Here is a 72089-nt window from a genome sequence, read left to right as displayed (position 1 = left end):
GTTATGGTTTCTGTGTCTGACAGTCTGACACATTGTACATCCATGGCTTCCACTCTTTGGTTGGATTTTCCCTGGCACCTTTGACTTGTGTAGTGTGTTAGTGTATGGTGGGATTGTTAGTTCTCTATGGTGTGCATGCTTTAGTGATGAGTGTCCATGCAGGGCTCTGAGGGGTGTCCATGCATTGGTACAGCATGTAGGGCTTGGTACTGGGATGAGTGAGATGTGAATGTGGGGTGTGTGGGAAGTAGTGGAGTGATGTTAGTGAGTGTGAGGGCATGTGTTGGAATGCAGGTAGGGGTGATAGTAGTAGAGGGTTGAATTACCAGAGTCCAGTCCTCCTCCGACTCCGGCCAGGCCCTTAGGATGCAGTATTGCCAAGACTTGCTCTTCCTATGCTGTGAGCTGTGGGTGAGGAACTGGGGGTCCATCGCCAATCCTCTGTACAGAGAGCTGGTGTCCTTCTGCAATGGAATGTAACTTCCACCATAGGTCATTCCACTTCTTCCTGATGTCATCCCTAGTTCTTGGGTGCTGTCCCACGGTGTTGACCCTGTCTAGGATTCTCCACCATAGCACCATCTTACTAGCTATAGATATCTGCTGCACCTGTGCTCCAAAGAGCTGTGGCTCTACCCTGACAATTTTGTCCACCATGACCCTTAGCTCCTCCTCTGTGAAACAGGGGTGTCTATGTGGTGCCATGGGCATTCTGTGCGGTGTGTTGGTGAGGGTGTGTTGGGTAATATGTTGGGGTGTGTGATGTGAAGTGCGTGAGTGGTGTATAGGTGTGAATAGTGTGTAGCTCGAGTTTTGTCAGTTGTCTTGGTGTCAATCTCCTGCCAGTAATTGTAGTTTGTAAAGGGTTGTGGGTAATGTGGGTGGGTGTTTGATAGTGGTATGGGTGCGTGGGTGTGGTGTGTGTATGGGTATCAGGTGTGTGTTGTTTGAATTGTCCAATGTGGTGTTGTTTAGTATGTGTGTGTCCATTTTGAGTGCAGAGGTATGTACTGTCAATGGTTTACTTCTGTTGAATGTCCGTCGTGGTGATTCGTGGGTCATAATGTGGTGGGCTCAGTTCTGTTGGCGTAACAGTGTGGGTTTTGATAACGGTGTGGCAGATTTGTATATGTGGTTGAATACTGACAGATTGGTATGTGTGTCATAATATGGTGAATGGATATCCGCCATGGCGGTGGTAAGTTGGCGGCCGTCAGTGTGGCCGTAAGTGGGATTTACCACCTATGTCATAATGCGGGCCTAAATCTTGCAGGATCTCAGGCACGTTTCACAAGCCCTGTACAAAATGTGCTTTTGTAAATCCCTGTTCTTCAGGACCTTCATGGAACCCAATTAGGTGGCACTCTTCAAGACCTCACAGCGACTTGGGAGAAATGGTGGATTTACCACCAATGTCATAATGCGGGCCTAAATCTTGCAGGATCTCAGGCAAGTTTCACAAGCCCCGTACAAAATGTGCTTTTGTAAATCCCTGTTTTTCAGGACCTTCATGGAACCCAATTTGGTGGCACTCTTCAAGACCTCACAGCGACTTGGGAGAAATGAGTGGTTAGACAGAGTATGTCATCTTGAGACAGTGCTCACATTGCAGCAGGATGAAGGTTACAAGTAAGGCCATCTATAGCAGTAGAGGGCTGTGGTTTGGAGTGAATCCTTACACCTGCACGGAAAGCATCTTCAGGACCATTTGACAATTGTAAGAAATTGGGGTACTGGTCGAGGGCGGTGAAACCCTACTCAAGCAGCAGCCACAATGTTTGTCAGGGTGAGGCACATGCCAACCACAAATTAACCTATGTGCAACCCTCTAGTAGCTTGGCACAGAGCAGTTAGGTTTAGCATAGAGACAATGGCGGTCATTACAACATTGGCGGTAAAAGCCGCATACCGCCGTGCAGAAGACCGCCAACACAACGCCGGGGCTGTGGAAAACCGCCACAGCTATTATGACCCACAGAACGGAATCCGCCTAAATTCAGACACCCATACAAGCCCGCCACACCAAAGGTAAGTGATAAACTGGCGAAAAAAATCCCCCACCATCACGCCAACAGAAATACGCCCACACTATCACGACACACGAATCCACGTGGCGGTCTTTCAACCGCGGCATTTCATTGGCGGTACACACCGCAGCGCTCAAAATACACACACATATGCAAAACACTACCACATTGGACAATTCGAAATACACACACCTAATACACAGACACACAACTCCCACATACCCAATACAATATAAAACACACACCCACATCACCCACAAACCCCTACGACCAAAAATCACAAACGAAGGCCAGAGAGAGACACCACCATCATTAATACCATCATCCACAGGCACACAACACCATCACCCACATAACGTCCACGCACCTCACACTACACACCACTACATATCAGCACACTTATCACCACACACACCACCCCACACATCACCTACACCACCCCATGGCATGGCAAAGACACCCCAGGTTCTCGGAGGAGGAGCTCAGGGTCATGGTGGAGAAAATCGTCTGGGTAGAGCCACAGCTATTCGGATTACAGGGGCAGCACACCTCAATTGCAAGGAAGATGGAGCTATGGCGAAGAATACTGGACAGGGTCAACGTAGTGGGACAGAACCCAAGAAATCGGGAGGACATCAGGAAGAGGTGGAACCGACCTACGGGGGAAAGTGCGTTCTGTGGTCTCAAGACACCACCTTGCGGTTCAGCGGACTGGCAGCGGACCCCCACCTCGTCCCCCACAACTAACAACATGGGAGGAGCAGGTCTTGGCGATTCTGCTTCCTGAAGGCCTCGCAGGAGTAGGTGGAGGAATGGACTCTGGTAAGTCAAATCTTAACTATTACATCCCCACCCTACCTGCATGCCAGCACATACCCCCACCCTCACCCTCACCCCATCACTCTAACTCCTCACAAATGTCCCAATATCACAAACCACACATCCTAACCCAAAGCCCTGCATGCAACAACAAAGCATGGACACCCATCACTAAAGAATGGCAACTACACATACCCATACACCCCCCTAAACCATCATCACACAAGGTCCCACACAGGAATGCAAGCACTGGGGTACACGGTCACCCACCCATTGCACACCATGGCACACACAGATGTAGTAAACATCCTTTTATACCCCTGCAGGACCCCTATCCAACGTCACCAGACAGGAGGGTCCACACATGTCCACACCACCAACAGAAGAGGCCCCCAGTGATGACAGCACCTCTGTCCAACTGGATCTAGATGACCAGCCCGCCCCATCAGGGACATTGGGACAGTCGGTTCTCCTCACCCAGTCACAGGCCACCACAGAGCATCCCCCCTCTGGAAACACCAGCACATCACCCACTCAGTGGGCCCATACCTCCGTCCCCAGGACACGTCAATCAGCAGTGTGTCCAACACTACAGCGAACCCAGGCTAAACCACCACCCCAACAACAACAGTGACCTGGGGGCAGTGGTAGTGGGCACACAGTCCAGGGGACGGAGGCCCATGAACACAGGGGAACTGGGAGGGCTGCTGTGCGACAGGGGGCGGACAGGCCCAGGGAACCCACTCTCCACAAGGCCCTCTCCAACATCATGGGAGCATACCACCACTCCCAGGAGACGATGGCAACGGTACTAGCCAAGTTTCAGGAGACCCAGCGCCTGCAGGAAGAACAGTATTTGGGCTTCAGGGAGGAACTCAGATCCATCAATTCCACCCTGGGCACCATCATAGGAGTGCTGAAGGAAGTACTCAACACCAGGAGCGACACTGTGGCACTACAAGGGGCCCCTGACACTAGCCTGGACGATGAAATGCCCACCACCTCTGCCGGCGCTAGTGGACAGGAGGCACCGCCACAGGACCACCACACCAGCACCCCACCCCCTGCAGAGGGAGAACCACCCCGTGAGACTAATAGACTTGACGCTGCCATGGACATTCCTCCACCATCACCCCTCACTATTTTGCTACCCCTCCAATTTTGAGCACTAAAATAGACATCCTTAAAGAACAAAACAATCTGGAGTCAGTCTGTGATTTTGGAATACTGTATTAGCAATTACTGTGGCAAAAAGCTCTTTCATTTGTAATGTCAACATACCTATGTCACACAGCTCTAGTCCATGAGGAATCAAAGCAGATGTCACACAGTGGGACCCACATCTGTGAAATCGTAAAGGAAAGTGACAACTCAATGACCATACACTGGGTGAAAATGACAGACAGTAGAGAGGTAGTAGTGTTTAAGTACATGTAGTAGGCCGGTTAGTATTCTTTCCTGTGTTTCAATGGAAATATTGCTGGATCACTGAGTACCTGTTGTCCATGTCTTCTTCTTCTGCTTCCTCGTCTTCACTGTCCACCGGCTCCACAGCTGCAACAACACCGCCATCTGGACCATCCTCCAGCAGAAAAGGCACCTGTCGTCGCAAAGCCAAGTTGTGAAGCATACAGCAGGCCACGATGATCTGGCACACCTTCTTTGGTGAGTAGAATAGGGATCCAACTGTCATATGGAGACACCTGAACCTGGCCTTCAGGAGGCCGAAGGTCCGCTCGATCACCCTCCCAGTTCGCCGATGGGCCTCATTGTAGCGTTCCTCTGCCCTTGTCCCGGGATTCCTCACTGGGGTCAGTAGCCATGACAGGTTGGGGTAACCAGAGTCACCTGCAAATTTCGAGGGGCAACTGTTAGACACACACTAACCTGGAGGGATATCCCCAGACAACCATTCCCACAGACTTGCTTCCAGGTGCTAACCTAATAGCCACACACAGTGCCTCTGGAGTTGACCCATCACATAAGGGATGCTGCTATTCCGCAGGATGTAGGCATTATGCACTGAGCCAGGGAACTTGGCATTCACATGGGAGATGTACTGATCGGCCAAACATACCATCTGTACATTTATCAAATGATAACTCTTCCGGTTTCTGTACACCTGTTCACTCCTGTGGGGGGGGACCAAAGCCACATGTGTCCCATCAATGGCACCTATGATGTTGGGGCTATGTCCCAGGGCATAGAAATCACCTTTCACTGTAGGCAAATCCTCCACTTGAGGGAAAACGATGTAGCTCCGCATGTGTTTCAGCAGGGCAGACAACACTCTGGACAACATATTGGAAAACCTAGGTTGGGACATCCCTGATGCTATGTTTGAAATGACCCACTTGCAAGGAAATGGAGCACTGACAGCACCTGCACTTGAGGGGGGATTCCTGTGGGATGGCGGATAGCTGACATCAGGTCTGTCTCCAACTGGGTACACAGTTCCTGGATTGTGGCACGGTCAAGCCTGTATGTGATGATCGCATGTTTTTCCTCCATTGTCGACAGGTCCACCAACGGTCGGTACACCGGAGGATGCCGCAATCTACTCACATGTCCCAGCGGACGGTGCCTATGTAGGACAACAATGAGCACAGAGTCAAACTACTCAGAGGTACGTACCCCCAGCTTACGCAGAACACCAATCATAATCTAAAAAGTGGCCTGTATGTGTGTTGAGTCAAGGCATGTGTGACGCAGTTGAAAATGAATCCATGTGGGCCCCTGAAATGGCGGCTGCCTGACCTGCAAAGTTGGACAATGGTATGTGAGGTAACTGCGCTGGCGTTGTACACCGTCGAGGCAGGCGGTTGAAGACCGCAGCGCAATGCTGCATTGGTTAACATTGGACCCAATGGGTCCCAGGAGCCAATGACGATGTACGCCGGCGGTGACGGTACGCACCGCCACGGACGTGACTGCCATTTTCTATCACTTCAATCACTCGATACCTGATCTTCGACAGGAGAGGACCTACACTGCAAGTGCTGCTATGACCTCGGTCTGGAAGAGACAATGGCTCGAGTGTCTGGGGAAAGGGCCCCTGCCTTCACATCGAAGGAGTTGGAGAAACTCGTGGATGGGGTCCTCCCCCAGTACACTCTACTCTACGGTCCTCCAGACAAACAAGTAAGTAGACTTGGAGCATGCTTTATGGGCTATGCCTGTGTGGAGAGGGCTGGATGTAAGAAGGAAGGGGGGCGAGTGCGGCGTGCATGAAACAACGGTGAGTGCATGTGCCACATGCCAAGGGTAGGGATGGGGGCCAATGACTGTGACGGTGCAGTTGGTAATAAGTTTCTCTTCCCCCTGTACAAATCATGTAGGTCAGCGCCCACCAGAAAAAATATATTTGGCGTGCTATTGCCAAGGACGTCCGGACCTTGGGGGTTTACCACAGAAGGAGCACCCACTGCCGGAAAAGATGGGAGGACATTTGCAGCTGGAGCAAGAAGACGGCGGAGGCTCAGCTGGGGATGGCCTCCCAACGTGGGAGGGGTGCCCGTCGCACCATGACCCCCCTGATGTTCAGAATCCTGGCGGTGGCGTACCCGAAGTTGGAAGGGCACTTGAGGGCATCACAGCAGCCACAAGGGGGTGAGTACACTCTCATTCTGCTGATTTTGCGCGCACTGGAGGGGTCTGGGTGGGAGAGGTGGGCTGTGGGTTTCCCTAGGCCAGAGCAAGTTCCGTAGGCAAGGTCCCTCCGTAAGGCAGGCCATGTGGCACCCCACCGCACCTCTGTAGAGTGCCAACTATACCTATTCATGCCTCTGTGTCATCCATGTGTGCAGATGTCGTCTATAACCTAGTAGGCCATTTCCCATTAATTGAACAGTGGAGCCCAAGAGCGCGTGTAGTGCAGGGGGCTTGTGTGTCTGTCGTGTCCGCCAACGGTAGCGGTAATGCAAGCACTCAACATGTCTTTCTTCTGTCGTCTCCCCCCCTTTTTGTGGCCTCCCTGTTCTTGTGTGCATTAGCTTAATCAGGCGGAGGAGCAGTGGCACCGGAGCACGAGTGGGCTGCATCCCACATGGCCATAGAGGGCCACATTACGGAATCGGACTTCACCAGTGGGACGGAGGGCGAGGGGAGCTCCACGGCGGGGACAGGAGCTGAGACCAGTGACACGGACTCGTCCTCTGATGGGAGCTCCCTTGTGGTGGCGGCAACATCTGTGCCCCCCCATCTACAGCCGCCACCCCCCTTCCAGCACCGCCCTCCCAGCAGCCCCTCAGCCTTTGTCCCATGCCCGCTCACCCGGGAGGGTGGGCATCAACTTCGCCCCAGGCACTTCAGGCCCTGCCTCAGTCACCCCTGCTGCCTTCAGTGAGGAGGCCATTGACCTCCTCAGGTCCCTCACTGTTGGGCAGTCTACCATTTTGAATGCCATCCAGGGTGTAGAAAGGCAGTTGCAACAAACCAATGCATTCCTGGAGGGCATTCATTCTGGTCAGGCGGCCCTTCAGCAAGCTTTTCAGACTCTGGCCTCAGCACTGATGGCAGCCATTGTCCCTGTCACTAGCCTCCCCCTCCAGCTTCCTCCACCCAGACCCAATCCCCTGTACCCCAGCCTACCCCAAGCACACCTCTAGACCAGCATGCACACACGTCAACACACAAGGGAAGCTCAGGCAAATAAGCACCACACATCCCACAGGCACTCACCCAAGCATCACACACATGCAAACACACCAACATCCACTGCCTTCACTGTGTCCCCCTCCTCATCGTCTCCCTCCTCCCTCCCAGTCTCGTCTACACTCACACCTGCATGCACTACCCCTACAGCCACTACTACCATCACCAGCACACCCATCACCACACCCCGCTCACGTGCAGTCACCACCCCCACTACCATTCACACGTCCACTGTGTTATCTCCCAGTGTGTCTGTGACGCCCCCTCCCAAGATACACAAACGCAGGCACACACCCGCCCAACAGCCATCCACCTCACGGCAACCTCCTTCAGCCAAAGTCAGCAAACGAACACCACCTACAACCACTACCACTTCCTCCACTCCCAAACCCGCTCCAGTTACCCGTCCCAGTGTCTCCGAGAAACTTTTCCTGTCCAACCTTGACCTCTTTCCCACACCTCCCCCACCCCGTCCGTCTCCTAGGTCCTGAACTACCACCTCAGCAACAACATCTCCGGGACCAGTGGTGCCTGTAGTCACCAGAATCTGGAGTGCACCGGTCACCAGGGCAGCCAGTGTGGCACGGAGCCACCGCACAGACAGTCCCCCACCTATGAAGAATCAGAAGTTGGCCAGTGTCCGGCAGGAGAGGGGGAAGACTCCAGCCGCCAAAGCCGCTCCCAGGGGTACAGGTGGGAGTGTGGAGTCAGCTGCAACACCTTCCAAGGTGGGGAAGGGGCACAAGAAACTCAGCAAGTCTGGGAAGAGCAGCGCGGCGGAGAAGACAGCCATCATCCCCTCTGCCCATGAGGCCACCGCCACCAGCCCTGCTGCCCAGGAGGCCACCGCCAGCACCAGCCCAGCTGCCCAGGAGGCCACTGCCAGCACCAGCCCAGCTGCCCAGGAGGCCACCGCCACCAGCCCTGCTGCCCAGGAGGCCACCGCCACCAGCCCTGCTGCCCAGGAGGCCACCGCGAGCACCAGCCCTGCTGCCCAGGAGGCCACTGCCAGCACCAGCACTGCTGCCCAGGAGGCCACCGCCGGCACCAGCACAGCTGCCCAGGAGGCCACAGCCAGCACCAGCCCAGCTACCCAGGAGGCCACCGCCAGCACCAGCCCTGCTGCCCAGGAGGCCACTGCCAGCACCAGTGCTGGTGCCAAGAAGGCCACCGCCACCAGCCCTGCTGCCCAGGAGGCCACCGTCAGCACCAGCCCTTCTGCCCAGGAGGCCACCGCCAGCACCAGCCCAGCTGCCCAGGAGGCCACCGCCACCAGCCCTGCTGCCCAGGAGGCCCGCCAGCACCAGCCCTGCTACTCAGGAGGCCACAGCTGTCATCCCTGCTGGGACAGAGAGGACCGCCAGCACAAGCCCCGCTGGGCTAGAGAGGACCGCCAGCACAAGCCCCACTGGGCTATGAAGGACCGTCAGCCCAAGCCCCACTGGGCTAGAGAGGACCGCCAGCACAAGCCCAGCTGGGCTAGAGAGGACCACCAGCACAAGCCCCACTGGGCCATGAAGGACTGCCAGCACAAGCCCCGCTGGGCTAGAGAGGACCGCCAGCACAAGCACCACTGGGCCATGAAGGACCGCCAGCAGCTGAGTCACTGCAAAGGAGCCCGCCGCTTCAAGCACAGCTGAACAGGGCACCGTCATCTCAAGCACCGGAGAACAGGGCACCGCCGTCTCAAGCACCACTGAACAGGCCACCACCGTCTCAAGCACCGCTGAACAGGGCACTGCCGTCCCAAGCACAGCTGGACAGGGCACCGCTGTCTCAAGCAACACTGGCCCATGAGCGCCAAGGGCACTGACGCTACTGAGTCCGTCGCGGGCAGCATGAAGCACTCTGGGCACCATGCACCCTCCAGAACCAGTGGAGAGATCCAGCCACTAACTCTGTCCTTAGCAGGATGAAGCACTCTGGGCACCATGCCCCCTCCAGAACCAGTGGAGATATCCATCCACTACCTTTGTCCTTAGCAGGATGAAGCTCTCTGGGCACAATGCCCCCTCCAGAACCAGAGGAGACTGTTATGCACTTGAGAGACTGTGGCTTTGCAATCCCCAAGACTGAACAGTTGGCAACCCACCTACTGTTGAGACTTGAGAGACTGTGGCTTTGCACTCCCCAGGATGGAACAGCGGGCAACCCACCCACTGTAGAGACTTGAGAGACTGTGGCTTTGCACTCCCCAGGATTGAACAGTGGGCAACCCACCCACTGTAGAGACTTGAGAGACTTTGGCTTTGCACTCCCCAGGATGGAACAGTGGGCAACCCACCCACTGTAGAGACTTGAGAGACTGTGGCTTTGCACTCCCCAGGATTGAACAGTGGGCATGTGGCCCCCTCGTGGATATGGCGTTGTGCACTCAACCGGCTGAGGTGCCCCCCTTTTCCTCCCCCTTAGGTGCCTGTTTTCTTGCTCTCTGATGCCCCTGCAGTGTTCTCTCCGTCATGGTAGGGGATCTTGTGTGGGCCTCGCCCATACCGTGTGGGCCCAGTGTTCCACGGACCTAATTGGAGCACTGCCTGGACTACTATGCTTGGTATATATTTTGTGAATGGTGGACATATATATATATTTTTGCCTACTTGATTTTAATAGATTACAATGGTTACACTCATTTTCTTTTGTCTTTGCATTCTTCCAGGGGAATTGTGGGGGGGTGTAACTGTGATGTATCAATATGGATTAGTGTGTGTGTTGTGGTGGGTGAGGGTGGGGGTGGGGTGTTGCGTGTGTGTGTCCCTGTTTTTTTCCCTCCCCTGTGTCGTAGGTGCAGTACTCACTGTGGTCTTACCCGCCGGCGTTCGTGCTCCTGGTAGAGGAGCAGGAAGACTATCGCAGGGAGAATTTGGAGTTCTGGCTCCATGGTGTCCTAGTTCCTCATGGGGTGTGTAGAGGTGAGCGTTTTCCCTTCGGAATCCTGTTTCCGCCGTGTTTTTATCCGCTGTGAATCCGCCCCGGAAAAGGTGGCGGATTGGCCTGTTGTGATACTGTGGGCAGTACTTTGTCCTCCGTCTGTCTGTTGGCGGTGACCGCCACGCTGTTTGTTTGTACCGCCGTGGCGGTCGGAGTGTTAAACTGGCTGTCTATGTTGGCAGTTTCCGCCACAGTAGTAATTGCAAACATTTTACAGCCGGCCTGTTGGCGGACTTACCGCCGCTTTAACACTGACAGCCAGGACTGTAATGACCAATTGCTCAATGAGGCAAAATATATATGCAGCACTATTACTATTAAAGGGAAAACACAACACAAGGAAAAAAAGCACACCAATTTAGAAAAATAGAGTACTTTTAATAAATAAAACAAGAGCAAAATGTTAAAAATCCAATCAGTATAACTAGAGATATGCAAGTTTAAAGACTTAAGTGAAAATAAAGCCAAAGAGCCAACTGTGGACATCTGGTTGCGCCAGACTGGAACAAAGTCACAAGTTCAGACAGGCCACGATGGCCGGCTACAGGGACCCAGTTAGGCCTGCTGAACAAGAGTACCTTAACTCCTGGTTGCGGAGTGAGGTAAGGTCCTTCATCAAGGATGCGTCACACAGCTGAGACAATGCTTCAGTACTGAGGAGCTGGGAGCTGTGATGCATGGTTCTACATCATCGTTGAGGATCCCGTGGAGGAGGACTTGCAATACAAAATCTGGTGTAGAGGATGCACTACACAGTTGAGGCGGGAGTCAGTCCCAAAGAACTGCGAGTCTGCAATGTAAAAACCTACATCATCATCGAGGCTGTCATCAACAAGAAATTTCCGATGCAAGGGCCTGCATCGAGGAAGCTTTGCACAATGGTAGTTCTGATGCGGGCTGTGAGATCAATGCGGAGTCCTTGCTCTGAGAGAGTCCTCGCAGTAGAGACAATGCTTGTGATCTGCTCGGTGTTGTTCCACACAGCAGGGGAAATGCATTGCTTCTGTAGGATCCTCAGATGGGCTGATAAAGCACCTTCAGGCCCAATTCCAAGGATCCAGGACTGGGGCAGCACCACTTGGCAAGATAGGACTCAAGAGGGCAGCCAATTAGCACTTGAAGTCATTCTGGGGTCCTGGGTTTAACAGATGCAGGTTCAGCCCTTCTCATCCAGGCAGAGGTCAGCAGGCAGCAGGTCAGCAAAGCAGTACAATAGTCCTTCGGAGCAGCAGTCCAGGAGTGTGGCAGTCCTTCCAGCAGCATAGCAGTCCCTCTTCCTGCCAGTCTTCCAGAGGTCCAGAAGTGTGCTGAAGAGTTGGTGTTCGAGGTCAAATAATTATACTTGGTCCTCCCTTTGAAGTGGGAGAAGCATCTAGAGGTTTCCCTTTGAAGACCCAGCATCCTGGCTTCCCTGCCCTGGATCCAGGTTAACTGCAAAGGGTATGCTGAGCTTTGTGTGGAAGCAGGACCAGAGCCTGTTCAAGTGTAAGTAGGGGTGTGCCCAGCTCCACCTTCCCATTCTGCCAATGATGGTCCATTCAAGCACACCTGAGGTCTCTATTGTGTGCGGCTCATCAGGAGGAATCTACAAAGTCAGACTCCCAACTACACTCGGTCATGTGACCAGAGACAGCTTGCAGGCACCAAATGGATAAGATAAGAAAATGAGAACTTTCTAAAAGTGGCATTTTCGGAATTGTAATTTAAAATCCGACTTCACCACAAGTTAGGATTTTTCATTACAATTCCCAAAACACCAAACATGAACTGATTGTCTGTTTAAATGTAATAAGACAATTCCAATGTTATTCCATAGGCAGGGTAGGGCTTGCAATAAATAAAAATGAGCTTTTCACTACCAGGATATGTAAAACTTAAAAGTATATGTCCAACTTTTTAAATACATTGCACCCTACCCTCTGGGCTGTCCAGGCACACTTAGGGATGACTTAGGGGCATATTTATACTCTGTCTGCGCCGATTGTGCGTCCAAATTTTTGACGCACAATCAGCGCAAACGTTGCCCCGTATTCAAACTTTGACGCCCGAGCCCGCGGATGACAAAATTTCGCTGTGTGCATCATTTTTTGGATGCGGCAGCTCGCCTTGCGTTAATCATATGCAAGGTAGGCGTTCCCGTCAAAAAAATGGCTTAAAGGGCCGTGCGTCGTATGTATGCTTTTGGGCAAAAATGACGCACGGCCGGGAGGCGGAGCCAGAAAATGACGCACAGCCCGATTTGCGTCAAAAATTAACGCCTGGGTCAGGGCAGGCATTAAAATGAGGCAAACACACCTGTATTTAATCAGAACACACAGAACAAACAGCAGAGCAGCAACAGGGAGCCATGGAGTTGATTCTAATCCAGCATGCACGCAGACGCAGAGCCCAGCAGCAACAACAGCAGCTACAACAACACCAGCAGGGACCCCAAAGGCAGCGCAGAAGGCAGGAGAGGATATTCCGCCCAAGAACAACCCTTCAGGGCCTCAGGGAACACGACATCATACAGAGGTACCGGTTGAACTGAATTAGCTAACATGACAACAGAAAACCTTGTTATATGGCCTCACATTCCCATTAGTGTAGAGTGTATTAGTGGTGCTCAATACATTCTGAACATGCCTGTTGTCAAACATGTATTCTGGAACAAGAGAACTTGTCCCAACAACTTATAACTCAAATTAGGAATGGAGCACACCTAAACAAGTGAAAGGGATTACAATTTCTAGCTTAATACATGGAATCCATAATACTGTTGAAAAATTTGATAGATGGACATATTGTAATTTAGGAGAAAAGTAGACCTACACTGTGAAGCAATGGTGTATGATGTGTCCAAGACTGTATTGTTACAATATTTTTAATACCAAACATATCAATAGAATGTGCATGTATACAACAAATAATTTGTGAAAAACCACAGAAAAATATATAATGAAGCCAAGTCAAAGGTAAACAAAAAAAGGACCACACATTTGTCCCAAGACCTGTGACTTAATCACAGCCTGGTGTTTAGTTTTTTGGCAATGTTCAAGACTCATGTTGCAATAAGTTCATCATTAACCGAATAATGTCCAATTCATTGGTTCGTTGCACTGAAAGTTCTTGTCATCCAATATGGAAGATCCACATGTAATTTACTGATCCATTACAGATCGATGTAGAAAATAAATCTGTGGATCAACAATCCAATTCAGCCATAATCCAATTCAGCCGACACGTGTTTCGTCCCAAGCGGGACTTTATCAAGGCTGATAAAACAAATCATATCATTTCTTAATAACATTTTATTTCCATAAATACTTTAACCAATCTACCATCTTGCACCAAAAAGTGAATTTTAAAATCCAATGTGATACCACACACCAACTACGTGTGAACACATCTAGGCACCTAAAAAGTGTAATAAGAAAAGAACCTCTATATCAAAACACCAGTCAACATGCCAATAAAATTCTATGTATTCAAAGTAGTATGAGACTTACACAATATATCTAGAACAGTAGCTTTTGTATTAATAGAAATACCAGAAAGAAAACAATAATTATCAAGTAGAAAGAGGGAAGAGAGAAGTGCATGCTATGTTCATGCAAGTAGATGTTAGTTATTGCCCCAAGTAGATTAGCAACACGATATCCTGTCACCATGTGTTCAAATAAAGGAAATATCTATTCTGACCATGAATATACGGCTCTAATAGAGAGCTAAGTGGTGTAAAATGTAAAATTTGATATTTATATCAAGTACCTTGCTTTCCTGTATTCTTAGTAAATGAAATGTCCTGTTGCAGATTGGATGAATCAATTTAAGTGCAGCAGCACTGTGGAGCTACAAGAAGACAAGGTCAGTAAACCATGTCAAATGAAGATAGCAAAAAAAAGTATCCCGAAGTCAATAAGCCCAAGAGTGTCACTAACCTGTAATTATTTACGCAATAAGATCCGAATGTGTAGTTCACAGGTATAGGTGATTTGTACACTGCGTAACCTGTAATGAGTTATGCAAACAAAAAACTTAACGGATGTTCATCACGCAATATCTAATACCAAGTAATAGAAAAGAGCCCAAAAACCCTACTGCCAAAGTAATTTCCGGTATCCAAGCAATTTAAGATTGTTAGGTACATGTGTATGTAGATTGCTGTACAGTACATACACGCAATAGGTCCTCATCCCCAGAACCCTTAATGCCGTCTCATACCTTGTTAGTAGTCCGTTCGTGCTGTGTCAAGAGTCCTTCCGTGTACGCAACGCGAACCGGAATGCCTCCTGACGGCGTCTTTCTATAGTAGTTAGAAACTAAGATAGGACTACCCACGGCCGCCATCTTAAAGTGTGCAACAAGTGTTACGTTAGCACACACAGCCCATTATGAGGAAACGCAAGTATCTAGTATCGACCTAAGGTTACGGCCATATTTGATTATTGAACGACTGCAGGGATTTTGGAGCACTTATCACATTATGGGGGTGATTCTAACCCTGGCGGTCGGTGTTAAAGCGGCGGCCAACCCGCCAACAGGCTGGCGGTAAAAAATATGGGATTCTGAGCCTGGCGGGAACCGCCAACACAGACAGCCACTTTAACACTCCGACCGCCACGGCGGTACAAACAAACAGCGCGGAGGTCACCGCCAACAGCCAGGCGGCAGCCAATGTACCGCCCACACTATTCCAACTCACCAATCCGCCACCTTTTCCGGGGCGGGAGCACCGCCGATAAAAACACGGCGGAAACAGACTACGGACGGGAAAACGCTCACCACTACGCACTCCAGGAGGAAGGAGGACAGCATGGAACCCGAATTAAACATCCTACCTGCTCTCGTCTACCTTCTCATCTACCACGAGTACGAAGTCCGGCGCAGACGACAACTGTGAGTACTGCACCTACGACACACGGGAGGGGGAGGACGAAAGGTTACGGGCACACACATATGCGACCCCTCCCCCCCAACTATGTACACACCAATGCAGAGCAACAAGTCACAGTGACACCACCCAAACACCCCTGAAAAATGCTAGGACATAATCAAATTTGGAATAAATATTTATGTACCAAAAAGCTCCAGAAAATTATCGTACAACCATGAAAGATATTCACAAGAAAACTAATGACATACACATCAGTGTATAACTGAAGTAACAAGTCCTGCACATCCTACAAATTCATCATGTCCGTGGGCCAAAGTCTTGAGAAATAAGGGCAAAGCCCACACAGGAGACCTGAGTCCTTTGGAGAGAACACTGCAGGGGCATCAGATGTAAAAACTACAGGCACCTCAGGGGGAAGGGAAGGGGGGGGCACCACAGCCACATGAGTCCACGACGCCAGATCCACGAGGAGCCACCATGCACACTGTACCATCCTGGGGAGTGCAAAGCCACAGTCTCTCAATGTCTCTACAGTGGGTGGGCTGCTCAGGATACTCAGTAGTTACAGGAATAGCTTCCACTGACTCATGATGAGTCCTGGTCCGAACTGTGACAAATTACATCCCAAAAAATCTACAGGATCATCATTGGACCACACACATGAACAAGACACCTATGTGCAATTGATCACTGGAAATATGTGGACACGTGCTGTCTTGTATGCTGGTCCACCACAGCCACTTGATAGTTGGGGCTCACTTCTATGGCCTCAACTGTGGTGTCATCATACATATGAGATTGACCCTTGTCTGTCTGTGCAAACAACATGGTACCCACTTCCTCAATGCATGTGTGTGACTCACTGTGGGATTCATCAACTAGTGCCTAGGAAGCTCTTACCAATACTCTAAGACATAGGATGTAGAAATTGTGGACCTTTCACATGAACATGTGTCTGCCATCCATCTGGTGCATGCTATGTCACATGTGGTGTCTACGTGACACTAAAACTTGGAAGTATACTTTGCGGGCTTTGTTACATGTATGACTAACACATGCCCTTGCTCAGTCCAATTTTTACTTGCATCTTAGGGTTGGACACATGGACGTCACATTCATAAAACCAAATGTACAATAATGCTTCATGTGATGTACACACACACCTGGTCAACCAACAAATTAGTTGTCAAAGCACACACTTTGAGCCAAAGGCAAATAGGTATTGTACATATGTGCGTCACATTGCTATCCTCTCCTTATGGCAAACATGCACAATTTGTGCCACACATATATGTAGGCCACACTTATGACCATCTATGACGTCAGCCAACTGTAAACATACTGTGAAGGGTGTAGTGGATGATGTTCCGCTGCAGTATGATGTCACACATGTGAACATACACCATCAACACCATACTGTCTTCAATTAGCCAATCTCTGATGTATTCCAAATGTAAAATAACCAAAAAACAAGTAAAAATGCCCCAAACCAGTTAATGCACTGTAATTTTGACGTCCCTAGCGGTGTACGTCATTTTGTGTTTACCAAAACTGTTTTTTTGATGCACAGGAGTGAAATGTAGCCCGCATCCAGATATTTGTACAGTCCTTGTATCATTATGTGGATGCGGGTTAATATTCACGTCTGTGCGTCCAAAAAAATGACGCAAATACAGTTTTGTGCAACAAAAAATGACACATAACGCGGAAAAGGTGGGACTTTTCATACAGGAATTGATGTAATAGGATATCCTGTTTACAGATCATGTACAGTGGGTGTACTTTCACTTTCACTTTGCAGTCTATGATCCTTCTAGACTGTGTGGCTGTGTAGAGAGTGTTGTCCAGAGATTTTGTGCTGTTTTTGTCCTGTGTGCTATCTGTAAAGTCCCTTTTGTGAAATAAATTTTGTTTGTGTATATTGTAATACTGTTTTTTGTCTACATTTGTCCTTTTATCTTGTGTATTTCTTGTTTGTGGGAGACTGTTGTGGGTAGAGTTAGTTTGGGGATAGTTGGGCTCTTTTAGTGTTTAGGTTTACTTTTCTTCTGTCTTTTTACCCCTACTTTCACCCATTTCCCCTTTCTATTTCTTTTACCCCTATTCCTCCTCTTCAATTATAAGTATGTCTGGTAGGCCACGTCTTGGCAGGATGGGGGAAGAGGAGTTGGGGGGCTTCATCTGGCTGGTGACACATTTTTTGCCGCTCATGATCCAGGCAGGGGGCAGGGTCATACAGGGCTACCCGACAGAGGCGCTCAGAATCCAGTGGGGAAAGGTGCTGCATCACCTGCAGCATGTGTATGCCAGCCAGATGAGTGACCACCAGCTGAAGCACCAGTGGGCTGACCTCATCACCAGGGAGCAGGATTTCTTGGACCACCTGGGAATCATGATTGGTGGCACTGTTGGTGAGTATGACTATTGTTATTGTGCACAAATGAAAGCTCTGCTGTGACATCAGTGGATTAGTGCAATGTCTGCCAGCTAACTTGATGACTGTGTGTAATTTTGGGGACATATAAGGGGATCATTGATGCACTATGGCAAGGATCACAATTGGTAGCTGTCAGATAGCACGTGCTCAGCAAACGTACAGGATACTTTTCCATGAAGTAAATTGGTGCGGCCTTTGTGTCAGACAACCAAATAAAATAGGAGCCAATCATGTCTATATAGGGTACTATTGACAGAGAAGTAAAGATGTACCAACATATTGCCTAACTTTGTTGACTCAATAGCTAGACTGACTTTAGAATCACTACATGATGCAGAAAATGAGTGCTGCCTTCACGTCAATTGATAATAGCAAAGTGGCTCAGACATATGTCTCATGTGAGTCTGGTGAGTGTGGAAGGAAAGCGTTGACAGAAGTACTATGAATGTTTGGGATTATTGTGTTCCTTGATCTTTTTGGATACATGTCAGATCTGGATTTGAAAACATCGTGAAAAGGTGTAAGGTGCCCTCAGCTAACATCTTAGAATGTTTGTTGGAGTTAGTTGTGCCACATTCCAAATATGGATGGCAGTCCAAAGGTATGCACATGGCTTCACATCTCCATGGTTGGTGCAAATCACCATAGCTGGGCCACATCAATTGAATCAAATGTAACAACAGGAGGGCTTACAAAAGTCCCTGCCCCTCCCTCTGTACATTGTAGCTATGTGTAATAAATGTGTCATGGCCACAAGGCATGTTTGACTGGTGATGCAATCCTAAAGTAACCAGGCTTTTGGATGTCTCTCTTGGATGCACATGATGAGACGATTGCACTCCATATTTTTTTCTGGTCACCAATTACCGGGCATGTTTGCAACCACATGATAGTTAGGGCCAATGTATGTGTGCAGATAGGTGTGTAACTGTCACAGGAGACTCATGCTATGTTAATCATGTCTGAATGGCTGCCATTTCCTTATTCAGCCTACACATTCTATATGTTTATGAAAGTGTTGCTCTGTGCATAGATTTTGAGCACATTTCTTCCTTCCATGCCTTATAGGTGGACCGGCACCCTTCACTGTGGGAGAGGTGGCAACATTTGAGGACCCCGACCACTCCAGTAAGTGTTGATATGTCTGTTATGTTTTGTGTTTGCTGTTTATGGACTCGTGTGTGTTGAACGCATAGCAAGGTGTGATGCGTTGGGCAATCATTTCTCTTGTTCCATGAGTGGGATTTCAGTTTCTCACATGTTTTGAGTTGGCCAATGCGTATCCAATGGTATTATGTAGGGATTGTAGGCCATTCCTGTAGGCCCCACTGTGAGTACTGGGGTTAGTCATGTGGATGACACTTGTATCAACAAGATTCGCACTGGAAGTCAGCTCCGATTTAGTCAGCCTGTCAGACCCACATTCTCCAAGATTGATACAGCAAATTGCTTTCCAATAGACTTCTGCTTCCTATTTACCAACATAATTATGAAACGGTAGGTAGAACCTCCTAGAAGCATGTACTTCCACATGTAGCGCTACAAGTATGTGGAACTTGAGTGCAATGGCCTAGGTGTGCATCCAAATCATGATCATGGGTGTTCTTGCAACTCTGTGTCTGATTTAAGTCAGGCCTTACTGGAAGTATATGTTGTGTACCAAGTTCTGCATTTCCTGACATGTGTGGCCCTATGATTGCTCTAGGGTTTGATGACTCCTAATTGTTGATAGACCTTACCTGTGGTGTGTGTGTAAGCCAAGTTTTCTATACACTCCTCGGTGTACATGTTGTTGGAAATTGATAGTTGTTTATCCACCCCCACCCTCAAACACGGGCATGGGTTTGTGAATTGGGTACCTAGTACTGATGCTACCAGTATGTTACACATACATGTGCATAAGTGACTATTTGGTTGGAACCTGGTATACACTCTCAGGTATGGCACTTGGTACTATACTGGCAAGTCCTGTTACAACTTGAAGACCATGTGGCTTTAGTTTTGCATTCCGTACCCTGACATTTGTAGCCCAGGTCTTGGCGGAGGATAAGCAGCATGATTCTTAGCTAATAACTGGAAGAACTCAGATGGCATGTCAAAGCCAGTTGTTACCCATCTTGTAGGTTATGAATGTGGTATGTGTGATGTGACCTTTGTAGGCTGGCCTGCCATGTACTTCCTCAGGGTCATTCAATGATCTGTATTGTGATATGAGCTGTTACAAGTACCGTAGATGTATTGTTTGATTAACTTCTTGTGCCATTTCAGACAATGCAGTTACTAATGTAGAATATTTGCATTTGTCAGACCAGGTCCGTGAATTCCAGCGCCGGGCCATGAGGTACCAGCACATCTTGCTGGTGGAGTCTGGGTTCAGGAGGATGGCCCGGTGATATCGCTATGAACGGGCCTCCGGGGCATGGCGAGCCTTCCCACAGGGTGGACCTACATTGCCCACCACAGCCACCACCAGCACAACCACCACTTCAAGCCAGGTGGTCCCAGCTGGGACTGTTGTGCCTACATCTGCTGGACTTCCAGGCACCAGCATTGCTACAGGTGCAGGACAGCCCACTGGGCCTGGCTCCACACACACACAGACCTCCTCCACTGGTACCCAGACTGCCACAGCTCCATCTGTTGACCCTGCAGCTTTCCACAACATGGAACGGAAGATGGACCGTGTGCTGCGCAAGTTAAGCCAACTGAGCCGGGATGTGTGCCACATTAACTGGCGTGTTAAGTCAATCAAGAGAACCCTATGCAGGGCCAACCTCTAGACTGTATTTGAAATGGAAATGATTCCCTCCCCTCCCCCCTCTTTCCTTGTTCTTATAGTTAGTGGGCTTAGGGGGCTTAGTGTTAGGTTAGTATAGGCTGTTAATTTAGTTAGTGTTAGTGGGTGGGGGGTCCTGATTCCTTCTATTTTTACTTATTAAGTGTGTGGGTGGGGGGCTATGTTGGGGTTCTTGTGTGTTTAAAGACAAATACAAAAATATATATATTTGTTTAGAATAGTATAGTATGTGTTTAGGTTAGTATGTGTTGTCCTCCATGTGTCCCGTCTCATAAGGGGGGTGGGGGTAGATGTTTAGAACGTTTCATTACATGTGATAAGTAAGTTTAGCTTAGGATAGTTAGGGACAGTTGTGGGTAATGAGTAGTCAGGGTAGATTAGGGTAGGTAAGATTATTCCCTCAGTTTCCTCTTCTCTGATTAACATTTAGTAACTATTTGGTTAACCCTTAACAGTATGTGTTAAATGGTACTTGATCCTGGGTTTGGATTCAGTGTACATAAATTTTGTACTATTACATTTGTGTCCTATGCTACAAACAAATCCCAACTGAGCTGTACGATTGGCAGCTAGCCCAGAGCTACCTTGCAAAGTGTCCACCCTTCGTTCAACCACCAATCACAGTTAATATGGATGACAATGTGTTTCTGTTGATAAGTGTGTTTTCAAAGTCACAAACAGTGCTTCCAGACTTGGTATTGGGGGAACAGTTTTAGGTCTGACTGCAGTGTGATGATCAAGGACACCCTTATAAGATGAGTTCTCACTGGCACTCTTGTATTCTTGTCTTCCATACTCTCATACGTCATTTGTGACACAGTTAAGCATGATTACCTATTTGTATGTAAACTCAGACACCTTCATGTATGTAGTTTTTGTAGTGATTGCTTAGATTAGTGTGCACTGTTATATGTGTTATTATTGCATGTTGACAACATTTTGCGGCCACTATTTGATGACTTAGATATCCCTTGAGGAAGCATTATTCTGTCCAACACAGCATGATGATGTACGGTTTCTCACTTCATCAGACCTTACCCTCAGGAAGGGCAGAGTATGATGCAATCATGGGCACTGTGTTGATTTATCTGACTACATAATAGCAGGACAGTTGTATTGACAAGCTACGTAATTTGACAGTAGGCACATTTCAGTTATCTACTGCACAGGTGATATGTCACATTACCCAGAGACAGATTTGTTGTGTAAGTGCTATTTATTGAAAAGTGCTGTAGTGCTATCTGTACATTGTCCATGATTGTCAGTCCATTATAGTGACATTTTACATTGTGAACCTACACAAGGGTTTACCGAAATGCTTTTGACATGCTGGGGTTGATGATTCAGACAGTGCAGAGGGACAGAATTTGCCAATGAGTAGGAGAGAGACAATCCTGGGCTGGGTGGCAAGATATTCAGTGGCTTGCAGAACAGTGCTTGAGTACAGTTGTTGCAAGACTGGCAAGTTACAAAGCGCAGGACCTTGGTAATAGTTGGCCATGTGGCAGGGACTAGTGCTTCCGGGTCATTTTCCTTGTGAATGTGATCTGTTCCATGTCTTCTTCTTCTGATGTGTTTGTTGCCTCCTCTGTCCTTGTTGTTGTTGGTTGTGAAGGAGCAACACACACCTCAGTGTTAGAAGAAGTGGAGTCAGACATCCCGGTCGCTGCTCCCTGTGAAGGTCTTAAGGGCAGTACTGCAGCAAGGAGGATCTGCTGGTTCTTGAGAATAGCAGCCACATCACGATGGTAGGCAGCCAGGTCGGCCCTGAGAGTGCTCCCCTTGACCTCCGTCCCACTGGTGCCCTCAGCGTCAGTGGACTCTGCCTCCTGGGTCCTGTGGGATGCAGCTCCCTCCGTCGCTGGTACCTTTGCTCCTCTGGCAGATGAAGTTAATACACAGAAGGACAGGATGGCAGAACAAGAAAGGGGGGGGATATACAAAGGATAGACTGGGTCAGTGGCTGCACCAACACCACCACAACACCACCGTTGGCATACACAGCACACTCACACACAGGGAACAGGCCTATGCAATATGCATTGCACTACCAGAGAAATAAGTAGCCACCAAGGCATGGGGAGTGGCACACACCGCCAAATGCAGCAGACCTAGGACCCACGCAGCCCTGACCAGTAGTGGATGCCTACGAGCTAGGTAGCAAAAGTTTACCTTCTGAACCCTAGTCACCAGGGGACCTATGCTGCAATGTCAGGAATGGCCTACGGGCACCCACTGACACACATCCACCACCCGGATACTACCCTACCATGCGTAAGTTGTAATGATGGGTACTGTACTCACCCCCTTGTGGCTGCTGTGATGCCCTCAAGCACCAATCCAGCTCTGGATAGGCCACCACCAGTATGCAGGCCATCAGGGGGGTCAGGTTTCGACAGGCACTCTATCCTCGTTGGGACCCAGGTCCCCAGCTGGGCCTCTGCCTTCTTCCGTGGCCAGCGTCTCAGGTCCTTCCATCGTTTGCGACAGTGGGTGCTCCATCTGTCATAGACCCCCAGGGTCCATACCTCCTTGGCGATGGCATGCCATATATCCTTTGTTTGATGGGCGCTGACCTGCATAGGCAATACACACAGGAAAATAACATTAGAAAAACAGTCCTGCCTGTTACACATGTGGCCCACCATACCCCTTCACATCACCATTTACACACACGTGGCCCAGCACACAACCTGTATGCCGCCAAGAGGACATCCACCCCCCCTACACGAGGTCTTCACACACACAACTCCATGCATTCATGCCACATGCATCATGCTCACAGTGTACTCACCTGTTGATCTGGAGGCCCATACAGCAGTCCGTACTGGGGTAGGACCCTATCCACCAATCTCTCCAGCTCCTCCAAAGTGAAGGCTGGGGCCCCTTCCCCGGTCACACAGGCCATGTTAGTCTTCAGACACAGGTCACAGCAGCACATGTAGTGTAGGTCCTCTCCTATGGAAGGTCAGGTAACAAGTGAGGAATCAGATAGAAAATGGCAGTCACATCCGCGGTGGTGCATGCCCTCACCGCCAGCGTAGATCACCATTGGCCACTGTAAACCATAGGGCCCAATGTTAGCAATGAGGAGTTGCAAGGTGGTTCCCGACCGCCTCCAGCAACGGCACACAATGTCAGTGGAATTATCTCACTTCCGCCTGTCCCTCCACACAGGACAGGCGGATGCCATTTCAGGGTGGGGGGGAGGCCCTGGAACAATGCTGCATCACAGGAGATATTAGCACTTACTGGACACATCACAATTACCCACTTAATGTTTACAGGATATAAAGTTCAGTTATAGTTCCATTGTTCAGTTTGTGACCGGCTCCTCACTCTTTTGTCCCTTAGATTCCTACCACTGCGGATGAATAGGAGATGGAGACATACCCCCGTGTACAGACCCCTGGTGGACTTGGAAACATTGGAGGACAGGCACATAATCCTCACCTATAGACTTGACAGGGCCACAATCACAGAGCTGTGTTCCCAATTGGAGGCTGACCTGATATCTGATATCTGTCACCCCACTGGGATCCCCCCTCTTGTGCAAGTGCTATCTGTACTCCATTTCCTGGCAACTGGTTCTTTCCAAGTGACAGTGGGCTTGGCAGCAGGAAAGTCACAGCCAAGAGTGTTTTCTGCCCTGATAAAACACATGTGCAACTACATTGTTTTCCCCCAAGTTGAGGATTTGGCTACAGTGAAGGCCAAGTTTTATGCAATGGGACATATCCCAAACATAATTGGGGATACTGATGGAACACATATTGTATTTGTTCCCCCACCATAATGAACAGGTGTTCAGGAATTGTAAGAGTTTCCACCCTATGTATGTTCAGATGGTGTGCCTGGCGGAATAGAACATCTCCCACATCAATGGTAAGTATCCTGGGTGGGTGCATGTAGGAGGCTGGCATGGTTTGTAGTGAGTACCAAGGGGTACGTACACTCTGCACCAGGTCCAGGTATCCCTTACTAGTGTGGAAGAGGTGTCTAGCAGCTTAGGCTGATAGAAAAGGTAGCTTAGCAGAGCAGCTTAGGCTGAACTAGGAGACATGCAAAGCTCCTACTATACCACTGGTGTCATATGCACAATATCATAAGAAAACACAATACACAGATATGCTAAAAATAAAGGCACTTTATTTTTACGACAATGTGCCAAAAGTATCTCAGTGAGTACCCTCAGTATGAGGATAGCAAATATACACAAGATATATGTACACAATACCAAAAATATGCAGTAATAGCAATAGAAAGCAATGCAAGCAATGTACAGTCACAATAGATTGCAATGAGAGCACATAGGTATAGGGGCAACACAAACCATATACTCCAAAAGTGGAATGCGAACCACGAATGGACCCCAAACCTATGTGACCTTGTAGAGGGTCGCTGGGACTGTAAGAAAACAGTGAGGGTTAGAAAAGTAGCCCACCCCAAGACCCTGAAAAGTAGGTGTAAAGTGCACCTAAGTTCCCCAGAGAGCACAGAAGTCGTGATAGGGGAATTCTGCAAGGAAGACCAACACCAGCAATACAACAACGATGGATTTCCAGACGAGAGTACCTGTGGAACAAGGGGACCAAGTCCAAGAGTCACACTCAAGTCGTGAGTGGGCAGATGCCCAAGAAATGCCAGCTGAGGGTGCAAAGAAGCTGCCACCAGATGGTAGAAGCTGTGGATTCTGCAAGAACGAAGAGGACTAGGAACTTCCCCTTTGGAGGATGGATGTCCCACGTCGTGAAGAAGCTTGCAGACGTGTTTCCAAGCAGAAAGACCGCAAACAAGCCTTGCTAGCTGCAAGGGTTGCGGTTAGGGTTTTTGGATGCTGCTGTGGCCCAGGAGGGACCAGGATGTCGTCAATTGCGCGAGGAGACAGAGGGGGCGTCCAGCAAGATAAGGAGCCCTCTCAGAAGTAGGCAGCGCCCGCAGAACTGCCAGAACTGGCACTACAAATAAGAGTGAACCGGAGCTCACACGAAGTCACAAAAGAAGGTCCCACGACGCCGGAGGACAACTCAGGGGGTCGCGCACTGCAGGTTGGGGTGTCGGGGACCCAGGCTTGGCTGTGCACAAAGGAAATCCTGGAAGAGACTTACCTCCACCAAACTTGGACTGAAGAGTCACTGGACTGTGGAAGTCACTTGGACAGAGTTGCTGAGTTCCAGGGACCATGCTCGTCATGCTGAGAGGGGACTCAGAGGACCGGTGATGCAGTCCTTTGGTGCCTGCGGTTGCAGGGGGAAGATTCCGTCGACCCACAGGAGATTTCTTTGGAGATTCTAGTGCAGAGAGGAGGCAGACTACCCCTACAGCATGCACCACAAGGAAAGCAGACGAGAAATCGGCTGGATCAGCGATACAAGGTTGCAGTAGTCGTCTTGCTACTCTGTTGTGGTTTTGCAGGCGTCCAGAGCAGTCAGCGGTCGATTCCTTGGCAGAAGGTGAAGAGAGAGATGCAGAGGAACTCTGATGAGCTCTTGCAATGATTATCTAAAGAATTCCCCAAAGCAGAGACCCTAAATAGCCAGAAAAGGAGGTTTGGCTACCTAGGAAGGAGGATAGGCTAGCAACACAGGCAAGAGCCTATCAGAAGGAGTCTCTGACGTCACCTGCTGGCACTGGCCACTCAGAGCAGTCCAGTGTGCCAGCAGCACCTCTGTTTCCAAGATGGCAGAGGTCTGGAGCACACTGGAGGAGCTCTGGGCACCTCCCAGGGGAGGTGCAGGTCAGGGGAGTGGTCACTCCCCAGAGCAGGGCTGGGGGATCCCTGAACCGGTGTAGACTGGCTTATGCAGAGATGGGCACCATCTGTGCCCATCAAAGCATTTCCAGAGGCTGGGGGAGGCTACTCCTCCCCAGCCCTGACACTTTTTTCCAAAGGGAGAGGGTGTAACACCCTCTCTCAGAGGAAGTCCTTTGTTCTGCCTTCCTGGGCCAAGCCTGGCTGGACCCCAGGAGGGCAGAAACCTGTCTGAGGGGTTGGCAGCAGCAGCAGCTGCAGTGAAACCCCGGGAAAGGTAGTTTGGCAGTACCCGGGTCTGTGCTAGAGACTCGGGGGATCATGGAATTGTCTCCCCAATGCCAGAATGGCATTGGGGTGACAATTCCATGATATTAGACATGTTACATGGCCATGTTCGGAGTTACCATTGTGACGCTGTACATAGGTAGTGACCTATGTACAGTGCACGCGTGTAATGGTGTCCCCGTACTCACAAAGTCCGGGGAATTTGCCCTGAACGATGTGGGGGCACCTTGGCTAGTGCCAGGGTGCCCACACACTAAGTAACTTAGCACCCAACCTGCACGGGAGTGTAAATACGGCACACATGCCTCGGAGTCATTTTTTAGAAGGGAACGCCTACCTTGCATATCATTAACGCAAGGTAGGTGTCCACGCTAAAAAATGACACAAACTCCAAGATCTTTGGCGCTAGACGGGTCTAACGCCAAAGTATAAATATGGAGTTAGTTTTGCGTCGGATTTGCGTAAAAAAAAATGACGCAAATCCGGCGCAAACGGAGTATAATTATGCCTCATAGTGTCTTCACAAGGCTAGATAGAGGCTATTTTCTCACAGTGCATGATGCCTTTGTCCTGATTAATAGCAGCATCTCAAATGTGATGGCCCAACTACAGAGGCACAGGGTGTGGCTAATAGGTGAGCCCTGGTTCCCACCCAGTATATGTTGGTGCATGGGTATGGTGTGGGCCATATGGGATAGTGTGTGGTTAAATGTTGTCACTATTTGCAGGTGACTCTGATTACCCAAACCTATCATGGCTGCTGACCCCAGTGAGAAATACCAGGACAAGGGAAGAACAACATTATAATGAGGCCCATGGGTGAACCAGAAGGATAATTGAAAGGACCTTTAGCCTCCTGAAGGCCAGGTTCCGGTGCCTCCATCTAACTGGTGGATCCCTGTGCTACACACCAAAGAAGGTCTGCCAGATAGTGCTGGCATGCTGCATGTTGCATAACCTAGCCCTCAGACGCCATGCCCCATTCCTGCAGGAGGAAGAGGCTGGAGATGCCTGTGCGGAAGCAGTAGACCCTGTGGATAGTGAGGATGAGGAAACGGAGGATGAGGATGAAGACAACAGAACAAATGTGATCCAACAATACTTCCAAAATTGTGTGGCAGTGGCATGCTGATATTTGCAACTTCTAGGCACTCTTACTGTTCCCCCTGGCACTTCATTTTGCAGATGCTGGTGACCTTATACATACTCCTGGTGTGTCACTACAGCCAGCTACAGGTCATTAATCTATGCTCATTCTCTGTATAGTTAATTTGCATTGTTTGTACCTGCTTCACTGAATACATATTTGATATATATGATATACTCAAAATGTTTTTTTTTCATAGAGTGTTTATTGAAGTGCTAATATATGGAGGGACAAGTGCAATGGGATGGGGTGATGATGGAGGAAAGTCCAGGGTATTGTTCCAGTCTTTTTGTAGCACAGGTGCATTGTCCAATGGGACATAGGAAGGGGAGCAATGGCAGTTGAAGGTGGACAGGGTGACAGAGTGGGACACAAGGGTGACAATCAGTAGAGTCTCATTTCCTGGCGGGGGTCTTGGCAAGTGTCACTGGCTTCTGTCTGGATCGCAGGGAACGTTTGCGGGGTGGTTCACCTTCTGCAGGGGGAGCGTTGCTTGTGGCTTGTGAGTCATGTGGCGGGGCCTCCTGCCCACTAGCGGCAGCGGAACTGGAAGGCTGTTCAGATGCCTGGCTAGTGGCAGGGGCCCGCTGGTGTGAGACTGCCTCCCTCATAATGTTGGCCATCTCTGCCAGCACCCCTGCAATGGAGATCAGGGTGTTGTTAATGGCCTGCAATTCCTCCCTGATCCCCTGGTACTGTTCCTCCTGCAGCCGCCTGTTCTCCTGCACATTGTCCAGGATCTGGCCCATTGTGTCCTGGGAATGTAGATAAGCTCCCAGGATCTCTGCGAGAGCCTCCTGGAGAGTCAGTTCCCTGGGCCTGTCCTCCCCCTGGTACACAGCACTCTTCCCAGTGTCCCTGTTGGCCTGTCCCTCTGTCCCCTGAACTGTGTGCCCACTGCCACTGACCCCAGGTCCCTGATTGTCTTTTGGGCGACATGTGGCCTGAGGTGTGGCCTGGGGTCCCTGTAGAGGTGGACACACTGCTGATTGTTGTGTCACGGGGACAGAGGTATGGGTACGCTGGGTGGGTGCTGTGGTGTTGTTTCCTGATGGGGGAGGCTCTGTGGTGGTGTGTGACTGGGCCTGGGTAACTGGCTGTCCAGTGGTCCCTGATGGGCCAGGTAGGTCATCCAAATCCTGAAGACCAGATTTTCTGTCATGACTGTGGGCCACTTCAGTTGGGGGACTGGATATTGCTGGCACCTCCTCTCCAGTGACATTGTCTGATGTACCTGTGGGGATGTAAATGATGTGTTATGGTTTCTGTGTCTGACAGTCTGACACATTGTACATCCATGGCTTCCACTCTTTGGTTGGATTTTCCCTGGCACCTTTGACTTATGTGTTAGTGTATGGTGGGATTGTTAGTTCTCTATGGTGTGCATGCTTTAGTGATGAGTGTCCATGCAGGGCTCTGAGGGGTGTCCATGCATTGGTACAGCATGTAGGGCTTGGTATTGGGATGAGTGAGATGTGAATGTGGGGTGTGTGGGAAGTAGTGGAGTGATGTTAGTGAGTGTGAGGGCATGTGATGGAATGCAGGTAGGGGTGATAGTAGTATAGGGTTGAGTTACCAGAGTCCAGTCCTCCTCCGACTCTGGCCAGGCCCTTAGGATGCAGTATTGCCAAGACTTGCTCTTCCTATGCTGTGAGCTGTGGGTGAGGAAGAGGGGGTCCATCGCCAGTCCTCTGTACAGAGAGCTGGTGTCCTTCTGCAATGGAATGTAACTTCCACCGTAGGTCATTCCACTTCTTCCTGATGCCATCCCTAGTTCTTGGGTGCTGTCCCACGGTGTTGACCCTGTCTACGATTCTCCACCATAGCACCATCTTACTAGCTATAGATATCTGCTGCACCTGTGCTCCGAATAGCTGTGGCTCTACCCTGACAATTTCGTCCACCATGACCCTTAGCTCCTCCTCTGTGAAACAGGGGTGTCTATGTGGTGCCATGGGCATTCTGTGCGGTGTGTTGGTGAGGGTGTGTTGGGTAATGTGTTGGGGTGTGTGATGTGAAGTGCGTGAGTGGTGTATAGGTGTGAATAGTGTGTAGCTCGAGTTGTGTCAGTTGTCTTGGTGTCAATCTCCTGCCAGTAATTGTAGTTTGTAAAGGGTTGTGGGTAATGTGGGTGTGTGTTTTATAGTGGTATGGGTGTGTGGGTGTGGTGTGTGTATGGGTATCAGGTGTGTGTTGTTTGAATTGTCCAATGTGGTGTTGTTTAGTATGTGTGTGTCCATTTTGAGCGCAGAGGTATGTACTGCCAATGGTTTACTTCTGTTGAAAGTCCGCCGTGGTTATTCATGGGTCATAATGTGGTGGGCTCAGTTCTGTTGGCGTAACAGTGTGGGTTTTGATAACGGTGTGGCAGATTTGTATATGTGGTTGAATACTGACAGGTTGGTGTGTGTGTCATAATATGGTGAATGGATATCCGCCATGGCGGCGGTAAGTTGGCAGCCGTCAGTGTGGCCGTAAGTGGGATTTACCACCAATGTCATAATGCGGGCCTAAATCTTGCAGGATCTCAGGCAAGTTTCACAAGCCCCGTACAAAATGTGCTTTTGTAAATCCCTGTTCTTCAGGACCTTCATGGAACCCAATTTGGTGGCACTCTTCAAGACCTCACAGCGACTTGGGAGAAATGAGTGGTTAGACAGAGTATGTCATCTTGAGACAGTGCTCACATAGCAGCAGTATGAAGGTTACAAGTAAGGCCATCTATAGCAGTAGAGGGCTGTGGTTGGGAGTGACTCCTTACACCTGCACGGAAAGCATCTTCAGGACCATTTGACAATTGTAAGAAATTGGGGTACTGGTCGAGGGCGGTGAAACCCTACTCAAGCAGCAGCCACAATGTTTGTCAGGGTGAGGCACATGCCAACCACAAATTAACCTATGTGCAACCCTCTAGTAGCTTGGCACAGAGCAGTTAGGTTTAACATAGAGGCAATGGCGGTCATTACAACATTGGCGGTAAAAGCCGCATACCGCCGTGCAGAAGACCGCCAACACAACGCCGGGGCCGTGGAAAACCGCCACAGCTATTATGAGCCACAGAACGGAATCTGCCTAAATTCAGACACCCACACAAGCCCGCCACACCAAAGGTCAGTGATAAACTGGCGAAAAAAATCCCCCACCATCACGCCAACAGAAATACGCCCACACTATCGCGACACACGAATCCACGTAGCGGTCTTTCAACCGCGGCATTCCATTGGCGGTACACACCGCAGCGCTCAAAATACACACACATATGCAAAACACTACCACATTGGACAATTCGAAATACACACACCTGATACACATACACACAACTCCCACATACCCAATACAATATAAAACACACACCCACATCACCCACAAACCCCTACGACCAAAAATCACGAACGAAGTCCAGAGAGAGACACCACCATCATTAATACCATCATCCACAGGCACACAACACCATCACCCACATAACGTCCACGCACCTCACACTACACACCACTACATATCAGCACACTTATCACCACACACACCACCCCACACATCACCTACACCACCCCATGGCATGGCAAAGACACCCCAGGTTCTCGGAGGAGGAGCTCAGGGTCATGGTGTAGGAAATCGTCCGGGTAGAGCCACAGCTATTCGGATCAAAGGGGCAGAACACCTCAATTGCAAGGAAGATGGAGCTATGGCGAAGAATACTGGACAGGGTCAACGCAGTGGGACAGCACCCAAGAAATCGGGAGGACATCAGGAAGAGGTGGAACAGACCTACGGGGGAAGGTGCGTTCTGTGGTCTCAAGACACCACCTTGCGGTTCAGCGGACTGGCAGCGGACCCCCACCTACTCCCCCACAACTAACAACATGGGAGGAGCAGGTCTTGGCGATTCTGTTTCCTGAGGGCCTCGCAGGAGTAGGTGGGGGAATGGACTCTGGTGAGTCAAATCTTAACTATTACATCCCCACCCTACCTGCATGCCAGCACATACCCCCACCCTCACCCTCACCCCATCACTCTAACTCCTCACAAATGTCCCAATATTACAAACCACACATCCTAACCCCAAGCCCTGCATGCAACAACAAAGCATGGACACCCATCACTAAAGAATGGCCACTACACATACCTATACACCCCCCTAAACCATCATCACACAAGGTCCCACACAGGAATGCAAGCACTGGGGTACACGGTCACCCACCCATTGCACACCATGGCACACACAGATGTAGTAAACATCCTTTTATACCCCTGCAGGACTCCTATCCAATGTCACCAGACAGGAGGGTCCACACATGTCCACACCACCAACAGAAGAGGCCCACAGTGATGACAGCACCTCTGTCCAACTGGATCTAGATGACCAGCCCGCCCCATCGGGGACATTGGGACAGTCGGTTCCCCTCACCCAGTCACAGGCCACCACAGGGCATCCCCCCTCTGGAAACACCAGCACATCACCCACTCAGTGGGCCCATACCTCCGTCCCCAGGACACGTCAATCAGCAGTGTGTCCACCACTACAGGGAACCCAGGCTAACCCACCACCCCAACAACAACAGGGACCTGGGGGCAGTGGTAGTGGGCACACGGTCCAGGGGACGGAGGCCCATGAACACAGGGGAACTGGGAGGGCTGCTGTGCGACAGGGGGCGGACAGGCCCAGGGAACCCACTCTCCACAAGGCCCTCTCCAACATCATGGGAGCATACCACCACTCCCAGGAGACGATGGCAACAGTACTGGCCAAGTTTCAGGAGACCCAGCGCCTGCAGGAAGAACAGTATTTGGGCTTAAGGGAGGAACTCAGATCCATCAATTCCACCCTGGGCACCATCGTAGGGGTGCTGAAGGAAGTACTCAACACCAGGAGCGACACTGTGGCACTACAAGGGGCCCCTGACACTAGCCTGGACGATGAAATGCTCACCACCTCTTCCGGCGCTAGTGGACAGGAGGCACCGCCACAGGACCACCACACCAGCACCACACCCCCTGCAGAGGGAGAACCACCCCGTGAGACTGATAGACTGGACGCTGCCATGGACATTCCTCCGCCATCACCCCTCACCATTTTGCTACCCCTCCAATTTTGAGCATTAAAATAAACATCCTTAAAGAACAAAACAATCTGGAGTCAGTCTATGATTTCGGAATACTGTATTAGCAATTACTGTGGCAAAAAGCTCTTTCATTTGTAATGTCAACATACCTATGTCACACAGCTCTAGTCCATGAGGAATCAAAGCAGATGTCACACAGTGGGACCCACATCTGTGAAATCGTAAAGGGAAGTGACAACTCAATGACCATACACTGGGTGAAAATGACAGACAGTAGAGAGGTAGTAGTGTTTAAGTACATGTAGTAGGCCGGTTAGTATTCTTTCCTGTGTTTCACTGGAAATATTGCTGGATCACTGAGTACCTGTTGTCCATGTCTTCTTCTTCTGCTTCCTCGTCTTCACTGTCCACCGGCTCCACAGCTGCAACAACACCGGCATCTGGACCATCCTCCAGCAGAAAAGGCACCTGTTGTCGCAAAGCCAAGTTGTGAAGCATACAACAGGCCACGATGATCTGGCACACCTTCTTTGGTGAGTAGAATAGGGATCCACCTGTCATATGGAGAAACTTGAACCTGCCCTTCAGGACGCCGAAGGTCCGCTCGATCACCCTCCTAGTTCGCCCATGGGCCTCATTGTAGCGTTCCTCTGCCCTTGTCCCAGGATTCCTCACTGGGGTCAGTAGCCATGACAGGTTGGGGTAACCAGAGTCACCTGCAAATGGCGAGGGACAACTGTTAGACACACACTAACCTGGAGGGATATCCCCAGACAACCATTCCCACAGACTTGCTTCCAGGTGCTCACCTAATAGCCACACACGGTGCCTCTGGAGTTGACCCATCACATAAGGGATGTTGCTATTCCGCAGGATGTAGGCATCATGCACTGAGCCAGGGAACTTGGCATTCACATGGGAGATGTACTGATCGGCCAAACATACCATCTGTACATTCATCGAATGATAACTGTTCCGGTTTCTGTACACCTGTTCACTCCTGTGGGGGGGGACCAAAGCCACATGTGTCCCATCCATGGCACCTATGATGTTGGGGCTATGTCCCAGGGCATAGAAATCACCTTTCACTGTAGGCAAATCCTCCACTTGAGGGAAAACGATGTAGCTCTGCATGTGTTTCAGCAGGGCAGACAATACTCTGGACAACACATTGGAAAACCTAGGTTGGAACATCCCTGATGCTATGGCCACTGTTGTTTGAAATGACCCACTTGCAAGGAACTGACAGCACCTGCACTTGAGGGGGGATTCCTGTGGGATGGCGGATAGCTGACATCAGGTCTGGCTCCAACTGGGTACACAGTTCCTGGATTGTGGCACGGTCAAGCCTGTATGTGATGATCACATGTTTTTCCTCCATTGTCGACAGGTCCACCAACGGTCGGTACACCGGTGGATGCCGCCCTCTCCTCACATGTCCCAGCGGACGGTGCCTATGAAGGACAACAGTGAGCACAGAGTCAAACTACTCAGAGGTACGTACCCCCAGCTTACACAGAACACCAATCATAATCTAAAAAGGGGCCTGTATGTGTGTTGAGTCAAGGCATGTGTGACGCAGTTGAAAATGAATCCACGTGGGCCCCTGAAATGGCGGCTGCCTGACCTGTAAAGTTGGACAATGGTATGTGAGGTAACTGCGCTGTCGTTGTACACCGTCGAGGCAGGCGGTTGAAGACCGCAGCGCAATGCTGCATTGGTTAACATTGGACCCTATGGGTCCCAGGAGCCAATGACGATGTACGCCGGCGGTGACGGTACGCATCGCCGCGGACGTGACCGCCATTTTCTATCACTTCAATCACTCGATACCTGATCTTCGACAGGAGAGGACCTACACTGCAAGTGCTGCTGTGACCTCGGTCTGGAAGAGACAATGGATCGAGTGTCTGGGGAAAGGGCCCCTGCCTTCACATCGAAAGAGTTGGAGAAACTCGTGGAGGGGGTCCTCCCCCAGTACACTCTACTCTACGGTCCTCCAGACAAACAAGTAAGTAGACTGGGAGCATGCTGTATGGGCTATGCCTGTGTGGAGAGGGGTGGATGTAAGAAGGAAGGGGGGCGAGTGCGGCGTGCATGAAACAACGGTGAGTGCATGTGCCACATGCCAAGGATAGGGATGGGGGCCAATGACTGTGACAGTGCAGTTGGTAATAAGTTTCTCTTCCCCCTGTACAAATCATGTAGGTCAGCGCCCACCAGAAAAAATATATTTGGTGTGCCATTGCCAAGGACGTCCGGACCCTGGGGGTCTACCACAGATGGAGCACCCACTGCCGGAAAAGATGGGAGGACATTCGCAGCTGGAGCAAGAAGACGGCGGAGGCTCAGCTGGGGATGGCCTCCCAACGTAGGAGGGGTGCCCGTCGCACCATGACCCCCCTGATGTTCAGAATCCTGGCGGTGGCGTACCCGGAGTTGGAAGGGCACTTGAGGGCATCACAGCAGCCACAAGGCGGTGAGTACACTCTCATTCTGCTGATTTTGCGCGCACTGGAGGGGTCTGGGTGGGAGAGGTGGGCTGTGGGTTTCCCTAGGCCAGGGCAAGTTCTGTAGGCAAGGTCCCTCCGTAAGGCAGGCCATGTGGCACCCCACCGCACCTCTGTAGAGTGCCAACTATACCTAGTCACGCCTCTGTGTCATCCATGTGTGCAGATGTCGTCCATAGCCTAGTAGGCCGTTTTCCATTAATTGAACAGTGGAGCCCAAGAGCGTGGCGTAGTGCAGGGGGCTTGTGTGTCTGTCGTGTCCGCCAATGGTAGTGGTAATGCATGCACTCAACATGTCTTTCTTCTGTCGTCCCCCCCCCTTTTTGTGGCCTCCCTGTTCTTGTGTGCATTAGCTTAATTAGGCGGAGGAGCAGTGGCACCGGAGCACGAGTGGGCTGCATCCCACATGGCCATAGAGGGCCACATTACGGAATCGGACTTTACCAGTGGGACGGAGGGCGAGGGGAGCTCCACGGCGGGGACAGGAGCTGAGACCAGTGACACGGACTCGTCCTCTGATGGGAGCTCCCTTGTGGTGGCGGCAACATCTGTGCCCACCAATCTACAGCCGCCACCCCCCTTCCAGCACCCCCCTCCCAGCAGCCCCTGAGCCTTTGTCCCGTGCCCGCTCACCCGGGAGGGTGGGCATCACCTTCGCCCCAGGCACTTCAGGCCCTGCCCCAGTCACCCCTGCTGCCCTCAGTGAGGAGGCCATTGACCTCCTCAGGTCCCTCACTGTTGGGCAGTCTACCATTTTGAATGCCATCCAGGGTGTAGAAAGGCAGTTACAACAAACCAATGCATTCCTGGAGGGCATTCATTCTGGTCAGGCGGCCCTTCAGCAAGCTTTTCAGACTCTGGCCTCAGCACTGATGGCAGCCATTGTCCCTGTCTCTAGCCTCCCCCTCCAGCTTCCTCCACCCAGACCCAATCCCCTGTACCCCAGCCTATCCCAAGCACACCTCTAGACCAGCATGCACACACGTCAACACACAAGGGAAGCTCAGGCAAACAAGCACCACACATCCCACAGGCACTCACCCAAGCATCACACACATGCAAACACACCAACATCCACTGCCTTCACTGTGTCCCCCTCCTCATCGTCTCCCTCCTCCCTCCCAGTCTCGTCTACACTCACACCTGCATGCACTACCTCTACAGCCACTACTACCATCACCAGCACACCCACCACCACACCCCGCTCACGTGCAGTCACCACCCCCACTACCATTCACACATCCCCTGTGTCCTCTCCCAGTGTGTCTGTGACGCCCCCTCCCAAGATACACAAACGCAGGCACACACCCGCCCAACAGCCATCCACCTCACGACAGCCTCCAGTGCATGCACCTTCAGCCAAAGTCAGCAAACGAACACCACCTACAACCACTACCACTTCCTCCACTCCCAAACCCGCTCCAGTTACCCGTCCCAGTGTCTCCAAGAAATTTTCCTGTCCAACCTTGACCTCTTTCCCACACCTCCCCCACCCAGTCCATCTCCTATGTCCTGAACTAGCACCTCAGCCACAACATCTCCGGGACCAGTGGTGCCTGTAGTCACCGGAATCTGGAGTGCACCGGTCACCAGGGCAGCCAGTGTGGCACAGAGCCTCCGCACAGACATTCCCCCACCTATGAAGCATCAGAAGTTGGCCAGTGTCCGGCAGGATAGGGGGAAGCCTCCAGCCGCCAAAGCCGCTCCCAGGGGTACAGGTGGGAGTGTGGAGTCAGCTGCAACACCTTCCAAGGTGGGGAAGGGGCACAAGAAACTCAGCAAGTCTGGGAAGAGCAGCGCGGCGGAGAAGACAGCCATCATCCCCTCTGCCCATGAGGCCACCGCCACCAGCCCTGCTGCCCAGGAGGCCACCGCCAGCACCAGCCCAGCTGCCCAGGAGGCCACCGCCAGCACCAGCCCAGCTGCCCAGGAGGCCACCGCCACCAGCCCTGCTGCCCAGGAGGCCACCGCCACCAGCCTTGCTGCCCAGGAGGCCACCGCCAGCACCAGCCCTGCTGCCCAGGAGGCCACTGCCAGCACCAGCACTTCTGCACAGGAGGCCACCGCCAGCACCAGCCCAGCTGCCCAGGAGGCCACCGCCAGCACCAGCCCAGCTACCCAGGAGGCCACCGCCAGCACCAGCCCTACTGCCCAGGAGGCCACTGCCAGCACCAGCGCTTGTGCCAAGAAGGCCACCGCCACCAGCCATGCTGCCCAGGAGGCCACCGTCAGCACCAGCCCTGCTGCCCAGGAGGCCACCGCTAGCACCAGCCCAGCTGCCCAGGAGGCCACCGCCACCAGCCCTGCTGCCCAGGAGGCCCCGCCAGCACCAGCCCTGCTACTCAGGAGGCCACAGCCGTCATCCCTGCTGGGACAGAGAGGACCACCAGCACAAGCCCCGCTAGGCTAGAGAGGACCGCCAGCACAAGCCCCACTGGGCCATGAAGGACCGTCAGCCCAAGCCCCGCTGGGCTAGAGAGGACCGCCAGCACAAGCCCCGCTGGGCTAGAGAGGACCGCCAGCACAAGCCCCACTGGGCCATGAAGGACTGCCAGCACAAGCCCTGCTGGGCTAGAGAGGACCGCCAGCACAAGCACCACTGGGCCATGAAGGACTGCCAGCAGCTGAGTCACTGCAAAGGAGCCCACCGCTTCAAGCACCGCTGAACAGGCCACCGTCATCTCAAGCACCGCAGAACAGGGCACCGCCGTCTCAAGCACCACTGAACAGGGCACCTCCGTCTCAAGCACCGCTGAACAGGGCACCGCCGTCTCAAGCAACGCTGGCCCATGAGCGCCAAGGGCACTGACGCTACTGAGTCCGTCGCAGGCAGAATGAAGCACTCTGGGCACCATGAACCCTCCAGAACCAGTGGAGAGATCCATCCACTACCTCTGTCCTTAGCAGGATGAAGCACTCTGGGCACCATGCCCCCTCCAGAACCAGTGGAGAGATCCATCCACTACCTTTATCCTTAGCAGGATGAAGCTCTCTGGGCCCAATGCCCTCTCCAGAACCAGTGGAGACTGTTATGCACTTGAGAGACTGTGGCTTTGCACTCCCCAAGACTGAACAGTGGGCAACCCACCCACTGTAGAGGCTTGAGAGACTGTGGCTTTGCACTCCCCAGGATGGAACAGCGGGCAAACCACCCACTGTAGAGACTTGAGAGACTGTGGCTTTGCACTCCCCAGGATTGAACAGTGGGCAACCCACCCACTGTAGAGACTTGAGAGACTTTGGCTTTGCACTCCCCAGAATGGAACAGTGGGCAACCCACCCACTGTAGAGACTTGAGAGACTGTGGCTTTGCACTCCCCAGGATTGAACAGTGGGCATGTGGCCCCCTCGTGGATATGGCGTTGTGCACTCAACCGGCTGAGGTGCCCCCCTTTCCCTCCCCCTGAGGTGCCTGTTTTATTGCTCTCTGATGCCCCTGCAGTGTTCTCTCCGTCATGGTTGGGGATCTTGTGTGGGCCTCGCCCATACCGTGTGGGCCCAGTGTTCCATGGACTTAATTGGAGCACTGCCTGGACTACTATGCTTGGTGTATATTTTGTGAATGGTGGACATATATATATTTTTGCCTACTTGATTTTAATAGATTACGATGGTTACACTCATTTTCTTTTGTCTTTGCATTCTTCCATGGGGGTTGGGGGGTGTAACTGTGATGTATCAATATGGATTAGTGTGTGTGTTGTAGTGGGTGAGGGTGGGGGTGGGGTGTTGCGTGTGTGTGTCCCTGTTTTTTTCCCTCCCCCCTCCCCTGTGTCGTAGGTGCAGTACTTACCGTGGACTTCCCCGCCGGCGTTCGTGCTCCTGGTAGAGGAGCAGGAAGACTATCGCAGGGAGAATTTGGAGTTCTGGCTCCATGGTGTCCTAGTTCCTCATGGGGTGTGTAGAGGTGAGCGTTTTCCCTTTGGAATCCTGTTTCAGGCGTGTTTTTATCCGCGGTGAATCCACCCCGGAAAAGGTGGCGGATTGGCCTGTTGTGATACTGTGGGCGGTACTTTGTCCTCCGCCTGTCTGTTGGCGGTGACCACCGCGCTGTTTGTTTGTACCGCCGTGGCGGTTGGAGTGTTAAAGAGGCTGTCTATGTTGGCAGTTTCCGCCACAGTAGTAATTGCAAACATTTTTACCGCCGGCCTGTTGGCGGTCTTACCGCCGCTTTAACACTGACCGCCAGGACTGTAATGACCACCAATGTGTCAATGAGCCAAAATATATATGCAGCACTATTACTATTAAAGTGAAAACACAACACAAGGAAAAAAAACACACCAATTTAGAAAAATAGAGTACTTTTAATAAATAAAACAAGAGCAAAATGTTAAAAATCCAATCAGTATAACTAGAGATATGCAAGTTTAAAGACTTAAGTGAAAATAAAGCCAAAGAGCCAACTGTGGACATCTGGTTGCGCCAGACTGGAACAAAGTCACAAGTTCAGACAGGCCACGATGGCCGGCTACAGGGACCCAGTTAGGCCTGCTGAACAAGAGTACCTTAACTCCTGGTTGCGGAGTGAGGTAAGGTCCTTCATCAAGGATGCGTCACACAGCTGAGACAATGCTTCAGTACTGAGGAGCTGTGAGCTGTGATGCATGGTTCTACATCATCGTTGAGGATCCCGTGGAGGAGGACTTGCAATACAAAATCTGGTGTAGAGGATGCACTACACAGTTGAGGCGGGAGTCAGTCCCAAAGAACTGCAAGTCTGCAATGTAAAAACCTACATCATCATCGAGGCTGTCATCAACAAGAAATTTCCGATGCAAGGGCCTGCATCGAGGAAGCTTTGCACAATGGTAGTTCTGATGTGGGCTGTGAGGTCAATGCGGAGTCCTTGCTCTGAGAGAGTCCTCGCAGTAGAGACAATGCTTGTGATCTGCTCGGTGTTGTTCCACACAGCAGGGGAAATGCATTGCTTCTGTAGGATCCACAGATGGGCTGATAAAGCACCTTCAGGCCCAATTCCAAGGATCCAGGACTGGGGCAGCACCACTTGGCAAGATAGGACTCAAGAGGGCAGCCAATTAGCACTTGAAGTCATTCTGGGGTCCTGGGTTTAACAGATGCAGGTTCAGCCCTTCTCATCCAGGCAGAGGTCAGCAGGCAGCAGGTCAGCAAAGCAGTACAATAGTCCTTCGGAGCAGCAGTCCAGGAGTGTGGCAGTCCTTCCAGCAGCATAGCAGTCCCTCTTCCTGCCAGTCTTCCAGAGGTCCAGAAGTGTGCTGAAGAGTTGGTGTTCGAGGTCAAATAATTATACTTGGTCCTCCCTTTGAAGTGGGAGAAGCATCTAGAGGTTTCCCTTTGAAGACCCAGCATCCTGGCTTCCCTGCCCTGGATCCAGGTTAACTGCAAAGGGTATGCTGAGCTTTGTGTGGAAGCAGGACCAGAGCCTGTTCAAGTGTAAGTAGGGGTGTGCCCAGCTCCACCTTCCCATTCTGCCAATGATGGTCCATTCAAGCACACCTGAGGTCTCTATTGTGTGCGGCTCATCAGGAGGAATCTACAAAGTCAGACTCCCAACTACACTCGGTCATGTGACCAGAGACAGCTTGCAGGCACCAAATGGATAAGATAAGAAAATGAGAACTTTCTAAAAGTGGCATTTTCGGAATTGTAATTTAAAATCCGACTTCACCACAAGTTAGGATTTTTCATTACAATTCCCAAAACACCAAACATGAACTGATTGTCTGTTTAAATGTAATAAGACAATTCCAATGTTATTCCATAGGCAGGGTAGGGCTTGCAATAAATAAAAATGAGCTTTTCACTACCAGGATATGTAAAACTTAAAAGTATATGTCCAACTTTTTAAATACATTGCACCCTACCCTCTGGGCTGTCCAGGCCCACTTAGGGATGACTTAGGGGCATATTTATACTCTGTCTGCGCCGATTGTACGTCAAAATGTTTGACGCACAATCAGCGCAAACGTTGCCCCGTATTTAAACTTTGACGCCCGAGCCCGCGGATGACAAAATTCCGCCGTGTGCATCATTTTTTGGATGTGGCAACCCGCCTTGCATTAATCATATGCAAGGTAGGCGTTCCCGTCCAAAAAATGGCTTAAAGGGCCGTGCGTCGTATCTATGCTTTCGGGCAAAAATGACGCACGGCCGGGAGGCGGAGCCAGAAAATGACGCACAGCCCGATTTGCGTCAAAAATTAACGCCTGGGTCAGGGCAGGCGTTAAAATGAGGCAAACACACCTGTATTTAATCAGAACACACAGAACAAACAGCAGAGCAGCAGAGCAGCAGAGCAGCAACAGGGAGCCATGGAGGTGATTCTAATCCAGCATGCACGCAGACGCAGAGCCCAGCAGCAACAACAGCAGCTACAACAACACCAGCAGGGACCCCAAAGGCAGCGCAGAAGGCAGGAGAGAATATTCCGCCCAAGAACAACCCTTCAGGGACTCAGGGAACACAACATCATACAGAGGTACCGGTTGAACTGGTAGGCCATTCAGCAGCTGCTGCAAAACATTGAACAGCAGTTGGCCCCCACTTTGGTGACACCCCGCACCATCCCAACAGAAACAAACCTGCTTGCCGTACTTCACATGCTGGCAAGTGGCTCTTTCCAAACAACTGGTGCCCTGGTTGGCGGAATATCACAACCATCATTCTCTGCCTTTTTGCCCAAAGTACTGGACGCCATCATTCGACTGACACCCCGCCACATCTGCTTCCCTAACACACTGCAGAAGCAGCAGGAGACAAAACAGGGGTTCTACGCAATCAGTGGCTTCCCACACGTCCTTGGTGCAATCGACTGCACACATGTACGCCTTGTGCCACCTGCTGCAACTGAACACCTCTACCCCAACAGGAAGCACACACATTCCATCAACGTGCAGGCCATAGTCGATCACCAAGGATTGATCACCAACATCGTGGCTAAATATCCTGGGAGTATACATGACTCATACATCTTCCGTCACTGCACCATCAATGAACACTTCCAGGATGGACGGTATGGCAATGGACTACTTGTTGGTAAGTACAAAAACCTACTTATATACACACACTGCACAGCAACCCTCTAGGACACACAACACATACACCACAACAGCAACATGTCAACAGGAACACACTGAGGTCCTGACATCACTAGCCATGTGTCTTAAGTAACCATTGAACCTGTCACACATTGGAATTTACTGTACAGCCTAATGTGAAGACGTCAATGAGTGTGGTTGCCTAAATGTCACCTTGCAAATTGTAAGTGTCCCAATGACCTTTACATTAATACATTGCATAAGTGTCAAGGTATGGGATGTCCAGGGTACTTTCATATGAACGTGTTAACAACACTTTCAATTTTAACTGTGCATGGAACTATCATCTCACCCCCAGTGAAGACACACAGACACCTGTATCACAAGTCACAATGCTAGGGAGGGCACAATGTACTGAAAATCCCAAAACATACTGCTGACAAACGGTTAGCAGACAAACACTTGTTCAGCCAAGGAAACAACACAATGCAGATGGTATAGCCTACAAGCATAGGATGTCACATTAGTACACAAAAGAGTCATAGACAACACAAGACAACTACTGCCATTCAAGGTCTTTTCAATAGTGCCATCTACATCAACATGATCCTATTCATTTTCTCTTGCAGCTGATCAGGGGTATGGCATCCAGCCATGGATTATGACACCATTTGGCAACCCGAGTACAGCTGCAGAGCGTGCATACAACGAGGCCCATAGGAGGACACGCAGCATTGTCGAGCGGACCTTCGGCATCCTCAAGTCAACGTTCTGCTGCCTCCACATCACTGGTGGTAGCCTCCTATATTCCCCCGAAATGGTCTGTAGGATCATTCTCATATGTGCAATATTGCACAACATTTGTATCAGAAGAAACATTCCCCTCCTGGAACCAGAGCCACACATGCCTGAAGAGGAGGAAGAGGAGGATGATGGCCTGCAACAGGAGGGGGAACTACATAACACAGCTGCTGGTATACGCAGGCGGCAACAGATTGTAAATAATTTCTTCTGAATATGATCACCTTCACCACTTTAGTTAACTAATTTAAATAAACACCTATTATAATCACCATATCATGGTCTGGCTATTCCTTTTTACACACCTTCATCTCTACTTATCAGAATAAGAGTGTTGCCTCATGGAGCATTGCTGAGATACTGAGTAGGACACGGAACATCCCAGAGCTTATGTGATGCCTAACATACAATTGTCACATACACACACACTCTTAATGACATAAATCATGTACATATCTCCTTTGAAGGCCTATAGCAGAGGACCACAACTATTTCACACATACATGTTGAAAGCAAGGTCCAACGCAGCATATGGCACACAACTATGACACCATCACTCAATAAGGGGAAAACAAGCCTCATACATGAGGCAGTCAATGTGCTTTGGCATCACTAACAGGAATGTCTGACAAGACCCTTGACAGCAGTTAGTCCAACTGCATCCAATATTTGCAAGGAATATCTGTGACTGGAGTTCCATAGAAGCAGAACATAGACAGCACAAGTACCACACATATGACATGCATTGTGCACATGACATTCCATGTACATGTCAGCCCATTTCCAAACTCATTACACACCCATGCACCTGGTCACAACCCACCTGTCGGAAGAGGTCCCTGGAATACTAAGATGTGTACCCTGATAACACCTCGTATACAAACGCAGACCAACATTAGCAAACAAGTGTGCTACACCCTTTCCTATGGTATGCCATTGTCAAAGAACATCTGACTGCATGGACGTCAGGTCAATTTATACACTGTCTTCTAGTTTCAAAGCCCTGTTAGCACATGTAGATTGTTTCCCCTTGTGAAAATGTCTGTTGGCCCTTAGAATGCAAGTCTCACCTACAGGACTGGTGAGAAACAGATGCAGCCCACACCTGTGATCACCTCCATGCACAACACCCATTACAAAAAGCACTGCCCCTGATGATGCCTGGAACAGCATAGGAGTTGCCATTATGTCAAATACATCGTCAGCCATTGATAGTAATTAAGCCGTGTAACACAGTCCTTGGGTTCATTTGTCATCTTCAAAAACACAGGACATACACAGACTGACATGTAAGCTTTCTAGTTTGTCCTCCAAACAGTCTCAGTCAGACCACTGATTATGTATCCTGTCCAGTAGCTGGCTCCTGAATTAACTTGCATTCTGTCAACCTGACTGGCAACTGTCTGTGCGTCACACTAAAGTATCCCTGTGTCTACATATGTACGACACTTGCGTTAGCAAACCTGCCATTCATCAGGGGGCATTGGGCATGGGCTTCTACCATGCATACACAAATACACTGTATAGCATCATCTGCCTTTTAACTGTACCATTTGAGTTAAATCCTCTTGGAAATGCAAAAATCATGGCCCATCCCTTTTCTGGGTTGCATTTATGCATGAATGACAAAGTGTGACAGTGTCCCAGGGTCATAGGTAGGGATTGGGTACGGTACGGGGCTTTCAGCACAACCAGCAACCTCTGATAATGTACATGACTAATACACAAATGTCAGAACCAGGACAGTTCACACACAGCATCACAGTGCGCACAACATATTGATGGGCCGTGTGTAGTGAATAGCTGCAAGAATAAACAGCACAGAGGCTATGATGTTTCCAGATGCAGTGGGAAGTGCAGAGACCAACCTGTGTACAAATGTTGTAATGACACCTGCTGGAACATGACAATTGAGACATTATCTCACTCAGCACACCAAGGTTGCCCTGTAGACCGTCTCATTGCACGTCTTTAGTGACAGGGTGGGACCATCCACATGTTGGTTCACATGTTCACATCTACTTTACTCACATTGGTCAACAAAGGATACTCAGTAGTTACAGGAATAGCTTCCACTGACACATGATGAGTCCTGGTCCGAACTGTGACAAATTACATCCCAAAAAATCTACAGGATCATCATTGGACCACACACATGAACAAGACACCTATGTGCAATTGATCACTGGAAATATGTGGACACGTGCTGTCTTGTATGCTGGTCCACCACAGCCACTTGATAGTTGGGGCTCACTTCTATGGCCTCAACTGTGGTGTCATCATACATATGAGATTGACCCTTGTCTGTCTGTGCAAACAACATGGTACCCACTTCCTCAATGCATGTGTATGACTCACTGTGGGATTCATCAACTAGTGCCTAGGAAGCTCTTACCAATACTCTAGGACATAGGATGTAGAAATTGTGGACCTTTCACATGAACATGTGTCTGCCATCCATCTGGTGCATGCTATGTCACATTTGGTGTCTACGTGACCCTAAAACTTGGAAGTACACTTTGCGGGTTTTGTTACATGTATGACTAACACATGCCCTTGCTCAGTCCAATTTTTACTTGCATCTTAGGGTTGGACACATGGACGTCACATTCATAAAACCAAATGTACAATAATGCTTCATGTGATGTACACACACACCTGGTCAACCAACAAATTAGTTGTCAAAGCACACACTTTGAGCCAAAGGCAAATAGGTATTGTACATATGTGCGTCACATTGCTATCCTCTCCTTATGGCAAACATGCACAATTTGTGCCACACAGATATGTAGGCCACACTTATGACCATTTATGACGTCAGCCAACTGTAAACATACTGTGAAGGGTGTAGTGGATGATGTTCCGCTGCAGTATGATGTCACACATGTGAACATACACCATCAACACCATACTGTCTTCAATTAGCCAATCTCTGATGTATTCCAAATGTAAAATAACCAGAAAACAAGTAAAAATGCCCCAAACCAGTTAATGCACTGTAATTTTGACGTCCCTAGCGGTGTGCGTCATTTTGTGTTTACCAAAACTGTTTTTCTGATGCACAGGAGTGAAATATAGCCCGCATCCAGATATTTGTACAGTCCTTGTATCATTATGTGGATGCGGGTTAATATTCACGTCTGTGCGTCAAAAAAAATGACGCAAATACAGTTTTGTGCAACAAAAAATGACACATAACGCGGAAAAGGTGGGACTTTTCATACAGGAAGTGATGTAATAGGATATCCTGTTCACAGATCATGTACAGTGGGTGTACTTTCACTTTCACTTTGCAGTCTATGATCCTTCTAGACTGTGTGGCTGTGTAGAGAGTGTTGTCCAGAGATTGTGTGCTGTTTTTGTCCTGTGTGCTATCTGTAAAGTCCCTTTTGTGAAATAAATTTTGTTTGTGTATATTGTAATACTGTGTTTTGTCTACATTTGTCCATTTATCTTGTGTATTTCTTGTTTGTGGGAGTCTGTTGTGGGTAGAGTTAGTTTGGGGATAGTTGGGCTCTTTTAGTGTTTAGGTTTACTTTTCTTCTGTCTTTTTACCCCTACTTTCACCCATTTCCCCTTTCTATTTCTTTTACCCCTATTCCTCCTCTTCAATTATAAGTATGTCTGGTAGGCCACGTCTTGGCAGGATGGGGGAAGAGGAGTTGGGGGGCTTCATTTGGCTGGTGACACATTTTTTGCCGCTCATGATCCAGGCAGGGGGCAGGGTCATACAGGGCTACCCGACAGAGGCACGCAGAATCCGGTGGGGAAAGGTGCTGCATCACCTTCAGCATGTGTATGCCAGCCAGAGGAGTGACCACCAGCTGAAGCACCGGTGGGCTGACCTCATCACCAGGGAGCAGGATCTCTTGGACCACCTGGGAATCATGATTGGTGGCACTGTTGGTGAGTACGACTATTGTTATTGTGCACAAATGAAAGCTCTGTAGTGACATCAGTGGATTAGTGCATTGTCTGCCAGCTAACTTGATGACTGTGTGTAATTTTGGGGACATATAAAGGGATCATTGATGCACTATGGCAAGGATCACAATTGCTAGCTGTCAGGTAGCACGTGCTCAGCAAACGTACAGGTATCTCTACCATGAAGGAAATTGGTGCGGCCTTTCTGTCAGCACAGCTAACAAAATAGGAGCCAATCATGTCTATATAGGGTATTATTGACAGAGAAGTACAGATGTACCAACATTTAGGCCAACTATGTTGACGCAATTGCTAGACTGACTTTAGAATCACTACATGATGCTGAAAATGAGTGCTGCCTTCATGACAATTTATAATAGCAAAGTGGCTAAAACATTGGTCTCATGTGAGTCTGGTGAGTGTGGAAGAAAGCGTCCACAGAAGTACTATGAATGTGTGGGATTATTGTGTTTCTTCATCTTTTAGGATAAATGTCAGTTCATGAATTGAATACATCGTGTAAAGGTGTAAGGTGCCCTCAGCTAACATCGTAAGATGTTTGTTGGAATCAATTGAGCCACAATCCAAATATGGATGGCAGTCCAAGTGTATGCACATGGCTTTACATCTCTATGGTTGGTGCAAATCACCATAGCTGGGCCACATAAATTGACTATACTGTAACAACAGGATGGCTTACAGGAGTCCATGCCCCTCCCTCTGTACATGTGGCCTATGTGCACTAAATGTGTCATGGCCACAAGGCATGTTTGACTGGTGATGCAGTCCTCAAGTAACCAGCCGTTGGATGTTTCTCTTGGATGCAGATGATAAGATGATTACACTCCATATTTTTTAGTGCTCACCAATTATGGGGCAAGTTTGCAACCACATGATAGTTAGGGCCAATGTATGTGTGCAGATATGTGTGTAACTGTCACAGGAGACCCATGCTATGTACAAGTTGGCCGTGAAATATCAGATGCAGTACCATCATGTCTGAATGGCTGCCATTTCCTTATTCAGCCTACACATTGTAAATGATACTGAAAATGTTGCACTGTGCACAGATTTTGAGCACATTTCTTCCCTCCATACCTTACAGGTGGACCGGCACCCTACACTGTGGGAGAGGTGGTGACATTTGAGGACCCCGACCACTACAGTAAGTGTTGATATGTCTGTTATGTGTTGTGTTTGCTGGTTATGGACTCGTGTGAGTTGGACGCATAGCAAGGTGTGATGCTGTGGGCAAGGTTTTCACTTGTTCCATGAGTAGGAATGCAGTTTTCACATGTTTTGAGTTAGCCAATGCGTATCCAATGGTATCATGTAGGGATTGTAGGACATCCCTGTAGGCCCCACTGTGAGTACAGGGGATAGTCATGCCTCTGACACTTGTATCACCAAGAGTCGCAATGGAAGTCAGCCCCTATTAAGTCAGCCTGTCAGACCCACATTCTCTAAGATTGGTGGAGCTAATAGCTTCCCAATATACATCTGCTTCCCTATTTACCTACGTAATTTTGAAACAGTAGGTAGAACCTCCTAGCATCATGTAATTCCACATGTAGTGCATCAAGTCTGTGGAACCTGAGTGTAATGGCCTAGGTGTGCATGCAATTCATGATCATGGGTGTTCTAGCAACTCTGTGTCTAATGTAAGTCAGGCCTCACTGGAAGTATATGTTGTGTACTAAGTTCTGATTTTCCTGACATATCTGACCCTATGAGTGCTCTAGGGTTTGCTGACTCCAAAATGTAGATAGATCTTTCCTGTGGTGTTTCTGTAGAGACAAACATGTGTGGATTAGCCTATACACTCCTCGGTGAACATGTTGTTGGCAAATTATAGTTGTGTATCCACCACCCCCCCTCAAACACGGCCATGGGTTTGTGAATGGGGTACCTAGTATTGATGCTACCAGTATGTTACACATACCTGTGAAGAGGTGACGGTTTGGTTGCATAGTAGTATACACACTCAGGTTTGGCACTTGGTACCATACTGGAAAGTCCAGTTACAACTTGCAGACCATGTGGCTTTAGTTTTGCTTTTCGTACACTGACATTTGTAGCCCAGCTCTTGGTGGAGGATATGCAGCATGATTCTTAGATGTTAACTGTCAGAACTAAGATTGCAAGTCAAGGCTAGTTGTTACCCATCTTGTGGGTTATGAATGTGCTTTGTGTTATGTGACCTTTGTTGTCTGGCCTGCCATTTACTTCCTCAGGGACATTCGTTGCTCTGTATCGTGATATGAGCTGTTAGAAGTACAGTAGATGTATTGTCTGATTAACTTGCTGTGCTGTTTCACACAATGCAGTTACTAATGTGGAATATCTGCATTTGTCTTCACAGCAGCTAACATGACTCCAGACCAGGTCCGTGAATTTCAGCGTCGAGCCATGCGATACCAGCACATCCTGCTGGTGGAGTCGGGGTTCCGGAGGATGGCCCGGCGATATCGCCATGAACGTGCCTCTGGGGCATGGTGAGCCTTCCCACAGGGTGGGCCTACTGTGCCCACCACAGCCAACACAGAAACAACCACCAATCTGAGCCAGGAGGCCCCACCCACAGCTGCCTCTGTTCAATCTACATCTGCTGGACTTCCTGGCCCCAGCATTGCCACCGGTGCAGGACAGCCCACACAGACCTCCTCCACCGGTACCCAGACTGCCACTGCTCCAGCTGTTGACCCTGCAGCCTTCAATAGACTTGAAAACAAGATGGACAAAGTGCTGCGCAAGGTGAGCCACCTGAGCCGGGACGTGCGGCACATTAAACGGCGGGTCAAGGATATCAACCTCTAGACAGTTGAATAGATAGACATGATACCCTCCCCTCCCTCCTCTTTCCTTGTTCTTATACTTAGTGGGCTTAGTGTTAGGTTAGTATAGGCTGTTAGTTTAGTCAGTGTTAGTGGGTGGGGGGTATGGGGTCCTGCTTCTTTCATTTTTGACTTATTACATGTGTGGGTGGGTGGGGGGCTATGTTGGGGTTCTTGTGTGTTAAAAAAAACCACCCAAAACATTAAAAAAAACATTTACCCAAAAAAAATATATTAGTATAGGATAGTATAGTATCTGTTTAGGTTAGTATGTGTTGTCCTCCATGTGTCCCGTCTCATAAGGGGGGTGTGGGGTAGATTTTTAGAATGTTTCGTTACATGTGATAAGTAAGTGTAGCTTAGGTTAGTTAGGGACAGTTGTGGGTAATGAGTAGTCAGGGTAGATTAGGGTAGGTAAGATTTTTCCCTCAGTTTCCTCATCTATGGTTAGCTTTTAATAAATATTTGGTTACCCCTTAATAGTATATGTTGAATGGTACTTAATTGTGGGTTTGGATTCCCTGTACATCTCTTTTGTACTATAACATCTGTGTCCAATGCTACAAACAAATCCCAACTGAGCTGTACGATTGGCAGCTAACCCAGAGCTACCTTGCAAAGTGTCTACCCTTTGTTGCAACCATCAATCACAGTTAATATGGATGACAATCTGTTTCTGTTGATAAGTGTGTTTTCAAAGTCACTAACAGTGCTTCCAGACTTGATATTGGGGAAACAGTTTTCGGTCTGACTGCAGTGTGATGATCATGCACACCCTTATAAGATGAGTTCTCATTGACAAACTTGTATTCTTGTCTTCATGACCCTCATACATCATTTGTGACACGGTTCGGCATGATTACCTATTTGTATGTTAACTCAGACACTTTCATTTGTGCAGTTTTTTTAGTGTTTACTTAGATTAGTGTGGCATGTTTATTGTGTTATTTTTGCATGTTGACAACATTTAGCGGGCACTATTTGATGACTTAGTTATCCCCTGAGGAAGCATTCTTCTGTCCAACACAGCATGGTGGTCTATGGTTTCTCACTTCATCAGTTTATTCCTTCAGGATGGGCAGAGTATGATGCAATCATGGTCACTGTGCAGATTTCTCTAACTACATAATATCTGGACAGTTGTATTGACAAGCTACGTTATTTGACAGTAGGGACATTTCAATTCTCTACTGCGCAGTTGATATGTCACATTACCCAGAGACAGATTTGTTGTGTAAGTGCTATTTATTGAAAAGTGCTGTAGTGCTATATGTACATTGTCCATGATTATGAGTCTATTATAGTGATATCTTCCATTGTGATCCAACACAAGGGTTTACCAAAATGCTTTTGTCATGCTGGGGTTGCTGTTTCAGACAGTGCAGAGGGACAGGATTTGGCAATGAGTAGGAGAGAGACAATCACTGGGCTGGGTGACGAGATATACAGTGGTTTGCAGAACAGTGCTTGAGTACAGTTGTTGCAAGACTGGCAAGTTACAAAGCGCAGGACCTTGGTAATAGTTGGTCATGTGGCAGGGACTAGTGCTTCTGGGTCATTTTCATTGTGAATGTGATCTGTTCCTGTCTTCTTCTTCTGATGTGTGTGTTGCCTGCTTTGTCCTTGTTGTTGTTGGTTGTGAAGGGGCAACACACACCTCAGTGTTAGAAGACGTGGAGTCAGACATCCCGGTCACTGCTCCCTGTGAAGGTCTTAAGGGCAGTACTGCTGCAAGGAGGGCCTGCTGGTTCTTGAGAATAGCAGCCACATCACAGTGGTAGGCAGCCAGGTCGGCCCTGAGGGGTTCAATGTTGCATTCGTGCATGCGTTGCCAGGATTGCTGTTGTAGGTGTTGGGTCAACTGTAATACAGCTGTGCTGATTTCCTTCTGGGTTTTCTGCAGTTCCTGCAAGATAGATGTTAGGGCTTGCATAGCTGCTGCCTGATCTGCAGATGACATCATGCACAAACGCATCCCCTCAAGGCTGGCTGCCATATTTTGCATCCCCACCCACACCTCCTTGGCCAGCTCCTGCTTTACTCCAACTACAGTTCTCTCAAAGCTGGTGCCAGTGTCGTCTGAGTCCTCAGCTGTATTGGAGCTGGCAGGTCTTACAATTGGGGTGGTGGGTGGATACTCTGCGATGGCTGCTTGTTCTGTGCTCCTCCTTGTGACTGAAGGTGTGGTCTGGAAGGTTTCAAGGACCTTTTGGATAGTCTCCTGGGGAATGTTTATCGGCCATGTCATCAGGGAAATCTGGGACAGGCATATTGGCAGGAGATCCATCTTCCTCTGCAAAGAAACAGGGTACAATTAGTGTGTCTGTGTTGTGACAATTTTGACGTGACGTGCCTGCCTTTTGATGAATTCACTTTGTGATCTTGTTTTGTATTAATATCTGCAGTCCTTCGGATGGGCATTGTTTCAGGCCTATGGCCCACCTGTGTGTCACATGTATGTTATTGAGTTATCAGACTTGTCAGCCTCATTGCCTCTAGGTGTTGCTTTATGCCAAATAGAGAATTGCCATCTTCTTGTCCTACTCGACCCTCCGTGTATATCCATTCTCATGGTGAGAACTTTCACTGGCTGTGTGTGTTCTGATGGCCCTGGCAGCACACTTAACTATCAGGACCTGCCCCAATCCCTGAATCTTTCACATCGACTTAAATGTAATTGACATGTTGCATGTCCTATGCATGGCAATGTTATGATCTGATATGGATGTTGACATAGTTAATGGGTCCTGCTGATGTTGGGTAATGTGTGTTACATTGGATTGCCCTGATAGTCGTATCAGTGTCCTATTTCGTCCTCTTACTGTGCAGGTGTATTTCAGTGACCAGTTACTTGTGCCCCCTCTTCAATGCTGTTGTCTGAGCAGTATGACATTTGTGATGTTGCCTTGTTACCCAGGCACAGGATGGACCCTGACATATGCAGCATGGGTGTGTCCTTAGTGCTGTGTCGCTCCTATTATTGTTTACTTTGGCTGATGTTTGTGACAACTATGGGCATTGACATTTGAGTGTACTGGGGCCTTTGTCTTGTTTCAGGAGATTGTTGCAGATGTCATCCTCACCCCCTAATTTAGGCAAGTATGTTCCATAGGGAGGTTACTGCCATTGGCTACTTGAGCTGCACACAGATCAGAGGTGGTAGTGGCAACTGTTGTTGCAGTTACATTGCAGTTGTCGGTTTGGCTAGAGGATTGCTATTAGGGCCCTAGTTAATGTAGGAGGTATGTTGGCTGACAAGTGCCAGGATGTCAGTTTGACGTAGTGGCCTTCCCTCCTGTCGTGGCTTTCCCTTTGCTCCATCGTTGGCATGACAGCATGCCCCCATGGGACTGTTGTTGGTGTTGTGTAATGGTGTGCCCCAGGTCTTCTTAGAACGGGCCATGCCCCAATGCCATGCCCCTTTACCCATGCCACTCCATGAATATGATGACTTACATGCAATGTGTAGTAGGTATTCCCCCCCGTTTGCAGTTGACATTAGTGCATTTCAATTCCCCATGTGACTTACCATGCATGTGCGTTGTCTCCTGGTAGTCTGCGCTGTCCTGTCCTTAAAACCCTGTGACGATCTCCTCAGGGATGACGGCTGCGACCATCTCCTCCATGTGGTCCAGGGCCTCCTGGTGTGCTGGACTCCCCCCTCCAGTCTGCAGTGCTGCCTTCCTGTTCCTGGCCATCTTTTCCTTGGTCCTGCGTTTGCAGTCATGCCAGCGTTTCTTGCACTCGATGACTGTCCTGCGTACTTCAGCCACACTGTTAATCTTGTCGACAATTTCTTGCCATATAGCCTCTCTCCTACTGATTGGCAACTTTGATGTGACAAACAGTTGGTGCTGGTGTTCCGTCCCCTCTTCAACCCGGATTTCCTGCTCCTCTACAGTGAAGCAACACTTTCTTTTCTTCTTAAAAGTGTCCTGGTTCTTGTGTGGGTCCTCCTGGCTGGTTCCTGGTCTGCTGTCATCTTCCTGGGGTCTGTAGTGGCATCTGGGATCCATTTTGGCTCTCCTCTGGTGAAATTGCTGTGTTCGCTGTGTTTTTGACGCTATTGCGTTAAAAAAAAAAGGCGCATATCCGGTTTGCGGTGTCGTAAATCGACCCACAGTCATTTCCGCTGCATTAACGTCGTTTTCCTTTACGACTTGACGCCGCGGTGTGCGTCAAAAATAATGACTCCCACCTGTTGTTTGCGCCGCCGTGCGTCAAAGTATAAATATGACGCCCGCACAGCACACCAAAATGGTGTTAGCCGGCGGTAATATTTTTGATGCAAAACTGCGCCGGCACAGTTTTGCATCAAAAAGTATAAATATGGGCCTTAATGTATTCAAAATGAAGGCTTGAGCCTGGCAAAAGGTTTATTTTGCCAGGTTGACATGGTAGTTCAATAACTGCACACAGGCTGCAATGGCAGACACAAGACATGTTTAAAGGGCTACTTATGTGAATGGCACAACTAACATTCATTTTACAGGACCTGGGGACATATAGTACAACTCTACTAGGGACGTACATGTAAATAAATTTGCCAATTGGGTATAAGCCATTTCTACCATATTTTAAGGGGAAAGCACAAACACTTAAGCACTGGTTAGCAGTGATAATTGTGCAGAGTCCTAGTGCCAGCAAAAATGAAGTCAGCAAAACAGGAGGGTTGAAGGCAAAATGATAGGGGGTGAACTACTCCGAGCATGACATGTCTAAAAATGTTTCTTTTAAATTATAGCTCTATGTAAGACTTGCTGCTGGTTCCTGTTTTGTCACATTTTTAGTCAATGGATAGCTGTCCTGGGTCCTGGCACCAAAGACAGTCTCCATGTTTCAAATTTACATTTAGTGCATGATTACTGGAAATGTACCCAAAAGATTGGTAAAAAGGCATGCTGTGGTTGGCAGTACTGTTCACAAGATTGTACCACATATTCAGGACCAATTAGGGCCTATTTGTGCAAACAATCAATTTTCATTAGTTTATGTGAAAAGAAAGACACACTAAGGCCCTCAATATGACATTGGCGGTAAGTCCCGCTTACGCCATGCCGACTGCCGCCAACATACCGTGATCACGGCCGCATAACGCTACCCATATTATGACCCACACATAGCAATAAGTCACTATAAAGACACAAACACAAGTCCACCAGCCCAAAGGTCAATGATAAAATGGCAGTAGCAAAACACACACCGTTACGCAAACAGAACTATGTCCACAGCATTATGACCCAGGAATCACCGCAGCGGACATTCAACAGCAGTAAACCATTGGCGGTACATACCGCCGCCCTCAAAATACTCACACACATACAAAACAACACCACCTTGGACAATTCAAACTAGACACACCTGACACACATACACACACCACACCCACACACCAAACCCACTATAACACACACACCCATACTACCCACAACCCTTTACGACAGAAAGAAATTGACAACTGAGAGAGAGACACACCAAGACCACCCACAGAACCAGAGCCACAGAACACCATCACCCATACACCATCCACGCAACTCACAGCACACACCCCAACACATCACCCCACACACATTACACCCATGGCACCACAAAGACATCCAAGGTTCTCAGAGGAGGAGCTAAGAGTCATGGTGGAGGAAAACATCTGGGTAGAGCCACATGTATTCGGATCACAGGTGCAGCAGACATCCATTTCAAGGAAGATGGAGCTATGGCGGAGAATCGTGGACAGGGTCAACGTCGTGGGACAGAACCCCAAAACAAGGGATGACATCATGAAGAGGTGGAACCACCTACGTGGGAAGGTGCGTTCCATGGTTGCAAGACACCAGAGAGCTATACATGGGACTGGCGGTGGACCCCGACCTCCGCCCCCCCACAGCTAACAACATGGGAGGAGCAAGTCTTGGCAATACTGCATCCTGGGGGCCTGCAGGAGTAGCAGAAGGACTGGACTCTGGTAAGTCAAACCTTCACTACTTTATCCACCCCTTCCTGCATGCCATCACAAACTCCTATCCCTTTCCTCACCCCCATCACTCCACCACCTCACATATACCCCACTAGCACAACCCACCCATCCCAATACCAAGCCCTGCATGCAACAACAATGCATGGACATCACTCACAGACCTGCATGGACACCCATCACCACAGCATGCCCAATAGAGAAACTCACCCAGCCCACAAAATCACCACTTACACAAGGCCAAGCCGACAGGGAAATCAAACTCATAGAGGCAAACACACCCATGCACAAGATGGCACACGCAGATACATTAACGATGCATTTGCATCCCAACAGGACCCCTACCCAACATCACCGGAGAGGAGGTGCCAGCTACATCCAGTCCCCCCCCAGATGAGGCCCACAGTGATGACAGCAGCTCTGCTTGCCTGGATCAGGATGATCAACTTGGCCCATCAGAGACCTCTGAACAGTCAGTTACCCTGCCACAGTCCCAAACCACCACAGACCCTCCCCCCTCAGGAAACACCACCACAACACCCACCCAGAGGGCCCATGCCAGTGTCCCCAGGACACATCAATCAGCAGTGTGTCAACCACTACAGGGAGCCCAGGCAACCCCACAAACACAGGATGATCAGGGTATCACATCAAAGATGAAAAGGTCCAGACAAGATAACTTCCTGTATAGAATGCCAGTTTGTTCCTTAGTTGTGGGAGCTTAAACTGGAGGACATGGACCCTAGTCCTCCTTTTTTGAAGGTGCACTACTAATTTTTGGTAAGGTCCCACTGAAAGAGCGTGTCTTTTCAAGCAACTAATTGCAATATAAAGTATGGTTCATAAGCAAGGACTGCAAAGAGGGATATTTTGTTCCCAGTTCAAAAATGTATTGATGAGAAGTGGATAATTCTAAGTCTGAGTCACAAAGTACAGCAAAGTTTCAGCCAGTTCCAGCCAACACGTGTTTCACCCCACATGGCGTATGCGCCAGGGCTTTCTCAAGGCACGTTATTTCAAAAGCATAATTCTTCAGGCACATTGCTGTAATTGTATCAGAAAATCTATTTTTACGGTGTCGGTAGAATTTACGATCCTGACGTGTCCATCGCCTCTTTTCCTGGGGTCAGGGCAGAGGTCACACGGTTCAGGGGACAGAGGCACAGGACAACAGGGAAGCTGGGAGGACTGCTGTGTGACAGGGGGAGGACAGGCCCAGGGAACCGACTCTCCACGAGGCACTCACCAGCATCCTGGGAGCATTCCACCATTACCAGGAGACTATGGGCCAGATTCTGGCCAAGTTGCAGGAGACCCAGCGGCTGCTGGAGGGACAGTACCTGGGGATCAGGGAGGCCCTGAGGGACATCCATACCACCCTGGTCACCATAGCAGGGGTGCTGGCAGACATGGCCAACACCATGAGGGAGGCAGTGGCACACCAACGGGCCCCTGACACTAGCCCCACCGATGAAAGCCCTCCACCTCCGCTGACGCTAGAGGACAGGGGGCCCGCCACAGGAACAGCAGGCCGCCAGCACCCCTCCCCTGCAGAAGGAAAGCCACCCTCAAACGGTCCCTGCGATCAAGGCAGAAGGCAGAGAACATTGCCAAGACCCACGCCAGGAAATAAGATTCTCCTGATTGTCACCCTCGTGTCCCACTCTGTCACCCTGTCCACCTTGAACTGCCATTGATCTACTTCCTATGCCCCCTTGGACAATTCACCTGTGATACAAAGAGAATGGACTCTATCCTGGACACTCTTCCACCATCACCCAAGCCCACTGCACATCCCCATTACATTTTCAGCAATGAAATAAACACTCTTTGAAAAAAGTATGTCAAATGATTTAAGTATGTATTCCTTTAACAATCTGTAGACATTGCAATGAAACTGTACAGTAATGTATACGTAGGCATGACCTGTAGTGTGCTGCATTCAATACTCCAGGAGCCACAGTAGGGCACAAATATCTGTGAACAGACGTGTCAAAGGGTAAAGTACGTGGCCATAGTAATGGGAACAGCAGCCTACCAGTGAAAATTTACAACACAAAACTGCAATGGAAGGTGTAGTTACATTGTCTTACCTGTGTGGCACTGGAAGTACTGTCAAATGATAGATGTTCTGTTGTCCACATCCTCATCCTCTGCCTCCTCTTCGTCACTGTCCACAGGCTCCACCTCTGCCACACACCCATCTCCAGCGTCATCCTCCTGCAGAAAAGGCAACTGGCGTCTCAAGGCAAGGTTGTGCAACATGCAACATGCCACGATGATCTGGCACACCTTCTTGGGTGAGTAGTACAGGGAACCACCTGTTAGATGGAGGCACTGAAACCTGGCCTTCAGGAGGCCAAAGGTTCGCTCTATAATTCGTCTTATTCGCCCATGTGCCTCATTGTAACGTTCCTCTGACCTTGTCCTGGGATTCCTCACTGGGGTCAGTAGCCATGAGAGGTTGGGATAACCATAGTCACCTGCAAATATCGAGGGATACCTGTTAGCGAGACACTTAGGGCTAACCCCACACCCATATACCAGTATACATTGGGTAGGAACTATGAGATCACCTATTAGCCACACTCTGGCCCTCATTCTGACCTTGGCGGGCGGCGGAGGCCGCCCGCCAAAGTCCCGCCGTCAGGTTACCGTTCCGCGGTCGAAAGACCGCGGCGGTAATTCTGACTTTCCCGCTGGGCTGGCGGGCGGTCGCCTTCAGACCGCCAGCCAGCCCAGCGGGAAAGAGGCTTCCACGATGAAGCCGGCTCGGAATCGAGCCGGCGGAGTGGAAGCTGTGCGACGGGTGCAGTTGCACCCGTCGCGTATTTCACTGTCTGCGCAGCAGACAGTGAAATACATGTAGGGGCCCTCTTACGGGGGCCCCTGCAATGCCCATGCCAGTGGCATGGGCACTGCAGGGGCCCCCAGGGGCCCCGCGACCCCCCCTACCGCCATCCGGATCTCGGCGGTCCGACCGGCGGGATCTGGATGGCGGTAGGGGGGGGTCGGAATCCCCGCGGCGGTGCAGCAAGCTGCGCCGCCGCGGAGGATTCAATGGGGCCTCGGTACACTGGCGGGACCCCGCCAGTGGTGCCGGTCCGACCGCGGCTTTACCGCCGCGGTCGGAATCCCCATTGGAGCACCGCCGGCCTGTCGGCGGTGCTCCCGCGGTCCTCCGCCCTGGCGGTCAAAGACCGCCAGGGTCAGAATGACCACCTCTGTGCCTCTGGAGTTGAACCATCACATATGGGATGCTGCTATTCCTCAGGATGTAGTCATCATGCACACACCCAGGATACTTTGCATTCACATGGGAGATATACTAGTCTGCCAGGCCCGCTATCTGAACATTCATCGAGTGAAAGCTCTTTCGATTTCTGAACACCTGTTCATTTCTCCGAGGGGGGTACAAATGCAATCTGTGTACCAAGAATTGCCCCAACAATGTTGGGGATATGTCCCATTGCACAGAAGTCAGCTTTCACTGTGGCCAAATCCTCCACCTGGGGGAATGCAATGTAGCTACGCATGTGTTTCATCAGGGCAGACAACACTATGGTCAGCACTATTGAGAACATTGGCTGGGACATTCCTGCTGCCATGGCCACTGTCACTTGGAAGGAGCCACTTGCCAAGAAATGGAGCACAGATAGGCATTGCACAAGAGGGGGGATCCCAGTGGGCTGACGGATAGCTGAGATCAGGTCTGGCTCCAATTGGGCACACAGGTCTTGGATTGTGACCCTATCAAGTCTGTAGGTGATGATAATGTGCCTGTCCTCCATTGTTGCCAAGTCCACCAGGGGCCTGTACACGGGTGGATGCCTCCATTTCCTAATCATCCTCAGCGGTTGTAATCTAGGGGGCAAAACGATGAGCAACTGGTCAGTTTTAAACATTTCCTCAATGCACAATGCATTGCATGTTGTGACAGAAACAGTATGTTTAGTCCCAAAATGTGCTTATGTCTGCTCTGATGCAGTTAGGTGCCATGGCCTTTCCCCCCCCCCCAAAATGGCGGATACCTGTCCTGTGTGGAGGAACAGGTGGAAATGAGGTAATGCCGGTGACGTTCTGGGCCGTTGCGGGAGGCGGTCAAGGACCGCCGTGCAACTCCTCATTGGTTATCATTGGGCCCTATGGGTTACAGTAGCCAATAATGATGTACACCTTTGGTGACAGTAAGCACCACCGCGGACGTGACCACCATTTTCTATCTATTCACTCACTTGCTACCTGACCTTCAACCGGAGAGGACCTACACTGCAAGTGCTGCTGTGACCTGTGTCTGGAACTGAGCATGGCTCGAGTCACTGGGGAAAGGCCCCCTGCCTTCACCGCTGCGGAGTTGGAGAGACTGGTAGATGGGGTCCTACCCCAGTATGGATTGCTTTATGGGCCTCCAGACCAACATGTGAATACACTGTGTGCACGATGCATGGGACATGAATGCATGGAGTGCTGTGTGTGAAGGCCTCGTGTAAGGGGGGGTGGTTGAGGACTCCTGGGCAGCCTGCTGCAGTTATGGTTGGAAATGTCTGTGCGTAAGGGGATGAGAGGGATATGTTGGGCCATGGGTGTAACAGGCCGGATGGTATGACTGATCCCTTTTTCTATTTTCATTTTTCTACAGGTCAGAGCCCAGTAGAAAAAGGGTATATGGCATACCATTGCTAAGGATGTGCGGACCCTGGGGTCTACGGCAGGTGGAGCACCCACTGCCGCAAACGGTGGGAGGACCTGAGGCGCTGGGCAAGGAAGACGGCGGAGGCCCAGCTGGGGATGGCCTCCCAATGAAGAAGGGGTGCCCGTCGAACCCTGACCCCCCCTGATGTTCCGCATACTGGCGGTGGCCTATCTGGAGCTGGATGGATGCTCGAGGGCATCACAGCAGCCACAAGGGGGTGATTACAGTTTCCAAATCTGCAAATTGCGCGTGGTGGGGTGGTGTCTGGGTGGGGGATGTGCGCCTGTGGGTGCCCCTAGCCAGGCTGGACATTGCAGGGTAGGTTCCATGTTGGGGAGGGGCTGATGCACTCCACCCCAAACATGCTAGTGGGCATCTACTACTGGACAGGGATCTGTGGGTCTCAGGTATGCCGCAACTGGCATTAGGTATTACTGTCCATGGCCTGGTGACTAGGATTGTGACTGGTAGTGCATTGCCTAGTGCATAGGGCTGTCCCCTGTGTGTTGTGTACGCCAACTGTGGTGTTGTTGCTGGCATTGACCAGGTGTATCCTCTGTCTCTTTACCCCCCTTTTTGTTTTGTCACCCTGTCCTTCTGTGCATTAGCATCATCTGGAGGAGAAGCAGAGGCACCGGCGATGGAGGGAGCTGCATCCCACTTGGCCCTGGAGGCCAAATCCACCGACCATGAGGGCACCTGCGGGACCAAGGGCAAGGGGAGCACCACGGCAGAGACAGGAGGGGACAGTCCTGAAAGTGATGCCTCCTCCGACGGAAGGTCCCTGGTAGTGGCAGACACCTCTGTGGTCACCCCCAACTAGGTACATCCACCAGCCCTGTACCAGCACCACCCTCCAAGCAGCCCCTCAGCGTGTTTCCCGTGCCCACTCACCCAGGAGCGTTGGCCTCTCCTTAGCCCCTGGCACCTCAGGCCCTGCCCCAGTTAGCCCTGCTGCCCTGCGTGAGGAGGCTATTGACCTCCTGAGATCCATCTCTGTTGGGCAGTCAACCATTGTGAATGCCATCCAGTGGCTGGCAGGGCATTTGCAGCATACAAATTAATTCCTGGAGGGCATTCACTCTGGTGTGGCGGCCCAACAGACATCATTCCAGGCTCTGGCCTCCTCCCTGATGACAGCCATTGTCCCTTTCTCTAGCCTCCTCCCTCCAACTTCCTCAGCCCAGTCCCATTCTCCTCACCCCAACCTATCCCAAGCACTCATTCAGACCAGCATGCACCCAAGGCAACACACAAGAGTGGATCAGGCAAACACAAGCACCACACATCATCCCACAGGCACTCACACAAACACCATCCAGAAGCAGACATACCAACATCCACTGCCTCCACTGTGTCCCCCTACTCCTCGTCGTCCACCTTCCTCCCAGTAGTGTCTACACTCACACTTGCATGCACTATATCCTTATCCACTACCACCATCACGCCTATGAGTACACGCCCTTCACTAGCAGTCTCCACCCCCACATCCCTGCACACATCCCCTGTGTCCTCTCCCACTGTGTCTGTGCCCCCTCCTCCCAAAGTGCACAAACGCAAGCACTCAGACACCCAATAGCTATCCACCTCTCAACAGCATCCAGCCCATGCACATGCATCCAAACACAGCAGACAGACACCTCCTACAACCACTCCCTCTTCCTCCACTCCCAAACCTTCACCTCTTCCCGCCCCAGTGTCCCTAAGAAGCTCTTCCTCTCATCCGTTGACCTCTTCCCTACACCTCCTCCCCCGGTCCTTCACGTCGGGCCAGGGTAGTCAGAACCCAGCCAAGCACCTCAGCCATCAAGTCCATGGCCAAAGTAGTGTTGGCAGCTACTGCAGGTGGAAGAGGCTCCAGGAAACCAGCCATCAGCACTGACAGTGTGCCTGCCCCGGCTGCCAAGAGGAAGGGCAAGGAGGCACCACCAGCTGCCAAGGCCAAGGAGGCACCACCAGCTGCCAAGGGAAAGGAGGCACCACCAGCTGATAAGGGCAATGAGACACCACCAGCTGCCAAGGGCAAGGGCAAAGGGCCTGCCCCTGCAGACAGGAGGGACAGGAGGCCTGGTGCTGTGACAGGATCTGAGCCCCCATCACCAACCATGGCGCTTCAGCTGTCCGAGGCTGCAGGCGAAGGGCCTACAGCCCCAGTGGGCAGCCACCAGCAGCACTGGCAGCAGCAGCAGCCCCAGTGGGCAGCTGTCCAAGGCTGCAGAGGAAGGGCTAGAGCCTCCCCCAACCACTGGCAGCACCGCCACCAGCACCACTGGCAGCAGCAGCCCCAGTGGGCAGCAGTCCAAGGCTGCAGGGGAAGGGCTGGAGCCTCCCTCCACCACTGAGAGCACCACCACCTGCACTGTTATCAGCACCGCCACAAGCACCGTGACCAACACCACTGGCAGCAGCAGCAGCCCCAGTGGGTAGCCTTCTGAGGCTGCAGGGGAAGGGCTGGAGCCTCTCCTCACCACTGGCAGCACTGACACCAGCACCAGCACTGCCACCACTGTGCAACCTTCGCTGGTGGCGGATTAACTATAGTCCTGCCTCCATGAAGTGTTATGCATCCTGCCCATTACACATTTTGTGGGTCTGACACCCAGGTGAGAGACTGTGACCTTGCACTCCCAAAGATCTGCATCACAGGGCACAAGGCCCCCTCCAGAACCAGTGGAAGAAGGCATCCACTCACCCCCTCCTTGCCAGGATGAAGCACACCGGGCACAAGGCCCCCTCCAGAACCAGTGGAAGAAGCCACCCACTTGAGAGACTGTGGCCTTGCACTCTCCAGGACCAAGCAGTGGGCAAACCACTCACTTGAGAGACTGTGGCTTTGCACTCCCCCGGACCAAGCAGTGGTCAAACCACCCACTTGAGAGACTGTGGCTTTTTACTCCCAGGACCAGGCAGTGGGCAAACCACCCACTTGAGAGACTGTGGCTTTGCAATCCCCAGGACATCGCAGAGGGCATGTAGCCCCCTCCAGGAGCAGTGGCATTTTACCATCTCCAGGCTGAGGTGCCCCCTGTCCCTTCCTCCTGAGGTGTCTTTGTATTTTTTAGGCTGAGCCCAGCAGTGTTCTCTCTGTGTTAAGGCAGGAGTCAAGTGGGGCCTTGGCCTATGTGATATGGCCCTGTGGCCCACGAACACTATGGACTGGGCAGTGTCCCTCTGTTTGTATATATGTAAATACTGTTTTGATTTTTGAGGACGTATTTATACTATTTTATCTTATGATACTCACTTTCTTCAAATTATTTTGTCCTTGAATTATTCCTGAGGGGTACGGGGTGGATATGTAATGTTACTGCATCTGTTTGTGTGTATGGTGTTGGAGGTGTTGCGTGTGTGTGTCACTTTTTTTTTCCTCACCCCTCCCCTGTGTGCTAGGCAGCAGTACTCACCGTGGTCCTCGTTGCCGGCATTGGTATTTCTGGTGTAGGAAGAGGTAGACCAGCATGGGGAACACCTGCAGTTCGGGCTCCATGACGTTGTGGTTCTTCCCTTAGTCTCCATATGTGAGTCCTTTGCCTTCTGTGTACTGTTTCTGCTGTGCTTTTGATGGCGTTAGTACTACCCCGGAAAAGGTGGCGGATAGGCCAGTTGTAATATTGTGGGCTGTACATTGTCTTCTGCCTGGCTGTTGGCGGTTACTGCTGTGGTGCTTGTTGCTACTGCTGTGGCGGTCGGTGTGTTAAAGTGGCTGTCTGTGTTGGCGGTTTCCGCCATGGTCATAATTCCATTTCTTTACTAATGGCTTGTTGGCGGTATTACCTCTGCTTTATCACCGACCGCCAGGGTTGTAATGAGGGCCTAAGTATTTGAGTGCTGGGAAATGTGGTTTTGGTTAATTAGAATGTGAGACAAAAATGTTCATATTTTGTTATTAGTGGCTCATCACCAATACAAAAAAATATATGAGATGATTACGTAAGTGTGGGTTCCCATCTTTGCATTTGCTCTCAGATTTAACTTGTTCCTATGCTTCCTTGGCTGGATATGTTTGTGTTTATAGCCAAATAATTGTTCTGCTTGGGGCTTTTGGTTCAGAGTCTATAATATTTGGCTTTCTGTGATGGAGATTGTACTCCTACTTTTGTGCCCCAATTCACTTACTTTCTAGCACCCATTAGAGGGTCCACTAGAATAGGAAGAAGTCAGAAGAACTCTGTCAGTTGGCCCTCAATGTGATAGAGATTGTTGTGGTAGTATTGTTGTGAGCATAATCTAAGCATGACTTCATCAGTGCTGTAACCAACTATTAGTACATATTGAGAGGGATAAAAGGAAGAATGGATTTTAACCATTCATATCTAAATATCCTGGAGGTATTTACCACATGCTATGAGTTAATTTGCCTCATCTTAAAGATGAACTGTCTGCTGGGTGCCATTGACATATGTCTGCAGTGTGTGCTGGCTGAAGCCACCTTTACAGATGTTCTGAAGGTAGCAGTTGAACTCATCAACTCTCTTGTTTAGACTAGGGCTCCATTTCTTCCCAAAACTGTACATATGTGCTCTAGTCCTTATGCTATAACACTGTTACCTGGATCCTCACACATTAATGACGCTGTTTTAGCCTGTGTTCATTAAACCTGGTATGTGTCTGCATAATGCACATTAGAAATTCTTCCTTGACCATTGTGCAATCACCCCTTTACCAATTTCATCCAACTATATAATCCTCATGCCCTTCTGCCTGCTATCCAGTAATCTTGCTATTTGCTTCTAGAACCTAGTGGTTTTTTGTACCCTATGAATCCCAATTGGTTCTTTGAATTTTCCTCTCTGAATGTCCCTTCTTTTTTATAGCATACAGTGTAATATTTGCAATAATCAGGAATTCCCCTGACTCAACTGTAGTTATCCTGTTAGTATCTTTGAACTGCTCCCCGGTGCCAGCTCCCTTACTTTTCTCAAAATCTTGTCATTAAATGTTAGTTTATCTGTTTAGTGAAAGTTTCAGTTCTTTCCCTCTAAGTAGGTTCTCTGCTTACTCATTGCTTTATGTTGTCTTTGAACTTTGGAACCATAAAGATTTCACATTCATTCCTGCTCAGCCTCCACTGTGCTTATCACTAGCAGCAGTGGTTATCAACCTGTAGCTCTAAATTGATGGTCAGCATACATGTTGATACAATTAGAGAGCCTACTAATCACAGCTGTTTCCCTGTTCACTTTGTCTTCTAGAAAGTTGCAAACATATCTCTGTATACCTAACACTGCAGTAAAGGCCTGTCATTTTGTCCCATTGTGGAGCTGGGACAAACCTAGAAAATCCCAATGTTGATCCACTGTTTGAAACAAAAAGTATTTAAAGTGAGTTGATACCTTTGATTAGGTTAACTTTAGTTTCTCATAATGACCTCTAAACCTATAACACTGCACATTTGGTGGAGGCTTGATAGCATTACAAATCCAAGACTTGTCAAAGTTTAGAAAAGATTTGTGTGAGGGCTGTTGCTGTTAGTGATATGCTGTAAGAAATGTAGTTGTTGGTTAATGGGGTGTGAGCCCTTCTGAGGCAACAGCAACAATCCTTGTCAGGGTGAAGCACAAACAGTCGCTAAGTTAACCTAACCTGCGCTTAGTCCTCTAGTAGCTTGGCACAAAAACAGTCAGGCCTAACACAGAAACAATGTGTAAAGTATTTATATAGCAATTAAATAGTAATAAAGTGAAAACACAACACAAGAATGATCCCACACCAATCTAGAACAGTTAAGTAAAAATTAACAAATTATTTGTCACCAAAACAACAATAACTCTACTCATTGTTATCTGGTCATGCGAGACCAGATAAAAGTCACAGGTTTAGTCCATCTGCAATGGAGCTTGGGCTAGATGCAGAGACCAGGTTAGTTCCACTGAAAAAATCTATCTGCTAAATTCCAGCATGAAGCATTCAGTTCACGATGGAGAAGGCCACAAGGAGCAGTAAGAGGAGCAGGGAGAGCATCACGGATGGTTGTCGTTGTAGCATGAAGAGTAGGTCAGGCATCGCGAACAGTTGTCAGTGTAATGCAAAAATCCTTTTTGGTGCCGTGGACGGTCATTGCTGGAGATTTGCATTGGTGGTCACTCTGGCTGTAGTGCAAAGTGTAGATCTTGCTCTGCTGGTTCTCGCTGACGTTCGCTGTAGCACAAAGACTCAGACTCACCGGAGCTTCGATTTGATGGTCGACCCAGACAGCCAGATCTTGACATGCAGTGATCCATTGGTGGTCACGAAGAGCCCAAAACTTCTGTTATTTATCCTTTCCTGTTAGGCGGAGCTGAACTGATGCCCAATCATGGGGCCAGGAACTGAGGAGCACCTCATGTGGATCAGGAACTTACCCCAACAGAAGCCAGCAGGGATCAGACAGGTCCAAGTGTAGGACCAGGCATGTCTTGTACAACAGGTCAGCTGCAGGGAGGCCTCTGGAGCTTACTGTGTCTCTGTAGCTCGGAACAAAAGATAGGTCAGCTGATCCTTGGAGTCACTTCAGCCTCAGATGAAGGGTACAGGTTCAGTATTCCTTCTCAGACAGCAGGGCAAGCTTCCAGTGGTCCAGTTGCAGGTCTAGGAAGGCTCAGTGCAGCAGGGTAGCTTGTGGGCCTTTCTCTGTAGTAACCACGGGTCCAGGAGTGTATTGAAGAGCAGGTCTGAGGGTCTAATTTTCATCCTTGGTGCCCACTTTGAAATAGGAGAAGTTTCTGGGCATTTCCCACTACAAAGGTATCTGGAATTTTATGCCTCCCTGCCCTGGTTCTAGTCTTTCTGAGAAAACAATAGGCTAGAGGGAAGTCCTTTGTGGGTGAGCTGAGCCAGTCACTTTGAAGTGCAAGTGTGGGGGGTGACAGTTCTGTCCCCATCAAGCCAGGATGCTTACCCTGCCAATACCCAGACTCTCCATTGTAATGGTATCAGGGAGGAATATTCAAAGGCCAACTGCTAACGTCACCTAATCATGCGACCCAGGAAAAGCCTGTAGGTACCAAGTGATTAGGACTTGAAAATGCTAACTTTATAAAAGTGGCATTTTCAGATTTGGGACTTAAAATTCGACTTTGACAGGCCTCCCTGTTTCCATATAAAAGTTATTACTTATTGAATGTAATAGGTAACTGGGGCCCTCATTACAACCCTGGAGGTCGGTGTTAAAAGGGCGGTAGTACCGCCAACAGGCCGACTGTAAAAAAAATGGAATCACGACCACGGTAGAAACTGCCAACACAGACAGCGGTAGCATCAAGCACGCGGCGGTAACCGCCAACAGCCAGGCGGAAGACAATGTACCGGCCACCCTATTATAACAGGCCAATCTGCCAGCTTTTCTGGGGCGGTACCAATGCCATCAAAAGCACGGCGGAAACAGTACACAGAAGGGAAGCCACTTACCTCTCGACACTCAACGAAGAACCAGGACACTATGAAGCCCAAGCTGCAGGTGTTCCCATGCTGGTCTATCTTCTCATCTACCAGGATTACGAACGGCGGCTGTGACAACCACGGTGCGTACTGCACCTAGCACACAGGGGAGGGGGGAGGAAAAAGAGAGTGACACACACACACGCAACACGCAACACCCCCACCCCCACCCTCGCCCACAACACCATACACACAAACACAAGCATCAACATTACATTAACACCCCGTAACCCTCTGGAAGAATGCAAGGACAAAAGGAAATGAGCCAAATTATTGTCATATTAGAAATAGTCAGATATACATTACAATTTGAAACACAGTTTAAAAAAAAATATACAATAGGTACATAAGGCGGTACATTGTCCACACAAAGGGGGTTATTCTAACTTTGGAGGAGTGTTAATCCGTCCCAAAAGTGACGGTAAAGTGACGGATATACCACCAGCCGTATTACGAGTTCCATAGGATATAATGGACTCATAATACGGCTGGTGGTAAATCCGTCACTTTTCCGTCACTTTTGGGATGGATTAACACCTCCTCCAAAGTTAGAATAACCCCCAAAATGTCTGTGGGCCACTGAGCCAAAATTCATGGGCCAAGCCCACACTTGACTCCTGCCTGAATATGGAGAGAATACTGCAGGGGCATCATGTCGAAAACACAGAGGCACCTCAGGGGGACGGGGAAGGGGGGCACCTCAGCTGGAAGATGGGACAACGCCACTGCTCCTGGAGGGGGCTCCATGCCCACAGAGATGTCCTGGGAAGTGCAAGGCCACAGTGTCTCAAGTGGGTGGTTTGCCCACTGCTTGGTCCTGGGAAGTGCAAAGCCACAGTCTCTCAAGTGGGTGGTCTGCCCACTGCTTGGTCCTGGGGAGTGCAAAGCCACAGTCTCTCAAGTCCCTCAAGTGGGTGGTCTGCCCCCTGCTTGGTCCTGGGGAGTGCAAAGCCACAGTGTCTCAAGTCCCTCGAGTGGGTGGTCTGCCCACTGCTTGATCCTGGGGAGTGCAAAGCCACAGTCTCTCAAGTGGGTGGTCTGCCCCCTGCTTGGTCCTGGGGAGTGCAAAGCCACAGTGTCTCAAGTCCCTCGAGTGGGTGGTCTGCCCACTGCTTGATCCTGGGGAGTGCAAAGCCACAGTCTCTCAAGTGGGTGGTCTGCCCACTGCTTGCTCCTGGGGAGTGCAAGGCCACAGTCTCTCAAGTGGGTGGTTTGCCCACTGCTTGGTCCTGGGGAGTGCAAAGCCACAGTCTCTCAAGTGGATGCCTTCTTCCAGTGGTTCTGGAGGGGGCTGTGGGCCCAGTGTGCTTCATCCTGCCAAGGATAGGGAGAGTGGATGCATATCTCCACTGGTTCTGGAGGGGGCTGTGTGCCCAGTGTGCTTTATCCTGCCAACGATAGGGAGAGTGGATGCATATCTCCACTGGTTCTGGAGGGGGATTTGTGCCCAGTGTGCTTGATCCTGCCAAGGATAGGGTGAGTGGATATATATCTTCACTGGTTCTGGAGGGGGCTCTGTGCCCAGTGATGCAACACTTGGGGTGCGGCAGTTCACAGTCCCTCACCTGGGTGTCTGAGCCAGGAGATTTGCAGTGACCAGGATCAATGATATTCCCTGGAGGCAGGGCCTGAGTCCATCCGCCAGTGGCTAAGGCTGCCCAGTGGTGGTAGTGCCGGTGCTGGTGGGGGTGCTGCCAGTGGTGGAGGGAGGCTCCAGCCCCTGTCCTGCAGACTTGGACGGCTGCCCACTGGGGCTGCTGCTGCTGGCAGTGGTGCTACTGTCAGCATGCAGGTGGTGGTGCTTGCGGTGGGGCTTGCGGCGGGGCTTGCAGCAGTGCAGGTGGTGGTGCTGGCCACGGTGCAGGTGCCGGTGCTGCCAGTGGTGGGGGGAGGCTCCAGCCCTTCTCCTGCAGCCTCAGACAGCTGCCCACTGGGGCTGCCCCTACTGACAGTATTGGTGCTTGCAGCGGTGCAGGTGGCGGTGCTGGTGGCAGTGCTTACAGAGGTGCTAGCTGTGGGGCTGGTGGTGGTGCTGGCCGCAGTACAGGTGGCGTTGCTATCGGTTGTGCTGGTAGCCACCAGGACTTCACCTGCATCCTTGAATGGCTAAAGTGTCTTGCCTGGTGTTTTCTGCCCCTTCCTCACCTTGGCAGATGGTAGTGTGACCTTGGCTCTGGCAGCTGGAGTCTTTGAGGTGGCCTTGCTTGGTGGTTGTGGCTCCTTCCCCTTGCTGGATGCTGTTCCCTTCTTCACCTTGCCAGGTGGTGGAATGGTTTTTGCCTTGGCAGGTGTTGGTGGCACACTGGCTGGTCTGACGGGTGCCCCCTTTGATCCACTGACAGGTCCAGGAACCACAGCGGACGTGGACTTGGTGGCTGAGATTCTGGGCTGGGTTTTTGCCACCCTGGCCCGAGGGGAAGGACGGGGGGGCAGAGGGAGGGAAGAGGTAAATGTTTGCCAGGAAAAGCTTCTTAGGGACACTGGGGCGGGAAGGGGGAGAAGGTATGGGAGTGGAGGAAGAGGGAGTGGTTGTAGGAGGTGTCTGTCTGCTGACTTTGTGTGCAGGTGCATGGGCTGGATGCTGTTGTGATGTGGATGCTTGTTGGGTGGGTGGGTGGGTGCTTGCGTTTGCGTACTTTGGGAGGAGGGGGTCACAGACACAGTGGGAGAGGACAGAGGGGATGTGTTCATGGATGTGGGAGTGGCGGCTGCCAGTGAGGGGTGTGTAGTGATGGGCGTGCTGGTGATGGAGGTAATGGATGAGAATGTAGTGCATGCAGGTGTGATTGGAGACGCTACTGGGAGAGAGGTTGATGAGGAGGAGGAGGGGGACATAGTGGAGGGAGTGGATGTTGGTGTGTCTGCATGGGGATGTTGCTTGTGTGAGTGCGTGTGAGATGAAGTGCGGTGCTTGTGTGCCACTTCTGTGTGTTGATTTGGGTGAATGTTGGTCTGAAGGTGTGCTTTGGATAGGCTGGGGTTGAGGGGATTGGGACTGGGTAGAGGAAGTTGGAGGGGGGAGGCAAGAGACAGGGACAAGGGCTGCCATAGGGAGGAGGCCAGAGCCTTAAATCCACTCTGTTGGGCTGCCACCCTAGAGTGAATACCCTCCAGGCATGCATTTGTTTGTTTGCAAATGCCTCTCAACACCCTGGATGGCATTCAGAATGGTTGACTACCCAACAGTGAGGGATGTCAATAGCCTCCTCACTCAGGGCAGCAGGGCTGACTGGGGCAGGGCCTGAGGTGCCTGGGGCGAAGGAGATGCCCACCCTCCGAGGTGAGCGGGCACGGTAAACACGCTGAGGGGCTGCTGGGAGAGCAGTGCTGGTAGGGGGCTGGCGGCTGTATCTGTTGTTGGGGTGGGCACAGAGGTGTCCGCCACTGCCAGGGAGTTTCCATCGGAGAAGAAGTCGCTGTCCCCTCCTGTCCCCATCGTGGTGCTCCCCTCGCCCTCCGTCCCACTAGTGCCCTCACCGTTGGTGGATTTGGCCTCCAGGCCCATGTGGGATGCAGCTCCCTCCATCGCTGGTGCCTCTGCTCCTCCGCCAGATGATGCTAATGCACACAAGGACAGGGTGACAAAACAAAAAGGGGGAGAGAGAGAGGATACACTTGGTCAATACCAGCAACAACACTACAGTTGGCGTACACAACACACAGGGAGCAGCCCTATGTACTAGGCCATGGACTACCAGTTACAAAGATTGTCACCAGCCCATGGGGTACATTGCCTAATGCCATTAGCTGCACATCTGAAACCTACAGGACCCTGCCCAGTAACAGATGCCCACTAACACTTTTGGGGTAGGATTGCTTCAGAGCCTGCCCAACAAGGGACCTACCCTGCCATCTTCGCCCTGGCCTGGCGGCACACACATCCCACATCCCCCACCCAGGTAACCCTTAATGCATGCAAAGTCAGGATTCGGAATCTGTACTCACCCCCTTGTGGCTGCTGTGATGCCTTCAAGCACCCATCCTACTCCGGATAGGCCACCGCCAGGATGCAGAACATCAAGGGACTCAGGGTTCAACGGGCACCCCTTCCACGTTGGGAGGCCAGCCCCAGCTTGGCCTCCGCCGTCTTCCTTGCTCAGTGGCACAGGTCCTCCCACTGTTTGCGGCAGTGGCTGCTCA

Source organism: Pleurodeles waltl, chromosome 2_1 (assembly GCF_031143425.1).
Source record: "Pleurodeles waltl isolate 20211129_DDA chromosome 2_1, aPleWal1.hap1.20221129, whole genome shotgun sequence".
Taxonomy (NCBI): Eukaryota; Metazoa; Chordata; class Amphibia; order Caudata; family Salamandridae; genus Pleurodeles; species Pleurodeles waltl.
Note: the sequence above shows the minus strand (reverse complement) of the source record.